This window comes from Rousettus aegyptiacus, unplaced genomic scaffold (assembly GCF_014176215.1).
Source record: "Rousettus aegyptiacus isolate mRouAeg1 unplaced genomic scaffold, mRouAeg1.p scaffold_m13_p_1, whole genome shotgun sequence".
In the NCBI taxonomy this organism is placed as follows: domain Eukaryota; kingdom Metazoa; phylum Chordata; class Mammalia; order Chiroptera; family Pteropodidae; genus Rousettus; species Rousettus aegyptiacus.
The window spans coordinates 150349146-150421234 of record NW_023416284.1 but is presented as its reverse complement, the minus strand read 5'-3'; the positions used below and the strand labels follow the sequence as shown (position 1 = coordinate 150421234).

Below are 72089 nucleotides of genomic sequence, written 5' to 3'. Positions count from 1 at the left end.
AATTATTTTTCCTCCACTAGGATTTTGTAGAAGAACTTGGAAGAACAAGGCTCATATGGGTGGGTCATGTTGTAGATCCTGCTAAATTATGTGAATAGATAATAAATAGCATGTGACTAGAGAAAGTCATAGTAGGGTAGTGAGAAGAAAAACAATAGCGATCAGTGTATTCCAGTGATGCAGCCTACTTGGATAAAGATACCTCATCCGGTATATCCCTCTCTCCTGTGTCTTCAATGCCTTCTCTTCTGCCAATCATTTCCCTGTAGTGCATAAGCATACTTAAATTTTTCCTCAAAAGAAGAAAAACCAACGACCTTCTTTTAGCCCTATAAACCCACGGTCTCAAAAGCAGGGCCTCCAGGAAAGGTTTTTAAAGAATTTTCTATACTCACTGTCTTCCTTTTCTCACTTCCCACTGACAACTCAGTCCAAATCCATACAAACTGGTTTTTACTCAGAATATTCCACTCAAACTGCCCTTGAAAGCCCACCAATCTCCATATCGCAAACCCAATGGATATTTTCCAAAACTTTTCGTATGGGGAACCTACACTATGTTTGCCACTATTGACCATTATATATTCTTGAAAATCTCCACTTCCTTTATGTAAAGTCACAGCTCTCTCCATTTTCTGCTACTAGTTCTGACCATCAGTCTCCTTCATGAATGCTTTCTCTATGTCTTCTCTTTAAATAGAGGATTTTTGGGGGGATGTTCTTTTGGCCCTCTGTCCTTCTTAGTCTATGAAAACTCCCTGGGCAATAATTTTGACACTTAAAGTTTTAACTAACACCTTATCTGAATGACCATCAAGTGCATTTTTCCAGCCTTTATGGTTCTCCTGAGATTAGACCAGAAATAGGCCACTCTAGGCATACCAGAAAACTTCAAAATTAATTTACATAAAATGATTATGTTTTTTGTCACTCCTCACCCATATATCCCTAAAGGAAACACTATACTTCCTCCTATATTTCTTAATCAGTTATTGTATCATCACATACCAAGTCTCCCAAATCAGCCCTTTTCTCTCCCATTGCTCTTACCATCACCTCCTTCCCTCACAACCAATTATTTGAGTCTTATCTTTTCTTTTTTTGAGCCTATTAAATTCATCACGAGTTGAGGCCTTAACCACCTTTTACCTGGAACGCTGCAGTATCTTCCTCACTGTTTATATAGATGGGAGTAACCCAAGGAATTCCAGGCACAGCTTTTGTTATACATGGGCTTCCTCCCATGAGTAATTCATAGTCCAGGGAAAGCACAAACGCATCGACCTACCTCAGTCCAAACAGGAGCTGGTCTCCTTAACATAACTTTAAAAAGTCCATGTTTGTTGGACATTGTTATTTGCACTGACTTGGGTGGAAAGTTGAATTTTATTCTTTTACAGGTATATATGGAAGATGAGTCCAAATCATTCCTTTTATCTAAGGGAATGTATGATACATCTAGCCTTGAAAGCAGAAGGCAGATGAGTTGCTAGGCTATTGAGAGGTATGTTTGCATGGAGAAATAATTTCAGGAGAGGAGGCCATGTGTTTATAACCTCATCAATAATAACTGAACGCTAAAGAATAAACTGTGACATTGACATTGATAGTGGACAAATCATGACCTCCATCATGCCTGAATTTCACGAAGCATGGTTGCTTAATGGTATTTACCCTCACTTGCTTGTGTTCTCTGTTGTACACCACACTCGCCATCTCTTGCCTAGACTATTGTCATATTCTCATGAATATATGAACAAGGAGGTGCACATTTCAGAAGATTGTTTTTGGCAGTTAGGTCAATAAGGCTATTTCGTGATAGTCTATCCTAAAGAAATCATAAAACATTCATCATGAATATTAATGTAATATATTACATAAGATAGTTGTGAGGGTTGAAAGAACACATCTAGTTATCAATAATATTAATATTTTGGAAATAATTCCAATTGAAGAATATTTAAACAATTTAATCATTACTTAAGAATTTTATTTTGAACATTTTTAGTGTGGTATCCCTCTTCTCCACCTCCAAAGTAGGCAGGTAAAAATTATTGTGGGACTATATTCATAGCCTAGGCATGTCAAATCCCAGGCATACTCATAGCTGACCAGGACATTATTGTAGTTTCGGCTCCTAGACATCAGACATGCTGAAAATATCTAGGAAATTTAGTCAATTATCTGGAATAATTCTTCATGTTAAAACAAAAAAAAAAATCAAGTGTATGTATTGACACGTTGGGGTTTAATGAAAACAATAGTGGGATTGAAAAATATTTTAGGCCATATTATTTCGAGTGAACCAGGAAATCATTTTCTATTTCATTCTTTTAAGTCTAGAAGCCACTTAAATATCTAACAATAAGAAGTTGGTTAAGTAAGTTATCGCATACCCATATGAAGAAATTCTACAGTTACTAAAAATCTACTGCCAAAGGAAACTAAATAACAGGAGGAAAAAATGTTCATCATATAATACTAATTGTAAATTAGTATGCACAGAGTGACGCCCTTAAATCATATATGGAGCTAATGTGTGTAAAAATTGTACTTATAACTTTTATTTATAAGAAGCAGGATTATATGTGGATTTTCCCTCTTATTTTGCATTTTCAAACAACTTTTGTTTTTGTGGTTAGAAAAAAAGTATATATATTTTTAAAGGAGAGACATTCTTCTCTATCTTATCTAACAAAACAATTTATTACTGCCTAACTGACCTCCCAGAGATATGAACATTTGCTATCAAGACTTAAATAACCCGTTAACTCTCAATAACATATTTAGTCCACTCACTGTTGCATTGCCAAATCAATGTCTATGAGTAAAGTTTTCATTTTTAAAACTTAATAGTCTGTCCCCATTAAGGACTTATTTTTCTCTATTGTAATTTAAGAGATAATAATGAAATATTAAAATTTACTAAAAAATACAAAGAATAATATACATCGGTATATCCATCACTGCACTTTAACAAATATATAATATTTGCCATGTTTGTTTCACGTATTTTTTTTAAGAAACAAAATGTTTAAATTATAACTGAACCTTTATGCAGTCTTATTCCCCTGCCTCACTCCCCAAAAGTAAACATTTTCCTGAAGATAACATACACACCTCTCAACCACATATTTATACTTTTAACACACACACACACACACACACACACATGCATAAACACTAAATGGTTTTTTAAATGTACATGAATATTAGACTTATTCTTTTGAACTTGTTTTTTTCATTTAACATGATCTTTTCAAGATTTGTTCTCATTAATACATGTAGACTCAATTCACTAATTTTGCCTAAAGTACAGTATTCCATTGCATAAATTCTTTTTTTAAATCAATCCATCTATTTATGGTCATTTACATTGATTCAAATTTTTTTCCTTTTAGAAATAATGCCATAATGAACATTCTAACCTATATCTTCTTAAGCAAAAGTATAAGTATTTATTTAGGACACATACTTCATGACTTTCAAAGGCATATTCCATCCCTTCCCAATCAACCAATTAGTGAATTAATCAATATTTGCTGAGAGCCTAGTCTACTAAAATAAATATCTAGATCTTAGCTCTTAGAATTCCCTTGCATTTCATCTCTGTCTATGATTCAAAATAAAATAAAATTTAAGGAAAAAAAAATAGCTTAACTTTCTTCTCCAAGGAATGCTTCAGATTAGTGACTATGCCAGGACACGCCTAGACTTATTTTTATACTTTGTGCGATTCTGAGCCTCTGTTAGATGACAGTGATTGTTGAGCCATCCTGGCTCTGGCCTTATTATATTATTTGGTACATAGCATCTTGAGCAATGGACCCAAAGGTGATTATTCATTCTGAGTTCAAAGGTGCTTCTTACATACAATTTTAGTAAACATGTGTTTATTGTGAGAATATATCAACCTAACAATCACTTAAGCCATCCCAGAGCATACAGTCTAGTTAAGGAGACAGAAAAATAACATGATAAATGTCATGCTAGGGAAGCATAAAACCTAAAGAGAACATGTAGGGGGGACACTAACCTATACTTTGGGGTTTCAGGAGAGACTCCTTAGTGAATGCAACATTTATACTGGCGAGCTGAGTAAGAATAAGCCAACCACAGGAGAGGCATAATGAAGAGGAAGAGAGTTTACTACACTTACTGAATTTCTCTGTATCGACTTTTTAAAAATCACGATCTTAGCCTCAGTTAAATCTGCCTATATGTGTCATTGAGATCTATCAAGGTCTGTCTGTTCAATCTTTCAGTATCACTTTGTCACACATTAGAAAGGCTGAGAAATGAGCCAAAAATTTCAATTAACTAAGGTTTCCTTCAATGTTGCTTGCATCAAATACGAATGTCCTGAAATATTTTAGAGCCATTGAAGCTATTGATTTTTATAAGCATTTCATCTCTACTGACAATTTATCATTCATATTCTTACACTTTTTATTCTGACCACAAAACACAAAGGAAATTCCAGTATCTACACAGTGATTACTTTTGACATTTAGAAATCCGATGAAACTTCCAATTGCAGACAAATTTCCAAAGAGCACATACATTATATTGATTAACATTTGGTCCAAGCAGAAAAAAAGGAAAAAGCCTTAAACTCAGGCCGATGAATTTGGACCTTGTTCTGAGATCACAGAGGGGCCAGAAAAGAATCTTGAGGAGGAATGTAGTTTATGTTTCAAAAAGATCCCTCTGGAAGTGATGGAGAGAAGTTGGGCAGTGAAGGAGAGTTTAGAATGACTTCCAAGTTTTTGAGTTCCATGGGGACTATAAAGATAAGAGGGAAAACAGAACACCTGAGAATAGAGTGAATGGCTCCGAGTCTGTACATGCCGACCTTCAGGTGCCTGCAGTACATCTTGGAGGAGATGTTCAATAATCAACAGTAGGATATTCAGCTTAGTAGCTCAAGAGTGCTTTTGGCTGAGGTACAGGTTTTCCTTACAATAACAAGAAAGAGAACAGAAAGCACCTTGCCCCTTAACCTTGCAGTTATAAAGGCATTAGAAATACCCAGCACATTAATAATTTCTGATTATAAATTTAAACTTTTATATTTTTAAATACTAATTTAACTGACTTTCCAATGGGAAGAAAATTAATTAATAAAAATGTTTTCTTCTTATAGAATTTTTCATAGAAAAATCTCATATTTTTATAACTGCTTATTACTGGTCTGTGAAAACAGACAATCAGACCGAAGTAAACATTGACAGTTCGCTCCCATTGGTTAATAGAGAAATATTGGCATCGTTGTATGAACCAGCAAAATGAGTATAAACACAAATTAGAAATTGCTTGTAATCATGTTTTTATATCTAATAGTCAGACTGTATTGTGTCCTGTGTCACTTCTATGAAACTGTAGTGAAGTAGTTAATGATTTACTACATTTTGCTTTTTTCCTTTACTTTTACATAATAAATTCTTATTTAATTACACTAGCCTAGGTTATCTTGCTAGACAGCTCTAGCACTAGAACAGTCTACATTATACATAAAGGCGCATAAGAACACTTTGCATTGCTTTCAGTAATACTACTGATTCCATAGGATTTGAATAACATTAAAATTAATAATTTACCATTTATTAAATCTGTGCCATGTGTTGAAAACCATCATGCTATGTATTTTATAAGCACTAGTCCAATTAATCTTCACAAACACCTTTTGTGGTAGATTCTATTATTAAGCCCATTTTACAGACGAGAAAAATAAGTCTCAGAAAAGTTATTTAACTTGTCACACAGTTAATGTGGTTTCAAAGACAGATTTGTCAGACTCTGTAGTAAGCATTTTAAATTGCCACTTTGCCTCTACTTTGAAATATTTTTTATTAATCCTGTCTTCATATTTTAACAGATATTTAAACAACCACTTCAAAGCTGTCGTATAAAGGTGAGTCTGTGGTTTTGGGGGCAATGTCTTTCCTAGGAGTATGCAAGATTAGCTCATAGCTCATGTCATCCTGATACTTCTTAATCTTTGCTGTTCCCTATTTGAATTTCAGTGGTTTCACACTCTTACATGCAGGGAGCCCAGGAAAAGCTAGACAGCAGTTTCACTAGGGCAAGCCATTTAGCATTGAAGCATGTGCCAAAGGCAAGCTATTCTTTTTGGTTTCCAGGATTCACTAGTCAGTTCTTGACCATTTTTCCCTGATACTACTTGGGGAGCATCAGGATGTGAAAGAACCTCTGATATGCCATGGTATTATCTTTCATTGAAGGATCAGTGTGCTGCTCTTCCAGGGCTTTCTCTGCTAGTTCGATGTCCAAGTGCCTCTAACTCCCTAGACAACTGAATACTCAGCTTTCTGTGAAAACATATCTGATGCTATTCAGGCATATTTTCTAAGTGAAGCTTCTTTAGGGAGTGGAGAGTTGAAACGAATATTATGAATTATAGAGGTAACCAGACAATGAGTAATGAGTTAAAACCAATATATGCATGTGGAGATGGGAAAGTAAATAGCACAAAAATATTACTCCGTAAATTCAAGAAATCTTCCACTTTATAATATAAAATATGGAAAGTTTTATTTTCCATGGAGGTCATGTGTAAAAAGCATTAATAAGCTAAAGTACACAAAGATAAATGACAAATCCAGATAAACAAACTGCCCATGAAGCTTATATTTGCCTCGCTGTGTTTAAAGATGCTTGAAGGCTATAAATCTCTGACCCTCATTCTGACTATTGATTGGTAAGAACACCACCCTTGTTTTTAACTAATAAAAACAATGGTTTCTCTTTACTTTAGAGCAGGTATCAAATTGAGTAGTTAATTTTTCACTTTTGTAAATGTGCTTCTCACCCAATTCTTACTTGAAGACTCTACAACATCTATTTTAAGAAAAAAGAGGTAAAGTCACCACATCACACTGAAAAATCTTGGTTTTGACCCCTTCACCTTTAGTTCCATTCAACTTTAGGGTTAAAATTAATCACATCAGTAATACAGAAAAATGCCACTTAAAAATATTGACATATTTTTCCTTCCCCTGATATTTAAATGTATTTTTCAAGGAAGGAACTCTGGGATTGAATTTGTGGAAAAAGAATTGAGAATTCTATTAAAACAATTTATTGGCTAAAATCATTATTTTTAAGAGATCCAAATTAAGGCCCCCCCTCACCTAAAACTAATACAATGTTATATGTCAATTATATCTCAATAAAAAACACCATGAAATTAATTTTCCTAATTATGTGTTGTCATTGAACACATTGCAGAAGCTTAAAGCTATTTTTAATAGTGGATTCTAGGAAAACAATGATGATGAAATTATGAACATATTTCAGCATTTCAGAGTTTATAAAAATCTATGCTTGACATTCTTACCAACTTCTTATAATACTTTATAGATCTTTACAATCATTTGAGTTTCTCATGTTCTATCAACAAACCTCTATGATCATCATTAAGGTATGAAAGTCTCAGAAATATCTTTCTAGAATCATTCTGCCATTCTTCCAGGCTCTCCATGCTCTGTCATATCTTTTTATCTTTTACCTTCAGTCGTAGATTTCTTACATGATGGATTCCTTTTTGAACACTTGTCCTGCCTGCTCATGCCTCCCCTCTCAACTTTATTCCCCCACATCCCCTAATTCTCACTTAATTCTTCCCGTCAACTTACTTCTTTCAACAAGTTTCCCTGATCAGCTTTCCTGACCCCCATCCCTGTCCTGTATACATCTTCGTGAGCTCAACTCTTGTTAAATGATTTCTCTGAGCAGCCTTCACATCTTTTCACAATTTTAATTAATTATCTCTATATTGTAGCTAATTATGTAAATGTTCAGCTTAAGGTCTGTCCTGCCTTATAAACTGTAAGCTCCATAAGAGGCAAGACCTTGTTTCTTTTTGTTATCACCAGTGTTAAGCTGATATATTAGTTAAAATGTGGGATTAAAAGAGTATCTCTTAGAACCTTCAACACTTCGACTCCTTAACAAAATCTAGCCAAACCTAAAAACACTACAAAGACATTTCATTAAGAATGCTCAAACAATAAATAAATTTTCAGTCTTGAGATAAAAAAATGAAATAAAAATTTTAAAAGGAAAAGAAATCTAGAAATATTCTAAATTTATGTATATCCCCAAAGCTTCCCAGGCTCTTGAGTGGACAGAGAGGCTTTTACTAAAACCTTCTGATATGACAGAATTTCAAACTAATGAGTGGTCACCTTTATCCTTGTAAACATCTGCATGAGTATGGTTAAAATTATAGACATTAGAAGAGAATTTTTGGGATAAAATCAGAGATCTCTCCAAATGGATTAGATTCTACAAAGAAAGAAAGAAACAATAAATTATTTTTGCTCATTCTGGAAATAGGCCGTTTTTATAATGAAAAACATTTCTACCATAGTATTATGTAGCCAAGATCAATAGAAATTAAGCACTATTTATAAGATTTTGATTTTAGAAAACTAATCAAAAACATTTTAACCAGTCAGAACAGAGATAATACCTTATTTTGTAATCGAATATCTCAAAAATTGTGCACAGATTATTTACCGGAGTCTACTAATAACTACCAACTTTTTTCCAGCCATTGCTAATTAATGCCTATAATCAAGGAGTAACTGAAATTTATTTCCTCTTATTTAATCAATGTGCTTTTGGAACAGACAGGTTGTGTTCTCTGCCATTTATAAACTCAAGGATTTAATTTAGATTTCAATAATTGAATGAGATAGTATAATAACCTTTTATATAAATTCATCATTCCTTATCTTTCCCAAAGCACAAAGTGTCCTGTATGTCATAAGCACTATTGTTTACTTTTCTGGACGGTTTTTGTTTAAATTTCTATAACTCACCTAGGATTATAAATTTGCCTTCAAAATACAGTATGAACAGTTTACTAATCCAGACCTTATACGTGTTCATAGCTTTTACTGTGAAACTTACAGGGTAACTAATTTTATTCCCTGTAATATAGACATCTGAGTACCTGAAATCTCTTTCCAGAAAGTTTGGACATATCACTCTATTTGCCTCCTTTGATTTTGAAAAGTTGGAACTCTGGTTTTGGGTTTCAGAATTTGTTATCTCTAAGATTTTTTTTCTTTCCTTTTTTGGGGGGCAAGGGGGAAGGAGGGCAAGGCAGTCCCCTACCTGGGCTGACTTTCAAGAATTGGCATGTTATTTGTCCCATTTTTGTGAGCTGCATTTGTGTGAGCATAGATTCAGTGGTTCGAAAATGTAATCAGTGAGTCTCTAAGTTATTGTTTATCCAGTTTTTCTGAAGAAAAGGAAACATATCTTGTTTGGGACTGGGTGATATAGTCAAAGCTGCTGTGTTCTGAGTGGCTAAATACAGACTGCATCCATCAAGCACTTCACAGGCAAATTCAGGTGGGCAGAGAAGAATTGGGCATTGTTCCTCACTGGTCAAGATGGCACTGCCAAGGCTCTGGTCTGGGGATCTGTTGTCTCAGTGTCCAGGGGGCCTGACCATTGCTGCTTACTGGACCCTTTCACGACTCAGCTTCTCTCAAGCTCTCCACCTGTCTCTCTTTCTCTTGCCCTATGACCAGCCGCTCACTCCTCTACCTGTTTATTTCTCTAGGCTGTGTGTGTGTTTCACAGTCACAGTTCCTGAATAAATTATCTGATTGGGTTAGATACCATTTAAAATAAGGTGCCAGTACTGGGAAAAATTTTGGTGCAATCACGTCACAGACCACTGATCTACCTCCATTTCTCCAATACAAGTGTTAGTGGCTTTTTTAAGTAGAACAATTCTTCATTGTGCAAATCTGTCTCACACATTGCAAGATATTCACATCCCTGATCTTGACTCTACCTGCTAGGACACCTGCTCCCTTTAGACATTATGGTAATGAAAAATATCCCCCTTTCCATCTCCAAAATGGGCTTTTGACATGTGAGACCTTCAGGGTTTCATGAACTCCTCTCTCAAAGCAGAAACAAACAAACAAACAAACAAACAAACAAACATTTTACATTATCATTGTAATTAGAATTTAGCTTAAATTTTTTTAACACTTCTTTATCCTGAAATCATACTTGGGAACATATGACTGAGGAAAGCTCAGGAGCGGCACTGTTTCTCCAAGGGCATTTGGAAATATGGAAGGTATTTTTGGTTGTCGCAAGGCCAGGAACAGTGGGAAATGCTTCGGTATTTAGTGTTTGAGGGCCAGGGATACTACGTCTTGTGCAATATGCAGAATAGTCTTGTGAAATAAAAAAGTATCCTGCCTTAAAGCCAGTAGTGCATGCATTAAGAAATGGCTTTTATACATCTAATGGAGATAAACTCAAGCCTCATTACCTGGGAAAAAGAGCAAGTTAGTCTTCTCAAAGTCAGAATTTAATACCTTGTCAGCCAGACACACGTGAAACCCAAAGACAATGGTCACTTTTAAGAGCTTCTCTCTGCTTCAGATCATTATCCCTCTTCTACAGAGGGATAGCAGTACAGGGTTGACTATTTATGCTGAAATGCTTTGAAAATAAAATTAAGGAAAACTTTAGAGTTACTATTCATGTATTCCTTTTTTTTTTATCCCTTATATCCAGTCAGACACCAATTCTTCAATGTATTCTCTGAAACGATGCTCATGTTTCTTAAAAATGATGCTTGTGCTTCTTTCTCTCTTCTCTTCCTCATTCATTCTGATTCCATGTAGTCTCTGCACTTATTTGCTAGACATCTGGATGAGAGAAACAGCCTCTCAAATGGCCCATTCTCAGGCTAATTCCTCCCTTATGCAGTTTGCCTCCTCCCTCCAACTGCTAATAGATGTTCTCTAAATATCACTTTTCTCCCATTGCTTTTTTACTCAAAAATCTTCAGTGAGCTTCTACTTTCTATCACATCACCCCTTCATTATTACATCAAAACTTATTAAAGGCATAGGCAGTGTCTTTTTCATCTTTGTATTTTCGAATGTGCCCGACGCAAAATAGATGGTGAATATATATTCAATTACTATGCAACGGAAATTTGGTTCTTAATTTTTAAGACTTATCTCCAAACACTTCTTAAAGCTGTTTTTCTACTTCAATCCAAGTCCTTATTAATTTCACTCTCCTTCGTACTCTTGAGATATTATTATAACAAAGAATAGAATTTTTAGCTTGCTCTTTGTCATGATTTAATTACTGTTGCAAACTTTTTCTACTCAATTAGTTTACTAACTACATACTACTGAGCAAATGGTAGCAACACTCCAAGTCCACAGATAATTATTTATTGCTTGCTGAAAACAATTCTACAGTCTGTCTTTACCAAATTACATCATGATGGTTATTTGGGGCTTACAAATTCTTTTATAAGGTACCCAGAGCTTACAGAATAACCAGATCCTTGATACAAATAATGTGAGGCTGGTCGTAAGACTATATAGGAGAAGCCTGTAAATGGAAGTTTCCCACTGTAGGCCATGAGTTTTACAACATGCCTTTCAGCTAAGAAATATGAAAAACAAAAAAGAGCTAGATATGGGTTGTATCAACTTGTATTAATTTATATGTAATAATTCTTCACTTCTGAATTTGTCTTTGCCTCCAGATAATCCCTGAACACTCATTCACTCTGTTTATAAGCAAAGTACTTGATTAAAGACTGCTTCTAAATGTGTAGAAGCTCAAGCAGTCTACAAGTTACAATTTCTTTACATTTATATGCATGGATTTGATATGTAAATATTCTCGAATTATGCTGTTTTGACCAACAAGCTTTACTCTTTAATTTGATATCCAAGAGAACTTTGTCCCGCACTTTTCGGCAACTGTCCCAACCCCCAGAGCAACCAAACTTTTAAAAATATTCCCATACTTTATTTCTTTTATTTCTTCTAATCCTTTTTAAATAAAGAGGGAAAACATTTACAATCACCATTCAGTTACATAGAATTGGAAAACTGCTATGTAACAGAAATCATCACACTAATGCACAGAAATGGAAAGTCAAGCAACTTTGGTCTCGGCTAAGTTGAATTAAGTCTTGACCTTGTAAACATTTCCATAGGAGGTAGAATATACACATTTGACTTTTTGTCAAATAAGGGATAGTAAACAATGAGTCGGAGATCCTAATAAATTAAAGGCATTTTAAAGGCATTAAATAAATTTTTCTCTTTTTTAGAAACCAAAGATGAAACAGCACACAGATATCAATAAATTAGGAAGTGAAATATTAAATCTTCATAGTTGAAATGTTTGCGTCTTCGAAGTTCCACTGGTTCCATTTGATAATTTTTGAAACTATGATTAATAATGAGAGCACATTTTAAACAATTTGTGTGCAAGGCAAATTCTGAAAACATCTCCATTCACTATAAAGTTGTCCACGGTTTTGTCCCCGTGACTTGAAAAGCAAAGTTCTGCCACTGCATATTCCTTTTTCTTTACTCTGATGGCAGTCCAAGTAATATTTGAGCAGTAGAGATTTTTAAAGTTTTGGCCCTTACCCAACATTGTTGGTTTAAGTGCCTCCGGCTGCCGTTCCCATGAACACAGTGTTGATGGGTGGTAAAGAGGACACCATTTCTCTCCCGTTCGCTCCATGAGAATCCAGGGTTTCTTGAGCTGGATACTGACTGGAAGTCCCATACATACACTGCGATGAGGAGGAAGGAATTGGGGTCTGCAAGCCAGATGCTGTAAGGGGAAATATAATCAGCAGTTGAAAATCGACTGACGTTTTCTTTCCTCTGCAAGTGCCACTCACTTAAAGCCTCTGTTTATTTTTGTATTTAGCACACATACTTGTATTAAATTTGAATGTGTATGGTTTCTCAAAGCCATCCTCTTCTTCCAATTTTCTCCTTGCTATTCTTTTAGACTTTATTTCTCCTATACAGTTCATGATAAAAACTCAATGTCAAACAAATTCACATAACTCGACCACCTAAGAGATACCTAAAACACTTCCTCTTTCCATCTACATCTCCACAACTATAGTTCAAACCACCATCTTCTCTTACCTGGACCAATACAACAACCTCCTAACTACTCCTGTGGCCTCATCTTTGCCTCACCTTCTCACCCTGCAGACAGAGCCAGAATAACCTTACCCAGGTTCTTTGCTCCAGTTCATAATACCCTGTGTGAAGTGATCTCTGCTTTCTGATTTATTCTGTTCTATTCTCTTCTTAATTCACCATGTTCAAAACACACTGGCCGCCTTACTGTACATTGAACTTCCCAATCTCGATCCCATTTCAGAGACTCCACACTTGCTGTTTCTTCTTCCTAGAACTCCACCATCTGATCTTCACATCATTGCCTCATCACTCGGCTTTCAACACCAATGTTTTGACCTCTGGTTTCCTTTTCTAACTACGTTACCTAAAAACATCTCCTCCATTACTATCTGTCATTTTACCCTATTTAATCAACTTCAGAGTACTTGAACTTATCTTTGTAATGCATGTGTTTATTATTTATTGCCTTATCTCCCTCTACTAAGATGTAAACCTCTTACAATCAGAAACTATGGCCTGATCACCACCATATATCCTAACATCTGGAAAGAAGTCAGTTGCATAGTAGGTTCTCAAAAATTTTGACTAATTGGCTCACCAATACTCCATTTCTTATGTTTATGGTTGCTGTCTTCTCATTGCTATTTTTCTCATTGTTCTGTTATCTTCTCTGTCACTAAAAAAACAGGCTTTATAACTCAGGAAAAATAAGATAGGTCCTAAATCTTACCCAATTACTCTGCTCCTTCTTTTCACCCTGAAGCTCTGTGTGTAATTTACTTGTAAGCCAGGTCTGACAGCTAAAGCTTAGAATCCACCGACACCCAAGCTATGTCCCATCAAAGCTTCTACTATCTCTACAAGTAAACAGAACTAATAGTAACAATAGCAACCCGGTACATTTTAGTCTCACGATGAGGAAACTTCCTGAAGTGGAATTTTCTGCTTCATTAGAGTAACCTAGAAGCAATGGCCACCTGCAGATAGCATGAGATCAGCTACTAGACTACTCAGGGAGATCTGTGATGGTCGCAGGAAGGAAAAATGTGTTTCCCCTTGAATTATTGGAAAAGCATATTGAGTGAGGAGAAATGAAATTTATCTCATTTTTCCTTATGCTCCGGTTAGGTGTCAATGCCCTTTATTTATGCTAGTTTTAAACCAATTCCATTGGAAGATTTCAACCATTTCATATAAACGTTAACACCTTGCCTTGATATTTATATAGATGTATACTTCCCCTGTGATACCTTATCAGTAATTTTAGAAACTAAACATATATGTTTTGCCCCTTTTTTAACTTGCTAATTTCTCAAGTTCCTACTATGTGCCAGACACTTTACTGGGTGTTGGTGATGCATCTAGTACAAACTGTAGGATTTTCTTAGAGAAGCAACCTTAATGGAAGATGCTAGGGGACTTCATGACAAACACAATGTTTTATTCATTTTTACTTAAACTGTATGTTATAGAACAATAAAAATAACAACACTTTTGACAGAGGTGTCTAATCACATTTTACCTACAACTGAGAAATTGATAGTAACCTCCAGCACAACTCACTATTTTTTTTTTAACTTGGAGTGGTTTTAGAGTGCTGATAGAGATGATGGGGGCCCAAAGATACCTCTTGGCACTGCCCCTGGGTCCAATCGTGAATAAGAGAGAGCGAAAAAAAGACATCATTACTGCTCTCATAAAACTTATACTTTTTTAGACTGCCTTTGACAGTTTATATTAATTTTCGCATACATAATAGATGTCAGCTAGTCTTTTTGGAAAAAATAACAGATCTAGCAGTAGGTTTTACAGTGACAGATATACTGAGAAATGGTAAAAAAAAAAAGAAAGAAAGAAAAGAAACCTGTAACTTACAGATATAAGAATAAAATGTCAGATCCAAAGTTATAAATTAACTATAAGAACATGAATGCCCAGTTCACTTTAATGTTCACCTTCCAAATACTGTACACCTGAGGTTAACAACTTTTAAAAATGCTTTCGAGAACGACTAAAATAATTTACCTACTACTGGAGTTCGACACGCAACTGAAAGTGATGTGTCTGCATAAAACGAGCTGGTCTGCTTTCTACTACTGTCATCTAAAATGTTAAGTGGATCGTGGATGTCACTGTAGGGAGGCAGTGAGCGAACACTGCTGATGACAGAAACGTGTTGATTCACCATTGATCCAAGTCTATGAGACTCTGGGTAGTTTATATTGCTTCCATAGTATCCTATAACAGAAAATGTTGAGAACAGGCTGTTAACTTATTACAAAGAATCTTCCAGGAAGGAAGAAAGGGAGAAGATGATAGGAGGGAGCCTTTAACATCCCATAATGTAAGTATTACATTCACATCTACATTTCCTATAAAATTGGATATGTACTTATATATAGATATGGTTCACTATGCTGTTCACTTTTTTAAATACATAGGAGTTATCCAATTATTCATTTTGAGATTAAAAACTACATCCCTCTCAAATTTTTTTTTAATCTAAATTAAGATCTATGAATTTAAATAAAGCACTATTAGCCTCTCACAAAGATTACACTACTTGTCAACTACCAATTTCACTTAAAAATCTATGTTTCTGAGAGAAGTCATGGCCCTCATAGAGCCTAATTTGGTAGCTGAAGAAGTCCACAGATCTTTTCAAATCCCTAACTTAAAGTGTTGTATTGCCCTAATAGGGGCACAGTTTTGGTTCTAATCTTTAAGATCTGTTGCTAGATCTTTAGGTAAAAAGATTATTCACTAAAAAATATTTTCAAAAGATAGAACATTCTTTTTTTTGGCTAATAAGGTTGTTTTCAAACATATGGCTTGACATATTTTTTTTGTCGTGTGTGACATTTAGGCCAACTTTAATAAAGCCACAAGAATTAGGGATGTATTTGTATGTGGCAGAAATTATTTCTAAATGTCTAAGATTCAATGATCTTTAGAGGCTTTACATGGGATGACATGCTACTCATCAGAGGTAGAATTCAATGTCAGATTTGTCTTATTGCCAACTCAAAAGCCAGGAAAAATTCTTTGAAAATTTTAGTACCATTAGGTGAATTAGGAGGCAATGTTGTTCCTTGACAACTGGAAGCCCCTGCATTGCTCAGGAAATTGAAGCTTCCTGTATTTAGAAACTGCACACTGTGTGAATCTTGGCTGTGTGGAGACAGTCCATAGCTGGAAGGTGGCCGAGAATTATATGGAGACCCAGCGCAGCTGCCACTAAACAAGTCTCTAGAAAGCTGCTGTTCACTCCAGGCCATGCATCGACCATGCTCAGGGCGATGAGGATAGAGTCCTGACGGAGGATGAGGCTGTGCCCTAAATACAGTCTGGTAGTTAGAGTTGGTCCCATAAAAGTCATGATTGGCTTGAGGGAGAGTAGGATAAACGGGCTCTGGGTACGTTGAGCAGTGTGATGGTGCTGACAGTACGGGGCCCACGCTTGGGGGTCTCCCTGCCATTGGGCCTTGGTTAATGACGCTTCCTCGGTTCGCCATGGCTGGAGAAATGGGTGGTGTCATCAGATGGCCAGAGCTCTGGGAAAGTTCTATGTGGCCTGGAAAAAAATTATCAGAGTATTACCTAGTGGTATGTTAAAATAGATGGGCTCACATCTTTAATAATTATTCATAAGATATGTTAATATACATTTTTTTACAACTTGGTTCATTCCCACTCTCCCAAAATATCAGAACTGGGAAAATCTAGGTTTTAAAACACCATCATGAAGACCCATGGACATGGACTATAGGCTAGTGGTTACCACAGGGTCAGGGGTGGGAGGAGGGAGAGGTAGATGCGTAAAGGGGGTCAAAATGTGGTGAGAGAAAAAAAATCTAACTATATAGTGTAACTATATATATGCTTTATTGTTAAAGTTTATAGGTGAAATTTATTGGGTTTTGCTAACCAATGTCACTATAAAAAAATAAATAAATAATCAAAAATTTTTTAAAGGATCACTTTATGGTACATGTATAGTTCGCAACAGGGGAGACTTTGGGAGCTAGTGACTATGGAAGAAAGCCTGGGACGGCTTCATGCTTCCATGGGTATGAAGACTGTTAGAGCACAGGCTTGGGAAGGGCAAGGGTGTCTGCTGACCTATTTCTCCATAATTAAAAAAAAAATTAGTGGAATGTTAAATGGTTTAATTTTTAGGAGAAAAGAAAAAAGCAATAATATCAAGATGACCAGAGCTTCAAAGCAGCCAATTCAAAATATTATGCAAACACCACTGATGATCAATGAGTTATGGATGCCACCAACTCTCTGGGCCTCTAATTTCTCACTGGTGGAATTAAGCTCCTGAACTAGAAAGCTTAAAAACTCTTCTAGGTTTAAAACTCTTTGTGTCCAGAGAATTAATGTATGTAAAAGAATTTCAAAAAAGACATAAGGCAATAAGCAGACTTGTGAAATTATCCAGCAGCTAGTTCAAGCCACTCAACATTCAGATTGACACAAAGTGGACCATAGACTAAAGAGGAAAATTATTATATTGGTAATCCTAAAATGGCCAAATCCACTTTTTAATGAAGGAGAAATAAAGTCTCCTCAAAAGCAAAAAAACAAATAAAAAAATTATTTTTTGACTCTCAAAATATCTTAAGGATTTTATATACACCAAATCTAATTTTTCTGCCAATAAATGAAGATAGCTAATTATTTGTACATCTGGCATAACTAAGAGAGTATGTGAAAGTGTGACACCTGTATCACAGGTGAATAAAAAATGCTGAAAATGACAAAAAAATAAAATAAACCTTTATTACAAGTCAGTTAGATAAGTCTTTTTATTCTTGGAATGCCAGGAGGTTATCAGTTTTAAGAAAACAAAAGAGGAGGAGGCTCTTACGTGATTTATTTAAGCCTGAGTGGTTTTCTAAGTTGTTTCTCAACATACCTGTGGGTGGCATGCTGTCTGCATTCCCAGCAGGGAACGAGGGCAGAGCAGAGCTTAAGCCTCCAGGCTGACTGGATGACAGAGGAATATAGGTTGTTTCCACATGACTTTCATTCTTCACAGTGTCGCTAGAAACAGTGCTTGTTTTATTACGATTTGCCAGAAAGCATGAACTCGGAGAAGCAGTGAAGGCAGCTTTGCTTGCATCTGGAAAGATTTTTTTTTAATGGGAAAGTTAAGATCACCCCCAAATTCCTAGTGTATGAGCCCAAGAAAATAAACCAAAAATCTTTTAGGATTGTGTCAGAAACTGGAAACTGGAGAAATGGTTTCAGTGGGAAACAAGGCTGGCAGATCTTTGGTCCTAGCTGGTTTGGGTTAACTAACTGTATATGTGTGGATGTCGGTGCATTCTGAATATCACTAAATAATCCACTGTAGAGTGAACAACCTGTAAAATACAAGTCATAACATTTCATTCTCTAAGCTCCTTACAGAACTTACTTTTACCTTATTTGTAACATGGTATATTACATAGTATAGTACATGCACTGTCTTGAATTAGTTTTGTTTTGTTTTGTTTTGTATTATAGTCAACTTTCCAATTTTACCTAGATTCTCAGAAGTTAAGAACATTGATTTTGTATCCTTCAGAGTTTCCAGTAAAATACTTTGACTGCTCTTTGGAAAAGAGTAGTCTCCAGGAAAAAAAAAAAAAAATAGTGCTCCGATAGTGTTAGTATATTGTGTTAGCAGTGACAAGTTTGGGGAGAAACTCTGAGACTGTTATAAACCCACTTAACACATGTGCTTAGAAATTTTTTAACTTATGTTTAAAAAAATATGAAAAACAAGATATATATTTTAAATTACCTGAATTCTTCATATACTTGTCCAATAAGTTCTGTAACTCCTGCTCTTTGTCATTATTAAACTGTGTCTCCATGGCCAGGAGAATGTATTCATCAAGAAGCATTCGGATCAAATGGAAAGAACCTTGTGTATGGATGGTGAATAGGGAGAGGGCATTGCGAGATGAAATAAGGTTAAAGAAAAAGAAGGAAAGAGAAAGAGGGAGAAGCCAGGTTATCTTTGTGACCATCTCGCAACACTTTACAAGGAGCAACTGAAATAAACAAACACTTGTTGGACTTTAAATGACCTGCTAAGACCAACATGCTTAACTTGGGTCTCTAATCTTTCTGTGTACTGCCTGCCCAGCTCACTGTGTGTACTGTCCTGCCAGCTCTTTGGCCACTAATTACATCAAAGGAAAATACGGATGAAAGTGAGACGTGCTTTATGCTTTAAGAGGGCACACATTGGAGTGTGATAAGCCTTAACCTGGGGGAGAATAAGCTCTACTCTGCTCTATTTCTGTTTACTTTCTACTAAATAATTAGACGATGGCCAAAATCGTCTGAAGAAAGTATTGAGTAAGAGGATGTCTTTACAGCCTGAAACAAAATACTCTTGGATTTGAAAAAAAGCAAAAGAATAATTTTCATGTTCAAGCTGTCCTGGAAAACCTCAAACTTCTTTTAACTATCCAATAGATTTTCTAGCAAAAGTCTTTATTCATAATAAAGTCAGGCTTCAATGTCGTATATTTGTAAAAACCTTAAATACAAACAAGATTTTTAAATTAGACACAATACATTTTGTTCATCCCTCAATACAAATTGACTGATTTTATTTAATTCCATTGAAAATTCAATAAAAACTATTTAGTTAATTATAAACTATTTTATAATGTAAAGATCTCTCAAAATGCAACTACTATAAGGAAAAGTACTGTCCATGAGATAACATTATAACAAATAAGAATCCAGAAATTTTAGGGAAAAAAAGATAATCAACTTCTGAAAAAGCTGACAACTCAATTTGTTTCACGAGTCATATAGATCAGGAAAGATGGTTCAAAAACATGAGAGCATGTCTTCTTAACTGTTCTTTGATCCCTGGAGTGCAATTATGTGTGTTCCAAAAAAAGATGCAAAAATTTGCCATATTGCAATAAGTAGTGCCTTTGGAAAATTATGTATTATTTTTTATTTATTTACTTTTTAAATAAATAACATCTATCCATGCACTAATGGAATGTAATGATAATAGCTATTATTCATTAAGTGTTTATCGAGTTTTAGGTAATGTGTTTTTACATACATCATCTCACTCAAATACCTACACAACCCAATGAAAGAAATATTCTCCCTGTTCTATGATGAGCAGCCTAGCTTGGGTAAGGGCTAACCCAAAGAGAAGTGATCTTAGGATTGGACTCTGCATGTGGTACAACTTCCTATCTCAGGCTTATAATTAATTACCAGTCTCCACTGGGTCAATATTCAGGTATGATTTAAGAAATGACAGTGCCAGATATTTAAAAATTAATGGAAGATGCAACTGAGGAACAAATTATGTAATTTATTTAAGAAGAGTTTTATAAAGCATATAGGATACCAAAACTGGATGCATTGTTCAATGTGAGATTATGCATTACTCGAGCGCCAAAAAAGCTCCACTTCAGCAGAAAGTCTTGAGCCCTCTTCTTTAATGATCTTCCATTTTGTTTGCTGGTCTAGAAGTAAAGGAATAAAATGAACTATAAAACCTGCCATCTGACTACAACATGCATCCTACAGAAGATCAAGAGGTAGATAAACTGACAAATGGACAGATGGCATGCCATGCCTTTTGTTTCATCAAATAAAATGATCTGTCCAGGGATTTTAATTTTAGTCTGTCTTTGCTGTCATTTTAAAAGTGAATAGGTCTTTATTCTATATGGTCTTGTTATCTAATAGAATTGGACAATAAAATAAAATAATTATAAAATTCATACCTCTTAATTTTCATTTTATATAACAGAAGGTGAAATGTGAAGAAAGGGTTATATATTTCTGCGAATGATTAACTGTGACTTCTCTAGTCCTGAATGTTAATCTGTTTTCTTTCCAGGAGAAAAACCTCCCCTCACTACAACTAGTTTCCTTGATACGGAATAGTTAACACCAACTAGTGATGGATATATTTGTTCTTATTGTCTTATTTCATGATGAATGACTTAAAGGATAATTGAAAGAGTTGAAGAAACCACATAGAAAACACAAAATGCTGAGCTCCTGGAATTCAAAAATGTAAATACTTAAAACCGTATTTTCTGTCAGCATTTATGGAAACTTGCTTTTTAAAAAAGTGCCAGAATATTTTCATTTTCTAAGTTTATCTTTCACTATTGATGTTACTCACCTATAACTCTATTGACTGATAGGGAATGCATATGATAGTCTCCCACCCTTACCAAAGAAGGATACATTCCGGGACCCCAGTGGCTGCCTAAAATTGCAGATATTACATTTTTCTACATACATCTATGATAAAATTTAATTTTTAAATTAGACATTAACAACAAAAACTAATAATTAAATAGAACAATTATAACAGTATACTCTAATAAGAGTTATATAAACATGTACTCTCTCTTTTTCAAATATCTTATTGTACTTTACTCACCTTTTCACTTAAAGGAAGCACTTTACGTCTTCTCTGGCATGTCCAAATTGCCAGCATCACTATTCTAGAACTTTTGGGGGCCATTATTAAGTAAAATAAGTATCACTTGAACACAAGCACTGTGATACTACAACAGTCGATCTGATAACCCAGAGAAATAAGTGACTAACAGGCAGGGAGCGTGTACAGTGTGGATACATTAGATGAGAATGATCCACATTCTGGGCAGGACAAAGCAAGACAGTGAGAGATTTCATCATGCTACTCAGAACAGTGCACAATTTAAAACTTATGAATTATTTATTTCCGGAATTTTCCATTTAATATTTTTAGACCACAGTTGGCCTCAAGTAACTGAAACCATGGAAAACAAAACTATGGATAAAGGGGCTTACTGTAGCGTCTAGTCATCCTTCATTAAGAAAGGATAAATAGAATTAAATTCAGGTCCAATGTACTCAAATCTGGCACATTCCTAATTTTGATATTTAAGCCTCCTTATTTGTAGGCTTCAAAAGCTTTACAAAGCATTTTTACACACAGCCTGTCGCCCCACTTTCAGCGGTAAGAAATACAGTCAGTTTAGCATTTATTATTAACAAAAAAAGTAATGACTTTCAATAAAAAGTACCTTAATAACTCTCTGCTCTACTACAGTATCCAACCATTCAATAAAAGCCTCCACGGTGGCATTCTTCTTAAGAAGATCTTTCAGCTCTTGGAACACTGTGATAGAGTCATCTACCGTGTAAAAAAGAAAACAACAACAAAAACAACAAAATATTGCACTCTACTTTGAACCCAAGAGAAAAAATAAATCTAGAAATCATTAATAATGTTATATCATTAAAAAGGAGACAGGTACATTAAACGTGTTAGAAAAATTAATTCTGTATTCTGAGAATAGTAACAAAAATATCCTTAGTACTTTACTCTTCAAAATTTTAAGCATAAATGTATGTATCTTGGTATATATTGAAACGGGTTTATAGAGTATATAACTATGTATATACCAGGGAAGAGTACGTTGTCGTTACAGTTGATTATTCATTTTGAGTCCGAAGCTTTCACTAAGTGTGACAGTTTAGTTGAAAGCTAAAGAATGAACTAAGTTAAGCTTATTGATTTGCTGCTTTATGAAATATTCTTTATCTTTAGCAAAAATTAAATTCTGCACTGTAGAATTGAGCCACTTACACAAATGACCTTTTATTATGTAACATTTAAAGAGGCAGTTTAGGATTATACTTTTATTAAAGAGCTCAAGGTTTACTAAATCTCGAAGGGTTATATAATTTTATGCTAAGAGAGGAAAAGCAGGGCTAAGTTTGGACAGTCCCAAGAGAGTTATCGGTTGTTGGTGTTGTAGCCTATGCGAGGCTGCATTTTTTCTTTGTTTTCAGAGAGAGAAGAAGGGAGAAACAGTGAGTTGTTATCCCTTGGAAATAGAGCCTGGTTGTCTAGTCACACATATTGGCTTGGTATAAACTCTGTCAGATGGTCCAAACCTGATCAGGGAGTCTCTCCTTTGAAAAAAAGTGTTGTGTGGAGATACTATTTTGACATGCATTACATACCATATGATGTCAAGAATGTTTAACACATGGGGATGTGTACGCATATAATGTAAAAATGAAAGAAAACTCACAAAACTCGACTATTTTTATTATTACCAAGATATTTCTATTTTGGTAATATCTAGGCAATGAGATTATGGATGTCTTTTATTTTTCTCTTAATATTTTCTGTATTTTCCAGGTTTTCTATAATGAGTAAGTACAACTATTTTTAAAGAGAACACTTTTTTTATTAAAATTGTTTCTGTGAAGTAGGTTTCTCAAACAGATATGATTTTGTAGTTCAAAGGGAGACATCTGGCAATGTCTTAGAGACATTTTTGATTGTCACAACTTGGGGAGGGGAAGCTGCTGTTGTCCTTTAGTGTGTAGAGGCCAGGGATGCTGCTAACCATCCCACAATAGGTAGAACACCTCCCCTCCCCACCTGCAACAAAGAGTTATCCAGCCCAAGATATCAATAGTACCGAGGTTAGGAAACTCTACTCTGAACAAAGAGAAGACTTACGTTCGGTGTAGATATCAGATTCAGTATCTGTGCTGCCTGAAATGGTGAGAAGGGCCTGAGATCCAATACTATTCAAGTCAACTTTTTCAATATCGGATACCATAGAATTTACAACATGCTGGTCAAAGAGAGCTGGTCTGGCAATCTGTATAAAAAAAAGTAAAAAAAAAAAAAAATCACTGAACTATATTGTTGATAATCTATCTAAAAAAGAATTTTAGCTTCTAGAAAAATAGTTTCTTCTGGGGAAAGTATCATAAATAGCTTTTTTTCTTATATGAAAGCTAAAATAGCAATAACTGAGATTCATAATCATTCTTGTTAAAGGTTTGAAAATTATTTCGAACTTAGAAAATAATTTATTTAATTCATGGTTATAAAATAAGGATTTTATAAATTACATTTCTTATGTAGAACTATTCCAAGCTAGTTTCTCAAAACTGAGAGAGCTAGAAACTGTCATAAACCAGATAATCATTTGAGGGGAAGGAAAGTATACTTTATGTATCTACAAACACATATTTCTAACTTAAGAATTACTTTTTTCTTCCCAATTTAAGAGAACCAATTAGAAGGTAGTTTTAAAATGTGTTGATTTTGTGGGTTTCATAATATCCAATATTACATGGGCTCATTCCTTATAAACTTAATTTTATAATTGGATTCATGTGGCAAATAAGAGTTTTACATTTTACATTGCATTCAGAAATTTATTTTTACTTTTATTTTGAAATAATTTTAAATTTATAAAAAAGGTGCAAAATTAGTGTAGAGTTCAGGGGATGTAGAACCTGTGGATATGAAGGGCCGACTGCATTTACATATACTTTCTATCCAGCTTCTCCTAATGTTATTATCTTACATAACCATTATATATTATCTGAATTAGGAAATTAGCCTTGGTATGATACTGTTAAGTAAACTATAAAAATAATTTTAATTTCATCATTTTTCCGCTAATGTCCTTCCTCTGCTCTAGCATTTACTCTAGGATCTCACGTTGCAAGTAATTGTTGTCTACTTCAGTCTCTCAAAGTTCATTATTCTTTGCTATAAGATTATTTTTTTGAGTTGGTGACTCAAATATCCTCATCTTACTAACATACCTGAGCAAGATGTAAGAAAGATGTTTGTCGTTTCAGAGAAGATACAAATCTTCGCACAATGGGTATTTTCTTGTCAGTCAGAGCTTCCGGCAAGTTTTCCAAGGACGAAACAACCCACTGTTCCCAATTTTTAGCAAAATTTCTTATGTCTGCTAGTAAGCTACAAAAAACAAAAACAAAAAACCACTATGTGTTAAATGCCAAGTTGTTCAAAGCTAATTAAATAAATGTAGTGTAATGGAGGTATACAATTTTTCTATGATTCTAACAACATGATTTTTGAAGTCAGCCTTAGTCTATTTATCATCTTGGTCAAAATATTCTCCTCAAGCTCCAGTGTCCTCATCTGTTAAATAGGAATAAGAATAGTATCCATGTCACAAGATTATTCTGAGGATTATATGAAATAATTCATGGAAAGTGCTTAGGTTAAAGCCTATTGTGCAGAAGGCTCAATAAATACTTTATTATCAATAGTAACTCATGATTCAATCACTTTCTATAAAATATTTCTAAGTAAATGTAAGTGTGCACTTGATTTTACATATCTTGGCTTCTTGAGAGCCCATCACATTGGGACCATAACATCACTTCAGATATTTAATATTAGTTTCTAATAATATATTCTTATAATCCAAATATAACTGTGGTGCAAATGATTAAAAATGTACTAATTAGAGGACCCTTTTTCACAAATTTTGGTTGTGTTTATACATGAGAACACATAAAAATTTAAAAATCGGTCAGCAATATTCCTATTATAGCACAACAAAACAGATTTAAATGTATTTGGGGTGGAGCATATGTTGAGGACAGACACATGATACAGGAAAAAGAGTAGGCAGTTTGGAGTTAAACAGACCTTGAATACAATAGAGGTTCTCCTTCTTACTAATCAGCAGACTCCAATTTAACAAATAAATAAATAGATAACAATAAACAAATAAATTAACTTCTTTATGCTCATAGATTCCTCATTTGCAAATTTGGGATCATAATAGCACCTTTGGAATAGTCTGATGAGTTGTGTTTTAAAAACTCCAATTGTTCAATGATAAGGAATTGGTTACATATAGTGTTTTTCAGATGCTAGAACTCTATGCAACCATTTAAAAGGAAAATATTGATCTATATTTGTTGATAAGGAAAGTATATTGCCATTGTATGTATACTATTTTTCCATTTCTATAAATGTGTACAGTAAGTCCTTACTTAAGGTGGTCAATAAGTTTTTGGAAACTGAGGCTAAGTGAAAGAACATAAAGTGAAACTAATTTTACCATAGACTGATGTAAAGAGCTAAGTTCCTACAGCGTATTTCTGTTCACAGAAATGTCTCAGGCTTCTAAATCAAGACTCAAAGCATTTCTAATATTAGATATTGAAATAAATGTGTGCTATACATACACTTAAGAAAGATTAATAGAAACAAATAAGGTCATTATTTTCCAGCCTGCTTGTTCCAGTTCAGGGTCACAGGTGACCAGGGGCCTAATTTGACAGCTCAGGGTACAAGGCAGGAATCCACCTTGGATAGAATGCCTTCCATCACAGGGCACATTCATACAATACACACACACACACACACACACACACACACACACACACACACACTCAGACTGGGATAATGCAGACATGCACACCTTGGGAAGGTGGGAGGAAACCAGAGGACCCAGAGAAAATCCACGCAGACTTGGGGAGAATGTGTATACCCCACACAGTGGCCCCCAGGTGGGAACTGTTTTTTTCATCAAAGTTGTAACAAAATACATTAAATAAAATGATATTATTTAAAGACCTGCTATATATTTACAGATATTCTTAGAAAAAAGTCTATGACATAATAACAAGACATTAAGCATGTGGTAAGATATGAGTGATTTTTTTAAAATAAACTCATGCAGGTTTTTCATTTTCTGCAATGAATGTGAGTTACTTGCAAACTTAAAAGATAAACACATAAACAGTCCCTTTTGGGTTTACTGAGGAAACTAAGTAAAATAATTTATGCAAAGCCTCAAAGCTCACATTGTATTTAATGAAGGCCATCTATTATTACTTTCAGTCAATGGCTGGATGCCATGCTGGCTGTGACATAGAAGTGGTAAGTGTACCTAATTCAGAAAGTAGATTAGATGTTTAAAGACTATAAATCGATATTTAAAAGAAACTGTTGGCCACGTCAATATTAACTATGATGCAAGCAAATAAAAGAATCTAGAGGAAAAGGTAAATCAAAAATAATATTTACAATCAGCATTTATTTATTGAGCATCAACTATGTCCACGTGTATTTGTGCCCTAAAATAGTAAAATAAATTTTGTTATTTAATTATACTTTATTTTTAAAGAAAAATATGGCTTTCTTTTTTCTATTGGTTTTCACATCAGGAAAGGCTTCATGAAACATCTTCGAGTATCATATCGATAAACTTTTTGAGCTCTTATTCCTTTATTAAAAGGAGGTGGTAATTCCATTACACTACTCCTGATATTGCAATTAGGAAAAAAGATAATAAAGATAAAATAATTTTTCTTATAGTTTTTATTATTGTGGGTATTTTCCATCAATTATCCTCATCTATCTTCCTCTAGCCATTTTCCATTAAAAAACTTTTCAGTATCTTTAAAGTCAACCACAATATTTATTTTTCACGTGGGCAACCCTCAAATTAAAAGGATTTCAGGATCATTCCATCAGTTTTGTTCAATAAGGTTCAAATATAAGGATTTAAAAAGAGACAGGAACAACAAAATAATCTTGGTAAATAAATTTCTACTTAATATTTTCCTGTAATATAATGCATAACATTAAACCTTATACTAAGAAACTATCTTATTTTATTGACTGAACCTACCTTTCAGGCATTTCTTGCATTGTTGCAGGAATGAGTACATCTGTAAGAACCTTAATCACAGCAAAAGAGTTAATTTAATTAGTATTTCTACAGAAAGACACATTATTTGTCCATTACTTTTATTTCTAGCTTTCTAGAGAATAATATGTTAATTCATTTCTGAAAGTTATACTTTTCTCTCTAAAAATGAATGTATGTACAAGGGTGTGTGTGTGTGTGTGTGTGTGTGTGTGTGTGTGTGTGTGTGTGTGTGTGTGTGTAAATGGCAGGGCGATGATGAGATTTTAAAACATTTCAATTTCTAGGGTAAGCAGGTGACACTAACATTATTAGGAGAACAGAAAGAGTACTGAAAAGAAAGGGCTAGGCCAGACCTAAACGTGGGTGAGATAAGTTGTAGAAAAAATAAATTAGAAAGTGCTAATTGATCCCTGCTCAGGAAAAAGTATGATGAATAAAAGAGGTGAATAAGAGAACCAGATAAGTTAAGAGCAGTACGGATCCACTAAGCTGGCTAATAAACTGAGTGGGCCGGCCTGGGGAAGAGAATCAAGAGGTCTCTGGAAAAAAAATACTTCAAAATGTGGGTAGACACTAATCTACAAAGGCCTGTTTAGTCTACCAGCAACACATGCACGTATTCTGTATGTGAGACCGTAAATCAAGAGATAGTACGTATATGCCCAGTATGTGTGTTACCAATGGACTGGCCTTGGTAATCATAAACTGTTTTATGGACTAAAAGCTGACCACTCTCTATAAGTAGGATGAAGATCTGGTAGCTCATGTTTCACTGCTTTATTCACTATGTTTACTGTGCCTCCATGGGTCCTCAGTGAAGAGAAATTTGGTTTATTTAAGCGTACTTAAACTCAAGATTTTTGTCTTGGACTCAAGGAAAATGACCACTTGGGGGAGGGGGTGAAGGAAAGTATGTTCTAAGGATATCTCTTGGAGTCACTGAAGAATAGTCCCAACAGCTTTATCTTGACGGTGGTCGATGTGTGTGCATGAGCCCTGGTACTTTTCTTATACTCACTCTTGGAGCCACCATCCTTCCGCTTCCTGCTTACTCTCTCAAGTCTTAAATATTGCAGACAATTAGTGCAAACTAAACCTTTTCCCTTTAAATAATGATATTCTTATTCAACCTAGAAAAATGAGACAATCTTTGCTCTCCTTTGTCTTTCAACTTTAGCTTGAACTGAAGATAGAGAATATAGTGCACTTAATCCTCCATTCTCTTATCCTGTGATGACGGATTGCTGAACAGATGATGAAAATAAAGACTCCCCCATTCTGCTTCAAGCCCACCAGTTTTTAGCCTGCAAAGTTGCTTCTAGACTGATTCTATCTAGTTTCTGCTTCATTTTCCTGCAACTAGAAAGAATTTTATTTCCTTAATGCTTAACAAAGTGCCTGCTTGAATATTCTTGCTTACCCAGATTGTGTTTTTAAAAGGAAAGCTTTTGTTTTTTCTTATGACAATTTAATAGGTTAATGTAGACAAACACACTTGACAGTACCCAGATTTCAATATAGTTTTCTCCTCAACTTTGATCTTGTTGCTGCCCTAACTAGGAAACAAGACTGTCAAGGAATTAGCCTCTTCTCCTTCCTGCTAAATGTTTGGCTATAATGCCAACCATCTCATCTCATCTTAGTTCAGGACTTCTTCATAATCCTTCTGCAGGCACTTGGGGACTCTATTTTGGTTTGAGAATAGAAACGACATTAACACAATAAAGCTAAAGATTTCCAAGATTTTTAAGTTATTAATTCAGTGAGAGCGCTTAATTCTGTTTCCCCCCAAAACACTGATATCGTGAAAACAAAAAGTGTTATTTAATCTGAAAACACCATAAACAGCTAATAAAAATTAACTAAGTGTTCATGTATTAGTATATCATATTCAGATTATTCTTAGCTGTAAACAGAAGTTGATTTTGTTTTACTAAATATGAATTTATGTTAAGATGCACTATTAAAAATACACTATTAAACTGTTTGTTTTCTCATCAGAAAAAAATTGATGGTGTTTCCCCAGCCAGAAATAACAAATTCTTTGAAAATACATTGCAAAAAATTAGATAGAACTCTCTTAAAGGAAATATATGGTTCATGTTGAAGACATCCCAAAGAGCTTACCTTATAAAGAATTGAGTCACAAACACAGAAAATGTCAATGATAACAGGGTTTTCAAGCAGGGGAAGAAGATGATCAGGCATTCCTTGCCAAAAGTGTAATAAGAAATGCTGGATCTAGTTGCAGAGCAAAGATTATGTACATTAAGGTTTTTTCTTGAACTCATATAAAGAACAGGACAAGAAAGTATATATAGCATGGTCAACAAAGCTTTCTCTGTTGCCCTTACCTCTTCAAAGTTTCCATTAATTGCATTATCCAGGATACACTGGCAGTGAGTTTTGTACATCATTATGAGGGTATCAACCTATTTCAAGGAAGAGAAAGCTTAACCAGAGCACCCTCTTAACACTGCTTTCATTTGTTCACGCATTCATTTGTTCATTCATTTAAAACACATTTTTTAAGCTCCTGTTATGTACCAGACATTGTACCCAATGCTGAAGAATCAAAAAAAGAGAAGTCCTCATTTTAAGAAGCTCACTGCCTTATGGAAAAGGATAGCAAACATACAATTACAGTATAGCATTATAAAAACAATGGAAAAGTTGATTGTGTAGGGGCTATGCACCAAAGCGACATGGCAATTTTCTGTTTAATAAGAAAATTACCTTTGATTGGAGGAATAAACATGAAATGATAAAACACATCAACTCTGTTATTAGTCAGCTAGTAGGAACCCAGCAAATAATTCTAGAAGTTCCGAAATAGAGGATTTAGCCTTAGACTTTATTATATAAGCAATGAAAAGTCATATTGAGGAATATTTATAAACTGAATCCTATGAAAATTTTTTCTTTAACTTAAAAAAATTTTAAATGTAAGAGAACACAGAATTGTAGAATAGAAAAGAACATTTGTGATCACCTAGTATAGTCCTTGCATTCATCTAGTTATCTCTCCTTAGTGCTAGAAACAAATTCTGTCCTAGAGCGCTTAATGACTATTTACAAAAATTAAATGGAGTTAATCAAAAACATAAAGCTTATAATTAAAGAAATTACATGTGATAGACACATTCTAGTATTTTATTCCTTGGGATTGAGTTTTACATAAAAATAATTGTTAGTGTTTTAAGGTTTATTTTACCACCTTCTGATTACATACTATCATAGAGATGGTAAATAATTAATTGGAAAATGTTTAATCTATGTTAGTAAACATTTGTCACTCCTATAAATCAGTCAATTATGTTTATTATGTCGATTTCTGACTGCTCCCTGCAAGTGCCATGAGATTCCTAGCAAAGTGAGATATGAAACCAACATATCAGAAAGTCAATAGAGAAGTAGCTTTAATTGATACCTTTTCTTTAGAAATGCATCCTTGGTATACAAGGTGTTGAGCACTGGGGAATTCTGGAAGAAGTGTTCCAGTTTTTGAGCTAAGCGAATATTTACGAGTGAAGCCACCCTATAATTTAGAAAAATGAAAAGAAATATAATTATTATCAATTATATGGTTCTAATAAAACAGAAACCCATACAATTTTATTCTTTATCCTGAAAACAATGAGAAACTAGAAGATGTGGGGGTAAACTGTTTCAATTGTGTAACTGAATAAAAGAGACAGGTAAACAGAATTATTGTTTCCAAACTCTAAACAGTTGCATAGTCAGGATATTTTTCTTATTTGGATTTTAGTTTTAAACATTTTTCAGTTTTCATAACTTTTAGATATTAGTTCACATTTCTTAACAGCATAAGTTTTGAAAGATCTACTTTTAGAACTAGTGAAATTATTTTAACTTTGAGAAGATCAAGAACTGCCAAATCAAACTTCCTCGTTTATGAGTTAGGTGAGATAATAAGTTAATTTATTCGGTCTCATAGATAATTAGTGGCAATTGTGATTAGAGTCTAAGTCTTCTAATTCCTAAACTCGTACTCTGAACTTTCTCACCTTCTCTCACCCTAGTTCAGATATTTCTTCTTTGGAATCTCTTGGGGAAAGCATATCACTATATCAGATTTTAGACTTTAGCCTTGTTAGCTTTAATTTTCAAGTATGGATAGGGAAAGGATAATTCCAATTAAATAGTTTTTAATCAATGAATAAAGAATTACTACATAAATAACTATCACAAATTGATATAATAGAACAGTTAATCCTAATCCACTCTATTTAATCACTTTAATAATTAAAGATATCCTTTAAAGTTTTTCAATGTTTTGGATTTTTCATTTATGAGCACTAATTATCGTTATACTAGCCAAGAATGATATTGTCAATAAATAGGGGAAAATAACAAGATGTAAGAAAATAAAGATTTTAATTCTAAAGGAAAGAAAAGGTTTGGCGAGATAGATTAATATTTGATAAATGTAACAAAAATACACCTAAATTCTAATTTTAGAAAAGTTTATACTTTTTATATATCTTTTCTCTTGGGTAGAAAATCAAGAATAGACACAACATTCTTATGGAGGAAAACCTGGCAAGATTTGCCTAACAGATATAAAAATGTATTATAAAGCTTTAATAAATAAAAGTGATGTTGAAATAGTGATAGGCTGAAAAAACACAGGAATGAAAAAAAATTGCCAAAAAATGGCCCATGCATACATGATAAAACTTCATTGCAGATTACCAGGGATAAAAATGGCATCTTATCTCGTATCACAATAAAAAAAATCAATTACAGGAGGATTCTGAATAAATGGTGGAATAAGAAGTACCAGGAACATGTTTCCTCAGCAATGTAACAATTGCACTAACATGATCTTTCTGATTAACTATTTTGGAACTCTGGAGTCTATTAAAGACTTCCAAGCGAAGGTTTGCAGCATAAACTGCAGTTAATTTGGGTCAATTTTAACTCTTAGCTCAGTAGCAGCTACCATCCTCCACCCCTAGCTCTGCAGCAGGCAGTGCACAAGTTGCAGTAGCAGCTTGTTTGCAGCTTGTGGGAACCAGGGTGGGTAATAAGGATCTTATGCTCCAAATATCAGGAATCTGTTTTCTGATCATTGATTGTTGTTTCTGATCGTAGAAGTGCAAACACAGAGGCAGGCAGCCATTTTTGCACCTGCTCTGCCATTTTTGTAAGCTCCCCCTCTGCTGTCCCTAGATAAAGTAACTTTTGGCAGATTTAAAAATCAGTGCCTTTTTCTTCCCTTCATGTTTCCCCTTTCTTTTGAAGACCAGATATTAAGACTGGGACATATAAAAGCAACTGTACTTATAGGAGAAATTAGAAAGTCACCAAGCACACCCAAGAAAAGGGGCAGGCTGAGAAAAGACCTTAGAAGATCTAAAAGACATCAAGCTGATCTTGATATGAAGAGGGCCTAGAACAGTTAAAAAAAAAAATACAACAAAACAAGAAGTAAACCCTGGGTAAGGGGGAAAATCTGATTTCTAGAGTTACTGCATAATTTGATCCAATGCTGTTTTCAGCAAAAAGTCACAGGCATACAAAGAAATAAGAAAGTGTAGCTAATTCAAAGGAAAAGTTGTAAATATCAATAAAGAGATTAAAAAGAAAAACTTAAAAAAAAAAGAAAGAAATTCCAGAGCTGAAAAGTACAATAACCGAAATGAGAAATTTATTACAGGGATTAAAAGGCATATTTTAGTAGGCAGAAAAAAGAATCAGTGAGCTTAAAGAAAAGACCATTAGAAAAACATTGGAGAAAGGTAAACAGCAACTAAGGGATCTTTGGGATACCATCAAGCATATCAACAGCACACACATTGTGAGAGTTTCAGAAAGTGGGGACAGGGAGAGAGTATTTGAAGAAATAATGGCTGGACTTCCTAAGTGTGAGGAAAGCTGTGAGTATAAACATCCAAGAAGTTCAATAAAACTCCAAGTGGGATAAACTCAGAGATCCCCACTGAAACACATTAAATCAGACTTTAAAAAGACAAAGAGAGACTCTTAAAAGCAGAAAAAGAGAAGCAACTCATTGCATACAAGGGACCTTCAATAAGATTATGAGCAAATTTCTCAGCAGAAACTTTGTAGGCAAGACTGATATGTTCCAAGTGCTAAAAAAACTGTCAACAAAATTCTTATATCTGGCAAAAATCTTTCAAAAGTGAGGGAGAAATAAAGACATTCTCTCTCTCTCTCTCTTTCTCTCTCTCTCCTTCACACACACACACACACACACACACACACACACACACACATGCATGCATTCACAAATGAAAAAAAGATAAATTTTTTACTACTTGATTTATCCTGCAAAAAATACTAAAGGGAGTCCTGCAGGTTGAAATGAAAGGACACTAGACAATAACTTGAAATCGTATGAATAAAGCTCTCAGTAAAGGTAAATACATATGCATTTACAACTATTACAACAAAATATATAATTCCACTTCCTGTTTTTACATAATTTAAGAGACTAATATATTTTTTAAAAACAAGTATTAGTACAAAAGCCAGTATCATTAGTACAAAAGCCAGTATCATTAGAACTTTGATTTGTAACTCCATGTTCATGTTCTGTTTTCCACATGATTTAAAAGACTAATGCATTATTTAAGAAAAAACAACTATTAGTGTATATTTTTGAAAACAACTTATAAAGATGTTATTTTGTGATATCAATAACTGAAAGGAGACAGAGCTATAAAGGAACAGAATTTTGTATATTATTGAAATTAAGCTGATATAGGTTCAAATTATGTTATAACTTTAGGATGTTAAATGTAATCCCATGGTAACCAAAAAGAAAAGTTATATAATACACATCACAGCAAATACTAAGAGAATTAAAATATTTCACTACAAAAATCAAGTAAACATGAAAGAAGACAGTAATGTAGGAAATTAGGGGAACTGTTCTATAAGGCATATAGAAAGCAAATAACAAAATGACAGAAGTCACCTCTTTTTGGTAATTACTTTAAATATAAATAAATTAATTCTTACAATCAAAAAAAGAAAACATTGGCAGAAAAGACCAAAAAAGATCTTATTGTATGCTGTCTGCGACAAACTCCCTTTAGATATGAAGACACAAACAGGTTGAAAGGTAAAAGATGAAAAAAGATATTCCATTCAAACAGTAACCGAAAGAAAACAGGGGTGGCTACACTAATATCAGATAAAATAGACTTTAAATTACAAAATCTTATGAAACAAAGAACATAAATAAAATATTCAATATAGAAAGAAGATATAACAATTAAACCACTTACACACCTAATAACAATCAAAATGAATGAAGCAAAAATTGACAGAATTAAAAAAAGAAATAATTCTAAAATAACAATTGGAGATGTCAGTACTGGATAGAACAACCAGACATGAGAAAAACACTTAACGAATGAAGAATAAAAGGAAACTAACTCAACAGAAAAAAGCCATATATGAAATACCTACTGCTAACTCATATTCAATGGTGAAAGACCAATCTTCTGCTAAGATCAGTAAAAAGGCAAAGATGTCCATTCTTCCCCGTTCTATTCAACATAGTACTAGAAGTCATAGCCAGACCAATTATGCAAGAAAGGAAATATAAAAGGCATCCAAATTGGGGAAAAAAAGAAGCAGAATTTTCTCTGTTCATAAATGACGTTTCTATGTACAGAAATGACGTTTCTCTGTTCATAAATGACATTTCTATGTACAGAAAATGTTAAAGATTCCACAAATAAAACTATTAGAACTAATGAAGTCCGGCAAAATTTTAGGATATAATACCAATGCACAAAAATCAGTTGCACTTCTTTACAGTAACAATGAACAAACCAAAAATGAAATCAAGAAAACAATTACATTTATAATTATATCAAGAAGAATGAAGTACTTAGGAACAAACTTAACCAATAAGGTGAAAGACTTGGAAACTGAAAACTATAAAACACTGCAAAACAAAATTAAAGAAAACACAGAAAACTAAACAATATCCCATGTATACTTAATAATGTCGGGATGTCAAAACTATTCAAATGACCCACAGATTCAGTGGGTCCCTATCAATATCCCAATGACATTTTGCAGATAGAAAAATTCATTCTATAATTCATATGGAAACTCAAGGGACCTAATATAGCAAAAATAATCTTTAAAAAGAACAAAAATATTGAAGGCATCACACATTCTGATTTCAAAACTTATTACAACAGCATAGTGGTAGTGGCATAAAGACAAACAAATAGATCAATGGAACAGACCAGAGAGCTCAGAAATAAACCTACACATAAATGGTTAAATAAATTTCACCAAGGTCATTAAATGGGAAAAGAACATTAAACAAATGTTGCTAGAAAAACTGGATATCCATATACAAAAAGTTGAAGCTGGACCTTTGTTTAGTACTACATACAAAAATTAACCAAATTGATCAAAGAGCTAAAATTAGAAACTATTACGAGAAAACATAAGGCAAAAACTTCCCCACATTGGCTTTGGCAATGACTTGAGTATGACACCAAAGGCACAAGCAACAAAAGCAAAAACAAACAAATTTGACTTCATAAAAATTTAAAACTTTTGTGTATCAAAAGACACTATTGACAGAGTGAAAAAGCAATCCATGAAATGGGAGAAGATAGTTACAAATCATATTTGAGAAGAAATTAACATCCAGAATATATACAGAATTCCTAAAACTCAACAACAAAACAACCCTATTCAAAAATGAGCAAAGAAAATAGACATTTCTCCAAAGACACATCAACAGACAAGAAGCACATAAAAAGATATTCAACATTACTAATAATTAGGGAAATGCAAATCAAAACCACAATGAGATAATACTTCACACCCATTTAGACAGCTCAAATTAAAAAAAAAAAAAACCGAATAAGTGTTAGTGAGGATGTACAGAAATTGAAACTCTTGTGCACTGTTGATGGGAATGTAAAATGATATAGGTGCTGTGTTAAACAGTATAGCAGTTCCTCAAACAATTAAAAATAGGATTAGTATGTGATACAATTACCATTTATAATTCCTTTTCTGGATACATATCCAAAAGAATTGAAAGCAGGGCTTCAAAGATATATTTGTATACCCATGTTCATAGCAGCATCATTCACAATACCTAAACCATGAAAGCAACTCAAATGTCCACTGACAGATGAATGGATAAGTAAAATACAGTATGTACATATAATAAAATATTATCCAGCCTGAAAAAGTAAGAAAATTGTGACATTTGCTACAACATGGATGAACTTTAAAGACATTGTGCTAAGTAAAATAAGCCAGTCACAAAAAGACAAAAACTGTAAGATTCTACATATGAGGTGACTAGCATAGTCACAATCACAGAGACAAAAGATAGAACGGTGGTTTTCAGGGCTGGGGAAAAAGTGTCCGGGAGTTATTGTTGAATGAGTAAAGAGTTTCAATTTTGCTACATAAAAAGAGTTCTGGAGATAGATGATGGTAATGGTTGTGTAACAATATGAATACACTTAATGCCACTGAACTGTATACTTAAAAATGATAAAGATGGTAAATTTTATGTTATGTGCATTTTAGCACAAAAAAAAATTGAAAAAATCAATTACAGATGAAATAAGTATTTAAATGTTAAGAGTAACTTTATACTCTTAGAAGTATAAGTATAAAAATATATTTGTGATCCAGAATATACACAGATTTTGACAAACAACATACAAAAAACAAACCGTAAAATTTTAAAATTATCTTAATCAAAAAACCCTATAGAATGCTGAGTCATGCCACCAAGGATATCAGTATCTGGAATATATATTTTTAAGAATTCTCTAAGAATCATAAGGAATTCTTGAGAATCAAATTTTAAAATAGAAAAATTATGTGATCAGAACAAATATTTAATAGAAGAGAATTAGCCAATAAAAATCCAAAAAAAAATTCAAGCTTCTTTTTTTTTTTTTGATGTAGTTATCAAAAACAATTTTCAAATGAAAACCATAGCATTTTACACTCATTAGATTGGCAAAACTAAAATGTAACTCGATGTCAAGCGTTGATGAGAATGTGAAGCACAAGGAATGCTCACACACAGCTGAGGAGACATAAGTTGATATCATCATTTTGGATAACACTTGACCTTAACTAGTAAAGTTCAACATAAGCATATTCTAAGACTCAGAATTCCACTACCGAATGTGTGCACTTGAAGAATGTTTATAGCAATATTGTTTTCCAAGAGAAAAGGAAAAATTCCACCAACAATGGAATGAACAAATGTATTGTGATATGACATTTTTATGAAATGTAGTACTATACAGCAGTACAAATAATGGTACTAGAACTACATGTGTTAACATCGATGAATCACAAAACCTAACATTGAATGAAACCAGAAAATCACAGAAAGAAATAAATCCATTTTTATGTAGGACAAATAAAAAACAATATACTGGTGATGATAAACTGAACAATAATAAACAATACATAAAATTTACTATCTTAATTATTTTTAAGTATACAGTTCAGTGGTATTAAGTACATTCATATTGTTGTACAGTCATCACCACAATGTTTAAGTATTCGTTCATAAGTGATAAGCTTTAAGGAAAACCGAAGAAGTGATTGACACCTAATTCTGGAGAGCAAAAACCTTTGGTAAGCAGAGAGGAAAGTGATTGGGCTGGGGGCACACAGAAGACTTCTCTCTTTTAAGCTATGAGATATATCTTCACTTTTTATCTTATGATTATTTTTGTTAATTGTGTGTATGTGTGCATGTGTTACAAATAATATGTTTCTCAATAAAAATGTCAGCGTGCTCAGAAAGTACATATTAAGAACAAAATATGTCTTTTATTTTAATACCTATTTAAAGCTCTCATGTTGATAAATAATAGTTTTGTATAATAGAAACTAGCGACATGTGAAATATAACAGGAGGAAAAAGTGCCCAAGGAAAAATTCATTTTGACTATGTTAACAAGTGTGTACGAAGTTGGTATAAATCAAATGATAATATCTGTCCAGAACATGTAACACATACAAAAAAGGAGGGATTGTTAAACTGGAAATTAAAAAATAAAATATAATCATTTTGATTCCACTAACATGTTTGCCATTTTAATTTCACTAAAGGAGGTGCCAGCTACAGAGGTCTGGTTTTTCTTTATCTTTTCCTTTTTTTTTTTTTTTTTTTTTTTTTGGCCAACTGATGACTTCAGTACTCATGGGTAAACTATTAAAAATCTTATTTCCAAAAGAAAATAAGAAGGAACCTACAGAAAAGAAACAATATGATTAGAAGGCAAGAGGGTCTGATTTATGAGGAAAGATTAAAGGAGTTAAGCTGCACAGTTTGGCTAAGTGATGACTAAAAGAGAGCATGATAACAGTCTACAAATATTTGAAAAGCATATACCATGAAGAGAGGATTTGTTATTTATCTTGGTACAAAGTTGTTAAACTGGCCATGAATGGCTGATGTTAAGAAGGAAACTCAAGCTATCAGGGAAACTTCCTGACTGAAATGTTTGAAATCAAGGGACTTTTTCCCTGAGAAATAATGGCAACTCAGTACTTTAGCTAGTTAAAAAGAAATAAAATTCAAACCACTATATTTATGAATAAAAATTTTAAATAATCAAAATTTATACTACTGACTGATAATTATTCTTACCATCCTCTTTCCTTTTTATTTTGCTTTTTTTGTTGTTGTTGGTTTTGTTCAATTTATATTATTAACTACTTAAAACTTTTTTAAAAATATAGATAAAAAGTAATAAACACATATGCACTCACCATCCCGATTATGACATTTGACATTCAAAATATTACAGCAGCTTCTGTAGCTCTTCCTAATCTCATTCTCTTCCTTCCTCACAAGAAATAGTATTCTGGGTTTGCTTCATATCATTCCTATTCAAACCTCTAAAAATTTACTTCATATATAAATATCCTTAAACAATAAATACTATTGCTTTAAAAATTGTACCATACAGTATGTCTCCTTCTAAATTCAATGAGCTTTTCATTCAACTTTAGGTTTTTGAGACGAATCTAATTTAGTTCTTATAGCCATAGTTCATTCTTTTCTAAAGAAGTACAGTATTTCCTTGTATAAATATATAAACATGTGTTTTCCATTATATTATAAAGGACATTCATTTTCAATATTCTGAGATTATAAACAATACTCTTATGAACATCTGCATACAAGCATCCTTGTGCACAGTGTGGTTTCACAAGAATGCAGTTACAAGGTGCACCTTCGACTTTGCTAGTTATTGTCCTTCCTACCATTTATGAGAATTTCTTTTCTCCATATTCCTAACCACACTATATTTTTAGACTTTTTGATTGCTATTATTCCAATAATAGTGAAATAATTACTCATTATGGTTTTAACTTGTGTTTCCCTGATTAAAAGTTTAGATCGAGTACTTTGCATATATTTATGGCAGAAATAGTATTCAAAATATATATTGACCATATGTTATAGAACCAGGTCAATCAGAATGGGAGCCATGAACACCAACACTATTTATGAGTCATTCCTTTTCATCTTGTGTGAATTGCCTGTTCATATGCTTTGCTATATTTCTATTGAGTTGTCTTTTTATGTTTTGAATACTTTACATATTCCAAAACAGTGCTGTCCTATAGAACTTTCTGTAATGATGAAAATGTCCTTTATCTGACTGACAGTAGTCACTAGCCACATTTGGCTATTAAGAACTTGAAATGTAACTAATGTGACATAAACTGAATGTTACATAATTAATAGCCATATGTGGATAGGGGCTACCATATTACAACAGCACACATAAATATTAATCCTCTGCCACATAGATATCATATCTAAATATCTAGTATTATTTTACATATTTGAAGCCATATATATATATATATATATATATATACACATATGCTTTTGTGCTCTGTTTTTCTTCCTAGTTAACATTTCTTCATGTCATTAATAAATGATTAAATATTCAGCACCATAAAAGTTCTATAAATCATGTAACCATTTCTTTATTAGTCATTTAGGTTGCATACATTTTTTCACTGTAGTCAATTTTGTGCATGATATTTTGTCTGTATTTTCTAATATTTCTTTATGTGAGATTCATATAAGAATGAAATTAGTGTGAGAAAGAGTATGAATATAGGAAAGACTTGATTCAGATCTTTCCAGAAAAAGCGGCCTCTACCAGCAAGATATGAAAGATCTTATCTCACTACACTTTCATCAGCTTCATAGATTTTTAATATGTGATAACTTTATAATTTGCAATGTTATTTTAATTTTTATTTGGTAGTCCATTTTTCATACATTTATTAGCCTTTTATTCCTTATGTGTATTATCTGTTCACATTTTTTGCTATTGATTATAGTCTTCATATTTTTCTTATAAATTGGTAAGATTTCTTTATGTAGCAGAGCTATTACCCCATTGTCATATTCACTGAAAATATTTTCCCCAGTTTGTTCTTGACTTTGAATTTTGTATATGATGCTTTTGATACAAAGAAATTTTCTACTTGTTTTTGTTTTTCCTCTGAAATCTCTATCGATCCAGAAATGTAAATACGTGCTTCTTTTTATATTTTTTATATAAGAACAATTTATAATTTTTCTTTTTATATTTAATAATTCATGTGAAATTCATAAATTTCATAAATTGAGAAAATTTTTTCCAAAATTGTCCATTTTTCTAACATTATGCCCTGAAAAATTTTATTTATTTATTTGGTACTCCATTTTTCTCCAGAAGAGACTTAAGACAATTTATTGAAAAATATTTTTCTCTTTCATTGGTTATAATGTCTCCTGATGATATACTAAATTCTTGTACATACTAGAATCTTTTTTTGTATATATAATCTCTGTTGTTGATGTGTTCTTTCTTCAATTGAGTCAGTATCATAGTGTCATAATGTTTTGATATCTACCAGATGAATCTCCTTTTGACTATTCTTGTTTACTTTTCTCTTAACTATTACTTGTTGTATATTACACACTCATTTTTATTAGAGTATTAAATGTCTAAAATAATTTAGTAAGAATTGGCACATTTGTAATATTGAGCATTTTGTTATCCAGGCGTATGGTATGTCTTTTTTATTTAAAATTTTATTTTATACCTGTATTTTGCTTGAACAGGTAATATGCTTCTCTTACTATGATTGCTTCTAAATATTTTACATTTGTGCTGCTTCCTGCGATTTAACTTTTATAATGCCCTATCTTTCTTACCTTCCTCAGAGACTGTTCCCAGTCTCTCTCAGCAGGGAATCTGTAAGAAAATTAAATCCTAGGGAAAAGAATTTGAGTTACCATTTTCTCAATTCTCTCAAGGATGGCATTTAGGTAGTACAATTTTAGATACATAAAGAGCTCATTCCTTACATATAGTGGGTGCCTTAGGGCATTAGGACTGCATTCTGTCTGAGCACCCTGATTGAGAAGAACTGAGACTTTCTTTAAACTCTTCAAACTCCTTTTTTTCCTGTGATTTTCATTCACTGTAGATGATGTGACTACTGCCTAATTTCTTAGAGTGAAGTCTGAAACCACCAAACTACCTCAATTTTCTGCCACAAATCTACAAATCTAATCTACTCACATCTGAATTTACCCTTTCCTCTTTCCAATTTTAATGAGTATTCCCTCTCTCTAGGGTCTCTTCCTCCACTCTGAAGCTCTTCCCTCCCCACTTCTTTAGTGACCTTGTGCTATCAACTCTCTCCTTCCTCTCTTTCATATCTATCATCGCTACTCTTTACTGGATCTGTCTTACCATTAGAATGATTATCTAATCATCCTTCAAAAGTAAATTTCGAGTCCTCCTCCAAATATCACTCTCAACTGACTAAATTCTCTATATTCAATACCACTTCACACTAAATTTGTAAACCAGTCAAACCCAGCTCTCTCCTGAAAATGCTCTCTCTGATGCCATTAATTATTTCCACTTAACTAATTTCATAGATATTTTTTAGTCTGTATCTGATGACCTTTTAGTGCCATTTGACAGAATCGTTTTTTCTCTCAGCTTCTCCGCCAGTACATTATTCTCTTTTTTTACCTGTCTGAATTCTCCTGTTATTTTACTGACCCATTTTTTCTATCCCACTTTTCACAACTTTTTCTTTTAATCTCTTCGTTCATTATTTTCCCTAAACATTTTTATTGATTACCATAGCTTCAGTTATTATCAAACTAAATATCTAAGTTCTCTTTCTCCAATCACATATCTCCAACTAACTGCCCACTCCAAGCCTACACTGGATGTTTCAAAATAATATCAAATATGGCAAGTCCCAAAATGAAGCCATTATCTTTCTACTCTTCCTATCTGCTTTTCTTCCAATGTTTCCTAGTTAAAAATAAGTCACTTCTCTTCATCTCTAGGGCTATTATACTAGTCCAGATATTATCTTATCCAGTCTATCCATATATCTATAACATTGTGCTCCTCTTCCTTGCCTTCCCATATGCCAGTAGTTGACATTTGGCAATGGCAGAGACATTTTTTGTTGTCACAAGGTGGAGGGGGGTTGCTACTGGAATCAAGTGGGTAGAAGCCGGAAATGCTGTGATGCTGCTAAACATCCTACGATGCATAGAACATCCCTCATGACACAGAATTATCTGGCCCAAAATGCAAGTAATACCAAGGCCGAGAAACCCTAACCTACACTCTTCCATCTGTCTGGAGCACTCTTCCTCTCATTTCTCCTCCAAACTTCCACTCCTTAAATGTCACTTCCTATGGGAAATGTCCTTAACCACTTAAACTAGGTTAACCCCCATGACACCCTTTATAATTACTTGTTTAAGATATATTTTCCCACTATACTCTAAAGGAGCAAATCTAACTTGTAATTCCATATAGCTGTTAATTAATTATCTTAATCTGTAACTAACCTGTAACTCCATATAGTTATTAATTATCTTGACCATGCATTTTAAAAAATAAAACTTTACGCAGAATTTTTTAAAAAACAAATACATCTCTCAGCTTCAGTTTCCTTTGCTGTAAACTAATGAGATTCACAAGCATTTCTCTACCTCACTGATATTAATGTTCATATGACCTGAAGTTTATGTAGGTTTGCAGTGTAAGAAAGTCTTGGATCCTGAGCAAACTATGATGGTTGGTCATCCTAAGTAAAGAATATATATTTTTTTATTTTGACTTTGTTAAATGAATATTCTATTATCATTTTTAAAAAGTATCTAGAGTAATTCTGAGCCTTTAGAAAGTCCTTAATTGTGTTAATTTCTAAAAATTATCATAATAATGTTAGTCTATTATTGATTCAAGTATCTTCAGAAAAATAACTATATAGCTTAACCAAAGTATTGTATTTTTGCTTTATTGACAATATCTATACCTGCATTTGTAGTGTACTCCTCTAAGGAAGAAACAGTATACTTGAAAAACAGTTTTCTTTTCTTCTATAAAACAAGGCTTGCCATATACGTGCTATATCAGCCAAAGGCTTGCTAGTACCACCCGCTTAACCAAAGTGGTAGAAAAAAACACTGAGAGAATTTACATAAATTCCCCATTGACATAAACTTTGGTCAACTGAAGTCTATTTCTAGGTCAATAATTTTGCACTTTCACAATTGTTTATCTAATAAAGAGCTATTATTTCATTGATTAAAAAGGCAATCTAGAGGATTTTATCTTGTAATTAGCCATTAACTACATTAAAAACATTAGCGGAAAGAAATTGGTCATATCAGAGGATTGGGGGCTTTATATGATTTCTTAAGATAATATGTTTGCATCATTTCACCAAACTAATGGAGTTACAATCTACCTCAGGTTCAGATTTACTACACAACACATTGTCATGTGCCCTTAGTTCTGTGGCACCTTTTTTTAATGATTAGTTAACCTGAGGATAATGAAGGCCTTATCATGTGCCTAATTGGCCATGCAGTCCCTAATGGTAGTCTAACTCATTTAGATAAAGCCAGTTTGCTGATCTGTGATTTGGTTGAAGGCAGGGAGGGGAAGGGATTCTAGGGAAAAAGTGTGTGTGTGTGTGTGTGTGTGTGTGTGTGTGTGTGTGTGTGTGTGTGTGTGAGAGAGAGAGAGAGAGAGAGAGAGAGAGAGAGAGCCTTTCTTCTTAACTCCCACCTCCACCATTCACCCCCACCTCATTGCAGAAGAGATCAGAAAACTGACTTATACCACACACACACGCGCGCGCGCAGTGGTTTAAACAAACCATAGTGTAACATTTAAGCTCTGCATAACCATTAAAGGTTTTGTCGAAATAGGTATATTCCAAATACCAATTCTTTTTATAACCTCAGCTTTAGACTTTCTTGATATTTAAATGAAAATTTCTTGGAACAGTAATGGTCTTTTTTTGAAATCATCTATCCAATATTAGGTAAAGATAATTGAAAAATCACCCCTCCTAGGTTAATTAGAAGTCATTCAGTAAGTCTATGTAAAAAGTCATTAGCTATTCCAAACTCAGCTTAGCTCTCTCTGAAATCAATCATTCAAGGGACTCCTGATAAATAACATTTATTTCTATATTTGTCAACAAAGTTGATTAACACTTATTGTTCACATTGTAATATATATTATAGCAGATGTGAAATAGAAATGAAAATAATTCTTACCTCATTCTTCAGCTTACTTCCAGAAAACCTTAAAAATCAGTATATTTTTTGTTAGTTAAAAAAATATTTATAATTACATACGTACACATCACACACACACACACACACACACACACACACACACACACAGTATAGCACTCAAGAAAATACGAAGAACCTACAAAGTAGTAAATTCATACAATGATTAATGAAATAAATCTAGATAAATTTGTTTGATTTTGAAAGAGATCCAAGCATCTTTCTCAATTTACTAAAAAGAAAAATAATGTCTATTAAGGAAAGTGAAAAGAAGAATATTTAAGAAAGTCTTGTAATATTTAAGGCAAAGAACAAGTCAATATTAACATTGGTGTGTGTTCCAGCCTGCATTTATACTTTACAGTGGATACTGGCTAGTAAGCTGCCATCATGTTCTCTGTAATATCTGAGCTCAACTTACTATGACTCAGGTCACTAAAATTATTTTTTTCCACAGGATACTTTACTTTATAAAATAATTCATTCTTTTGAGAGTTCAAAGTAGTTCTCGATGAATCATGCCATAAGTCAATCTCATATGCAGATTTAATTATTCAGAGCTCTAGCATTTAAAAATAATAATTATATATGATAACTGGTTTCATTGGATGTCACCTCATTTGTCAATAACCTCCTCATGATAGTTAATGGCAGATTAATGTGTTTTTTATAGTCATATCTGCTTTTTCATTCGGTAACTCAAACTGGTCAGTAGAATTATCATACTAAGGTAAGCTGGTATTCAATGTTTATGTAATTAGAGATGATTATAATAAACTTGCTATCTTTATAAAGTGCCAAGCACATAGATCTTTAAAACAGGTCATCTATTAGGGGGAAAATTACATTTTCTGTCTTTATTTTTATTGAATCCAGCCTGAAAACAAATTCGACCTATGAGTAAATATTTATTTAAAAGCAATTTTGCTTCCCTGCTTTTTCCTTTTCATATCTCCAGTGCACCTGGTTCATCATTAATTTCTCAGTGATAATTGCAAATTGTATAAATTTCCCAGTAATCTAGACTATTACATGTGTCCATACAAAGTTGAAATTAAGATCTGATTAAAAGAAAACATTTCAATAAGCAAAATTAGTCATTTTAATAATAGATATTTTGAATATTCAAAGGAATGCAGAGAACTTGTCTTGAAGATAGTAAAACTCTACCTTGTCAGGCCCTTTCCAGAATAAACAGAGTGGTAATATGCACTGCTTTCTTTGATGCCAATTCCATAATAATGATACCTAGAGCAAGAACAGGAATCAGTTCTGTGTTAATGCAGGAGTTTTTTGAAGGCAGGAAGATACTAAAGTGTAACTGAAATAAACCACCAGTAAGAACTGCAACCTACTGATCACCTTCATTTCCTGATTTTTTCAAGTAACATCTCAATTCGCTAAGCCCTTCTTTAATGGTAACTAATCTTAGTTATAGTTGTATTTCTGGCTCTAGGCTTGAAAAAGATAGGAAAATCACTTACTGTCAATCCCCTTCAAATCTCTAAAAAAGTTGGGTTTCAATCCCTCCCCCCAAATTGTAATTGTAGGCATTTAACTGTAGGCACTTCAATCTGTAAATGTAGGCACTGCCTCTAAGTATATCAAGTGTATCTATTTACAAATGTCTCTGTTCAATTTGAATTTAATCAGTTGAATACGAAAATGGTAGATTTCCTTCATAGCGTGTCTACTGGATGGAGAAAAGAGTACGACATATGCATGAAGAAGACATTGATGTTATGAACAGGAATTTGTATGAAGCATGTGACCCTTTAAAAGTTATTTTCCTCATGAGGAATAAGAAGCCCAATTCACTATCATTTTCATTTCTATCTTCTGTGCAACAATAGGGGAGATCTATCTATGTCGTGAATCAATGGAAATATGAAACATGGAATGTAATAGTGTGGCAAATAATTTTTCAAAAATGTTTCTATGACTCCTAAGCCACAAGTAAGTACAGTATAACATCTCAGCTAGTCTCAAATTGTAGCAGATTCTCCTAAATTGCAGGCTCCTGATATATTACCAGCCCAAGTACAAGTGTTACAAATGTTATACAAAACTAGTCAAATAGAGAGGGTGGCCAAAGCCTCTAACTTCTGCTTCCACTCTCCCTCCTCTCCCCCCCATGTAGCACCACTACCTGTTTGGTTACCTATCATTTCAATTTGCATTCATCAAAGACCAGGAAAAGAATAAAATAAGAGAATAAGGGAACTCTAGTGTAACTATATTCAAATTTTCATTTTTTAGTATCACGCTCTGAGTTTAAAATGGATGAGACAATGAAGGATCGAAGTTTCAAGGCCCCTTATCTAACTTTTGCAATAAAGAAGACACTTGGCAGAGAAATTCCACCCCCTAAATGTTTTCGAGGCCCAGGATGAGAGTACGAATGGAGGCCCACATATCTTATACTTAATTATTTAAAATGTATAAATCAAGCTAACAAATTGCTAAATAAAACATCCCCATCTTTCCATCTTGACAATTTACATTTGAATTCAGAATTCCTAGACTCCTAGAGTTCCATGTGGGTAAGAGTGGTGGGAAAGAGCCACCCTCAACCCCCTTCTCTTCTCTGCCCCTGCCCTTTTGTTCACTGTGAGGGGACCCTTGACGCTATGGTATAGCTTCCATGTCCAACATTCATCCACACACGCAACCCCAAAATGTCTGTCCCCCAGCCACCCCTCAGGATCGATGGGGAAGAGCCCCACATAGGCCCAGAAAGCAGGCCAGGGGCTGTGTGAAGAGGATATTCTTGGGCCCCAGGAACTTGGAATGTAGACTAGAAGGAAGAAGTGGTTTATGAGTAGACATATTCACTTAGGCTATGGACTCCTTGTCTCCTGGGGAGGGGAGGAGTTGGAAGAGGGCCACAACAGAGCCCCAAAGTGTGAGGCTCAGAGATGGCTTCTTTCTCATTAGGTCCTAAGGGCAGTGCTGTGATATAGAAGTTGCCTCTAATGACCCTGGGCCATTTGAGATGGAGAGAAAAGAGTTTTTAAATATGAAAAATTACATATATGATAAGAAATATTTTCAGAAAGAGCCACTATATTTGAGACACAGTAATGGAGGGTGACCAAAATACATGAAGATATTTTATAAATGTGACAGTCTAGAACCAGGTTTTCAAGTCTTCAATTTTGGTAGAAGGACAATGCTTGCCTATTACCCTAAACAGAGGGGCTCATAACTGCTAAATTTTTATAGTATGAAAAATAATTCCCTAGTCAATGAGAAAGGTTTATTGAAATGAAAGGAGAAATGGAAAAAATATGAAACTTATGGAAACTCCAAAATATTGTACTGATTTGTCTCTAATTAGAAACTAAAAGAAGGAAATTTTTATTTAAGTCATTAAAACCTTACCAAAAGCAGCTACATTAATAGAAATAGACAAGGAAAGTACAACTATGAACAAATTAGCAGATTTAGATGGCATTTAGCCAAGTACATTAGAATTAAAATCTGAAATAAGTATTAAAGTTTCCTTTATTAGATGTTAGGACTAAGAGACCAAATGAAATTTCTTTATATTAAAGAAGAAATGCTTGAGAACAAGGGGCCCTATTACAATGACAATGAAGTATATTGTAATTTTATGTTCTTTTGTAAAGCTTTTGTTTTTTACATAGATTCTATAGTTTAAATAACTACATTTTAGTCGCTTGCTGAAGTAATATATTTTAAGCATTGTTTTAAAAGTTGATAATCCTATTTTATTATAACTTTATCTCCTTTCTCATCTATCTTTTTTCATCATGTAAATAATATTATACTACCATAAAGCGATTTGCTATGCAGATTGAGATAAAAATACATTGCCCTCTTATGTGATAGACAAAAATATTAAGACAAGTCAAGGGATGACCATTAATTTAACAAATATTACAGGGTGTACTATGTCCTGACCATTGTGCTAGTTGTCAATACAATGACGAAAAAACTGACATAAAAAAACAGGTCAGGAATGTGTATGCTTCTGACGTCTACTCTAGTCCATGGCTTGCTGAATCAGCTCACATGCCAGTCATGAAACAGTGACCATACTGACCAAGCCTGAAGCACATTTTTCTTTCATTTTTAAAAATCATGTAATGATTACTTTTTGTAAAACTTGCAGCATCCTTTAGGGCCCAATAAATGCTAACTAATATGAATTTATAAATTTTTTCTTACTTATGACTTTTAAGAAAAGGATGTTTTCATCACACAATTTATTCTTTATTTTAATAAAATGACTATTATTTTGTCTCTGCCCTTCTAATCATTAGGGCAAAATATTTTTTTAAAATAAACATACTTAATGCCACCACCCACATTCTAAGTCAAGATTTTATATCTACCAAAATATAAAAAAGTCCCTTTTAAACAATGTATTTTATTCATAGGTCAAATAGAAATGACACTGTAACCAGACACACACTGACATCGGAAGAAGGTAATTCGGTTAGCTACACTCCACTCTGCAAATGAGAAAGAGTATGTCCTTTTCTCATTAGCAATACCTCATCATTTAGATATATTGCTGTAGCTGAGTATGTTCTATTAAAACAATCTTATAATGTACCAACTGATAGAGAACAAGTAAAATAGTGAACTGTCTCTCTTCTTCAAACATATATTTAGTGCTTACTGCATGCTAGGTGCTGAGGATTCAAAGAGAGGGAGAAGAGGTCTCTGCCCTGGCAGACTTGACAGCCTCATGGGGGAAGAAAAGCATTCAAAGAAAGAATTGCAATACTAAATTAATATGTGCTTGTATTGAAGCAGGTGTTAATAGAAATAGTTATAGTAATAATAGTAATAATAGAAATAGTTACCTTTTATTGAGCACCTATTACATCTAAAGAACTTTATGGATATTTCATTCAAATTTCCATAACAGCCTGCAAGTATTTCTCCATTTCAAAGCATGTTGCCTCCATACTCGAAATGCAAAAGATGAAAGATAGATAGATAGATAGATAGATAGATAGATAGATAGATAGATAGATAATAGATAGATAGATAAAGATAGATTATGCAAATTGATAGATATAGGTGTAGTTGTATCTCAATTTTGTTTGTAACTAGGAATTCTTAAGTGAAATAGAGTTCGAATATGTTTTCACTCAGCATACACACTCCCTCTTCTAGTTCAGTGTGTATCATATTAAGCACTGATGACTAAGATGGATCATTAAGAACTACACCATTGATCTGGATGTTTCATATTTGAAATTCTAAACATAAACAAGGACTCCCTCTGGAAGGTACGCTCCTATGATAGGAAACCAATAAACATTTGCCGAATGAATAAATTAATAACATAAAAAAATTTAAAAGGCAATGTGTCATAAAGAAAACTTTTATATACAGAAATTTGTCAAAAAAAGCATACATATACTATCATATGCTTAGGAATATGAGCACGATTTTAAATTCGGTAGAGACTGAAGAATCTCTTGTCTAACATGATGTAAGTAAATCTATTACCTCCTTTAACCCTACACTGGTACTGTTCAAACTTATCTATTACTATCAGAATACTTGTTCCCCATAAATAACTTGTGCTTTCCCACTTTGGTGCCTTGACTTTGCTGAGCTCTCAATTGGAAACACCCTCTTCCTTCATATGCTCATTTCTTACCCATATCTCAAGGCATAGCTTTAATGCATGAAGCTTTGCCTGGTCTCTCAGACATAACTAATTCCTCTGTGCTTTGAACTCCTTTCCTGGTCATTTATTCCATGTAGCTTTACACCTCATACATGGATTATCTCCCCTATTAAACTATAAGATTTAGAGAAAGAGAATTACATCTTCCTTCATTGTATTCCCCCTTAGACATTACTGTAAAGAAAAATCCTCATTTATTATATGAGTCAATGTATCCTGCTAGGAATCTAGAAACTGTTAAACACAAATTCTCTTAAAACCAATAGTTTTCAATAGGTCTTCTCCTAGCACTAAACATTTCCAGGTTACCAGTAAAATATTGGAGTTGAACAAAAGTTATATACCTAAACAATATGTACAAAGGGCATGGAATCAGTGTATTTGGGTAGGAAGAATGTTACTAGGAATATAAATCTCTATTTTGCAATAACCATTGTAATGCTTTAGCATATTACATTTCTAGTTTTTTTCTGGAGCCAATAATATAATTTTTCTCCTTTACATCTAACTAGATACATGTTATCATCTGAGTGATAATTTAGTGTCTCTGAGAACGGAGAAAAGATATTAAATGAGCAGCTTTGTGTTCTAACGAATAGAGATAAACCTCATAAAACTGAAAAGAGTAATTTCATGCAACATATACTTGAATTTTTCATCTCATTTGCAATGTTCTATAGCATTATTTTGTTTTTTATATATTCTCCTAAAATAAACCAGCCAGGAAATATTTGCCAGAAATATTTTTAAATATTTAAAAATATTGCACGGGAAAAAAAATCAGCTGTATTCTAGTATAACAAAAACATATGCTGGTATATGATATATCAAATGTTTAAAAATCCTAGATATATTAACTAATTTCTCTAAGAAAATGTTTTCATAATACAAGCAGTCTTTGTGATGAACTAACAAAATTAAACTCATTCGTTAACATTGACTGTCTTTAGCCTTATATCAAGTGACAAATATCATTTACATTTTAGTAATAAAAAAGAATTCTCCATTAATTTTCATGTCCATATTTTAAAGTTAACATGTTATAAAAGGTAAGAGATTTTTAATAAGACAAATGATATTATTGTTGCTCTTTTTTACTACTAAAATATTTACATATTTGTGTCTAATACTTTTCTTTATTTGATGATTTATACTTAGACCTATATTTCTTCTTTTCCATTTCAGTCATTATATAGAATTCCTGAAACATATGTTCTCACTGAGCTAGTAGCCCTAATGTTAGTTTACACTACACGAATGATAACTGATAAGGAAATGATGGGATTAAGCTGTTCAGGGACTTGCAATAACTTACTGTGATAAGAGCAGCTGCCATATCAGTTTTATTAACCCACTAAATCACTGCTAATAAGTAAGATAATAGCTTTTGTCTATCATGTCTGAAAACCAAGATTTGACTGACCAAAGTCTACAAGAAATTAAAATGTAACTTCAAATCAAACAGGCTACCATGTGCATGAAATCTACTCAACTGTGTCCTCCCTTTCTCCACTGAGCTATTCTGAGCAAGAGTGGAAAACAGACTCTTTACTCATCATTTTATCCCCAGGGCCTAGTCAGCTTCAGTAAATGCTTATTAAATAAATGAATATTAAATGAAGGTTTTTTAACACCATATACTCTACCTTACTAGTCTTTGCATCTCAAAACTCTTCAGTACTGTGTTTTATACATCAATATAAATATGAATGATCACTCTTGATATAATACATTTATAAGATAAAATAAGCAAGAATTACTTTTTGTTACCCTTTTGTACCTATAGAATCTTGGTTCATTTTTATTTATTTAAAATCTAAATTTAAAAATATTGCACAGAAACAAAATCAGCTGTATATTTTTGGCATTGCTGGTAAATCAAAGAGAAGCTAAGAAAAAACACAAAAGCAAAGTCAGTTTTTATCTTGGTGTTGAGAATGGGCAGAATTGCCATTGGAATTGGTTTTCTTGACAGGGAGGAGAAGATAAGTGTGAAGGAAGGGATGGAGAACTGAGCTGCTAAAGCTGCCTGCAACAGGACTGGCTTTGTCCCAAAAGCACACGTAGGGTAGATGCTCAAGGGTGAGGCTTTCTGGCCCCAAATCTTAATCTTTAGAGACCTCTTTTCATAACCATTGGCAGGAATGGCTTCTTATGAGGAACATCAGATTTTCCACTGTAAACAAATTATTCAATTTTTAATTGCTTATAATTTTGACAGTGTCACCACTGGCCCTACATAGTGATTCTGTCCATTTAGTTTTGTTATCATTGTGGTTATTTTTAATGTATCTGCTTTAAATATTTTCTCTCCTTCTTTTGGTTGAATAAATTTGGGGCTCATTTTATTTAAACTGTTTTCATCTTTCACTTTTTGATGAGGGAAAGAAATAGCACCTACACAAAGGGGAGTTGTGAGGACTGACCTTTTTAATACTCAGGCATCTCAGCACTTAGAGAAATAGAACTTGAAAATAGACACAGAATTTGCTCCTATTTTTCAGACTCTACTAACCATTTCTTTGTCACCATAGATCATTGTTTCCCAAACTTTTGGATTTCGTACCAGTAAAATCTGGAGAGTGACATTGTTCCATGGACCCTAAAAGCTTCCAAGGACAATTTTAGAAACAAGGGTTCATCTTGTGCCCACAATACAGAAGAATCTTTTGAGTTAACCATTATCTAAATACATTCTGTCTGAAAGACCCAAATGAAATGATTGAACATACTTCAGCTACTCTATAAAAATTTGGCAAAATTTGAGAACTTATATTTTTTGATGACCATCATCAGTTACACATATTAATATATTTTAATATATAATCCATAGAAGTTGAAATAAATTAATACCAAATTTATTTATATTTTTGAAATAATTCAATAACTATTTAGTGATAGTAAGTGTAGGGCACTATACCAAATATTACAATAAAATAAGTTTTTCAAAATTATTAGTAAAATTGAGAGAAATTATAAATTTCTGTTTTTCCAAAATATGCTTACTTCTTCACTTGTTTTCTGGTTCATCAATTGTTCATACTTCTATAGACATAAAAGTATCTTTCATAAAATATAAATTTTTAAAGTATTAAACAAATATTAGAAATGATGATTGTGAAAATAATATACTTATATATAGAAATGTTTAGAATAAAAATTAAAAGCAGGGAGTAAAATTGTGTTTGTTTTACAAATTTGCTTTTATAAAAAATACAGATATACCTAAAAAAGTATAAAATAATTTAAAATCCCTTTTGATTGAGGCTTGAGAAACTGTTATTAGCTTTTTGAAGAAGAATCTAATATAGTAATAAATTTTAAAAACTTAGATCAGAAAAAATAATAAAATTTATATCTCAAAAAATCAAAAGTTCAATGAAAGAATTGTTTTATTGATATGGCTGGTATCAGAAAGAAAGGCTTAACTAGTTGACAAAGCACAAACTTTAGCACCAAATAAACTTTTATTTAAATGCCATAATTGTTATTTTATAGTATCTGAGTGGCCTTGGGCAAGTTAATAACCTTTGAGCTACAAGTTTCCACATATGTAAAACATAGGAATTCGAATCTCTTATTGTCATTGTAAGGATTACAGTGTGTGTGTGTGTGTGCGCGCGCGCGGTGCTCAATAAATAAACTGTATTACTGATATCTGAATGCATTGAGTGATTAATTTCATATGAAGAATAGTGAGATTGAAAGCAAAGTCATTTCTCCATTCATTTCTATACTTTATTTCATTTAATTTTCACATCAAACCCATGAGACAGATATTATATACCTATTTTATTGATAAAAAGCTGAACAATTCAACTAGTGTCATAACAGTTCTATATAAAAGTATGGAATTAAAGCAAAGATTTGTCCAACTTTAAACTTCATGCTCCTAACCATTAGGAAATGCTGCCTTTTGATATATACTATCCCCCAAGATAAAAATCTAAGGGTATTTCTTGAAAATAAAAATAGAAAAACTATCTGGCTAAGAATAATTGTACCGAAACATTACCAATTACTAGGTACACAAACTTTATATCTTGCCATATCTTTCAATATCCTTAGGTTGCATACGGAAATTTTCTTTTTTCCCATGAAATCAAAATACCAAACATATAATAGGCAAGTTATAAAAAGCAAACGGCATATAAGGAAAATAAAGAAAAGTCTAATTGTTAATTCTTTGCTCTTGGACACATCTGCTCTTGCATATCAAACAAATTACCTGAAGCTGCCATTTATTATTACATAAACCTAAACACAGGAGCCTCACTCTGTCACAAAGGACATGGTTAATGATTCATCTCTAATCCTAAAGGCTCCTTCTAGGATTAATTGACTTTTTCTGCAACCTGCCTGCCTGCTTTCTTGTAGATTTTGTGAAGAAGATTTCTCTGCATTGCTTTGCTTCTTTTTCTACTACCTATCTACTTCAAACACTACCTGATCTTTCCTCCACACACAATTCAGCAGAAATCAAATTTAGTAAAAATCGGTCAGATAAACTGAGTCAACTAAAAAAAACTAACTTGGTTAGAAGGAAAAAGCCAATATCTTTCAATCTGGCACTTTATTTCTCCTTCTCGGGCCACAATACTATTAATATTAATTGGAATCAATTAATTCATACTAATTGATAATCTATTATACATCAGACAACTGATAGGCTATGAGAATGAATGAGACAAAGTCTATCCTCCAAATATTATCTGTTGAAAGAAAAAATTAATGAATTTCACATTAAGATAGGTACCAACAAATGGCTATAGAGTACATAAAAAGGGCTTATCAATAAATCAAGAGGCTAAGAAAATATTCTGAAGAAGTTCATGAGACATTCTTTTAAATGGATAAGATTTCAACATATCTATAGGAAAAAAGTCATTGTCAATGGAGGAAGACAGCAGAAATAAAAGAGTGACAATTGAAGGTGAATCAGTAGATATTGGGAAAATAATTTGTTGAGAGCATAGGCTACATGCTGAAAAGTGAGAAGATTATAAGATAGAAAATTGGGTTGGGACTAAATCATAATGGACCTTGAATGTCGAGGTAGAAAAAGTTTGTTTTTAATAGTAGAAATTATGAGCTAATTAAAGTTTCTGAGCATGAGAGAGACATGATTGAATCTTACCTTTAGAAGGTCAATTTGGAAAAAAATTATATGGAATAAACTGGAAAGGCAGAGTCAAGGACAGTTTATAAAAGTGAAAATGAAGAGAGACAGATTCAAGAGAAGCACACAAAAAGGGCTTCCTTTTAGGCAAGTGACTAAGACTGAGGTAGATAATGAGGTAGGTGCTAGTCACATGTAGGTATTGCCCACTTGAAATGGGATTAGCCTGAATTGAGGTGTGCTGCAAGTGTTAAATACACACTGAATCTCAAAAACTTAGTAGAAAAAAGATATTTCATTAATAATTTTTTATTTTGATTATAACATTCTGGATATGTTAAATTAAGTGAAACATTAAAATCAATTTTATCTCTTTTTTACTTTTTTAACATTGCTACTAGAAAGTTTTTTATTAACAACATGGCTACATTATATTTCATTGGACATTGCTGTACTAGATATTAGGGCAGAAGAAGGCATCAGAAAAGCTAGAAAATGAGAGGTAGAGGAGAAAAAGGACATGGCAGTAATATGATGGAAAAAACATCGCATAAGTTTTATATATTTATTTGTTTGTTTGTTTGTTTTAAGAGGACATTATCAGCACTTTCAAATGCTAGACAGGTGCAAAGGAAGATGAGTAACAGTAAAAATGAGCCATTGGGCTTTTATTCAGGTAAAGAAATGGACTAGGACAGAGGCATGTGCTTAGCAGTAGGGGAAGTGAGCAGATAGCTACTCTTTCAAGAAAGAGCAAAGAGGAAAAATATAACAACAATTAGGAAGAGAAGTATAGCAAGTTTGACATAATTTTATTTTTATCAACATAAAAGAGATCTAGATATGTTTATAAACAAGGGAAGAAAAACCTGAAAACTGAAAAACTGAAAAGAGTAAATAATTCATGAACAAGAACTTATAACTGCAGGTTCTACAGAAATTGCCACAAGACAATAAAAAAGCTAACGTTACCAAGAGAGAATATGTGACAGCTTATTTTATGTTTATATTTACATTAAGAGATGACCAAAGAGGTCATTTGTGCATGTTATTTGTCTTGAAAGGAAAAGAAAGGGATACTAAGAAAATGTTATCTGGGAAATGAAACCAGAGGAAGAACCTGAAGCATGCTTCAACCCTGGCTTTGACGTTGCTCTTTAGGAGTGCTGAGAATTTAGCTTGGTCACTTATTTAGCTATATACATTTCCCTTTCATAACACTGGTGCCTTTAGGAGTGCCTTTAAAATTAGGAAAATTATTCAATCAGAAAAAAAATCATATTTCTCTATGTAAATTTTGCTTTTAAAACATTATCCTAAATTCACTTATTTTTCTTTTTAGTTCTTACAGTTAGTGAAAGTCTGCTCCATCAAGAAGAGAATATCTGGTCCCATTCATGGATAAAGACAATAATTATTTTACATTGTGTCCATTATCATGCACAAGGTATCATATGTACAGTCTGATAGTGCTAATTGATGTGTCTTACTTTGAATGGCCTCTTGTTCCAAGACGCCGTGTTGTCAAGAGGGGAAATTTCTGGCGAATCGTCTAAAAAGAAAGTCGATTACTTTAGTTTTTAGAAAGTATGTGGTCCTGTTGTAACCTACTCATAACTAATTAATTTAGAAAGTAAATGTTGAACTTTGAGTAAATATTTAGCCTGGAAAAAGTAATATCATACACATATCGATAAGCAATTATATATCAGCAGAGGCGGGGAGGTACTTTTTTGATGAGGTTGTTCAACTGCCCCTGCCTTCATTTCCAAGACAAATCATACCAATGTCTGCTTTTGCCTGATGGCAATTACCAAGGCAATTATTTATCTACTACTTAGTGGGAAGATTTGGGTTTCTTTGTAATTCTATCCAGAGGTTTAATACTCCGTCTTCAACCCTGAAAGAACACATAAAATATTCTCTGCTTTAGTAGTGTTTGAAATTTTTTTCTGTGTTCCTTTCTCCAAATTTGCTTTAAAAAATAGCATCTGATTAAAGAACAAAAATCTCTTCTACATAAAACAGAGTTTTAACCTGGATCGTAGGAGCTCCACGCATGATTTCTTAAGGGCTCCATGTGCGTGTTAATTTCTTGGGAACTGGTTTTGTGGTTTTTATCAGATTCTCTAGGTGTTTCATGACTCCCCAAACAATTTGCAATTACTGCCATAAGGTGGACTCATAAAATAGTAAGGCTAATGTAGACATTAGAAGTTGTCTTATCCAACCTCTTCATTTTATAGAATGAGTGATCTGAGTTTTGAAGAGGTTAAATGCTTTTAGAAGGTCTCACAACAAATTAGTCACAGTCTAGCTACAACCTAAATCACTAGATTACCATGCACCATCTCGCACTCTCTCTTGTAAACAGATTTTTTTAATAAGCTAATATATTATTTTATTTTTAAAAACTGAGAAGCTGGACCATAGTAGTCATTATTTTCTGGGCAATGAGTCCCTCTACAGGATAGAATTTGGATTTCATTTACATGAGGTACAGTGTTTAAGACCTAAACTTCCTAAAATTCTTCTGGGATATCCTAGGCTCTTAAACAATAGAACATGACAAGAATCTCAAAGAACAAGGCTTTTCCACAAGATTGAGAGTGTTTCCTGAATCTCAAAATGAGATCAATATGTACAAGGAATGTCATTTTTTTCTATTGATTCGCACCCTAACCACACAAGTTGGGTAAAAAGGAATGTTTGTCAATGAGAGAAATGTAACCAATTTCATCACAATATCTTTGAGTTTTGGGTGCAGACATACTCAGAGTGAAATGGAGAATTATGATAACTATTTATGTAACAATAAAAATCTATTAAAAACTCACGTACTTGTACTAACTAAATAATAAACATAATCGCCAATTGCATTAACATAACACTTGTCACCTCCACTTAATTTTGCTTCCCAACAGAGGCCATACCATACTCTTTAAAGTATCCCTTTTTGAAGGGAAATGTAATTGCTCACATGGAATTTCCTTTAAAGTCACATTAACTCTTTTGATAGCGAGCATTATAATATTCAAAACATATAGTAGTTTAAGGTACAACATATAGTAGGCAAAATCAAAGTAAAATATATAGTAGTTCTAATTACAGCCCTTAAGAGATTTATTTATGCTTGAAAACCAAATTCCTTAATATTCTTTAAGAAAACTTGCTCAGATAAACTTGTTTTCATGCTGTCTGCCTGGCATGACCTTAGTTGTAAGGTAGCATAGACAATATGTATCACTTACCTTTCCAAAGGTGGCTGCACAGGCTGGCTCCAATTTCTCCTTCCTGCAGAAATCTAAATAGTGTGCATAAAGGATGCACCGTGGTAAGCAAACTCCTTCACATACAATGTAATTCTCTTCAAGCCTAAGAAAAAGGCAAAAATTAGATTGAACATTTTTTTAGTTCTTCTCTCTATTCCCCTTTCATATTGATTTACTGCTCATTTTGAATATAGACTTTGTACAAGTGAGTTTGAGTAGACAGAAGCAGACTTCCTTTATTCTGGATATTATTCAATATCAGATCATGAGGATTAATGTCAGAAGAGCAAGAATCATAATAAACACCTACTAGCACAGTTAAAATATCATGGCTAACAGAAAACCACTTCTACCTGGTCCACACCCCAAAGAATAGGTCTTACTTCTATGTAAATCCTCACTGTTCATCATGGTTTACTCTGCAATATACAAATAGGAATGGTAAAACTGAGGATGATCATTGTTTAAAAGAACATTCTCAGCGCTAAAGGATGACAAATGTCTGCAATTGTTACTTTCATTCACAAACTCATTCTAAATCCTGAAGAGTAAGGGAAGCACGGAGATGCACTTATTTGCAAAATACATAATAATAAACTCACTTCACTGAAGTCTGAAATGACACTAATCTATTTCTACCCCTACACCTTTTTGCTGTGATTAGTACTATAATTACCCAAAACATTCTATATACTTGAAACATAATGTAATTTCCTATAGTTGCCTCCAGACATGACATATATAAATCCAGCACATTAAACATAATGATATAAACTTTAAAAATTTAGAGATAATGTTATTTAATTTAGATACCTGCAATTACAATTAAACACAGTATTTAAGGGTTACAAATATCTGAACAGCAATCAAGAAATCAGAACTTACTGTAGATCCTATTCCCAATTTTCCTAACAATTCAGTGGGTGATTTTGGCTACAATTTAATTATACCCATTTTATGTGTAGTAAAATCATAATTATTACTAGACAGGAGCAATGTAATTTAAAGTATGCATTCAAATTAAAATTGGGTGGAACTCTTCAAAATATGATTCAACATATTTCCAAGGTACATGAGATAGAAACTAAAGGATATTTTGCCTAAGTAGATTCAGACATCAATTTTTCCATTAAGAAGAAAAAAAAAAAAGAACCAAAATCAAGTAAGATTTGCTTACATAAAACCAAACACCTAGTTGACCTGAAAATTGGAGTTAGCTAGATTTTCCACTTTAATTTTCCGTTCTAATTTTACCATCCCCAATATAACCTATAACCTTAAGGGAAAATTCTCAAAATACAAAAAAAACTCACTTAGGTCATTTTTTAAAAAAATATATATAACACTCTTTTTTGATAGAAGTGTGGAAAATTTAAACAAAATGACAATGTTTTATAGTTTAAAAAATATGAAAGTCACTGAGAAACATTCAACTATTTAAAAATTATGTATTTAATGACATGCACATAATGCCCATTTTTCAACTGACTATATTCATGTTGTAGCCATCATCTTTGTCTTCAAATTACCAAGTAATACTAGACTTAAATACAACATTAATTTAGGGTATAACTTATTTTCTTTAATAATAATGTATCATATTTATAAAATAAAAACTTGTTTGTTTCCATTCACTCAATTTGAACTGCAAAAAATGGAAGTAATCATTCAAAAGACCTTCATAATATATCTGAAATCAAAATATTTTGACCTAATTATCCTTATGAAAATAGTCGTATCCTAAATATTGCAGAATATTAACTCAATTATTTACTGTCTCTACTGTATTCGTAACCAGTAAATGTGACATTGACTTCAGAAGTTAAGCATAACTTTAGATTACTAGTTTTATTTTAAATACTTGAAAGATTTCAAGTATATAATTACAAAATTTAGTATATGCAAATTGTAATTCTATGATATAAAAATTAAAATTTACTAGTTTTTAATGCTGCTTTTTCTATTGTATTTTTCTGAGATTTAGATTATACTTTATATATAAACAGATTGCATAACTAATCAGTAAATAGATCTTTTTGCTTATTTGCTTATTGTTTGGAATTTGGAAAGAAATTTACACTCCAATTTTTTCACACTATGTAGGGAAGTTTAGTATTATGTTCTTACTTTATATCCCTGTTCCTTTTAGATCAATATTACAAAACAGTCTCTATATGGAGAGCCTACTGATAGAATGTTAGTTTTAAAAGATTTTCCACAAAATTCAATTTGTGATATTCACTACAACAGATCATATATGACAGAGGCTATAAAAATAGTTGAACATTTATTTAAGTTAATAGGGATATCATAACTGTTTTTTCTACATCTTTTAGTTCAAATGCATTTCATCTTATGGCTAGTACACAATTTTTAATTTGCCCTCTTATGGATAAAGGCAATGCTAAGATCCTGCCTCCTTTTAAATTGTTTTTAAGAGTTATGTTTTATAAACACAAAACTACCAAATAACAAATACATCGAGAACTGAAATAATTGTCTGTTAAGCAAATAAATCATAAAAACATTCATTATTGCTTACATGTGAATAAATTATAGCTTTGGCCAATAATGAACAAAGAGATGTGGTTTTTATTTGTATTGCAGATCATTTTCACCAGTACCAGAATATGCTCTATGACAAATATTCAGTGAAAAAAAAATGTTTTGGATAAATTTCTAATTGGTCTTCTACAATTCCCCAAAAAAGTTTGAAAGAGAAGCCAATGAGAAAAGCAAAGATTTTGAAGATACTTTTGAAACTCAACAGGTGCTTAAGTGTACCCCTGTGGGCGTCTTACCACTGCAGCGTGAGCTGCGTCTGCTTCTTTTTATCCTTCATAATCTGCGTAATGGTTTTCTTCTGAGAGAGGTGTGCATCCGCTGCTTTGGTTTTGCTGTCGTGACTGTCCGAATCCTCTTCTTCAGAGGAAAAGTTACCATTGCTTAAGTGCATTTCTGATTACAAGTTGAAAGGGTGATAAAGAAAAGCAGAACATAAAATCAATCAAGGAGCCTCTAAATGTATCGTTGCATCAAACAGGGTGGCCTGGAGGGGGGCTGGGAGGGGACCTACGCAAAATCCCTTAGAGTTCATTTCTAGTTAACAAATATTTTATTGGGGGAAGTACAAAGATCTGAACAGAAGATTCTACATATCTGTAAGTTTGCAATGTGTTTATTTTTATTATCGGATGCCCCTTTTAGACTACAGCATCCGCATCCCAATCGCATGCCCGGAGGGAGCAGAGTACTCACCTGCTTTAACTCCCATATCCAGCTCTGGGTCGTCTTCTTTCTCCCCGCTGTCCTGCGCGCCCCCGGGGTGCGCTTCAGCTGCCAGGTACACCCTTTCCTCGGGGTAAACGAGCAAGCCCTTGCCCAGGAGCTGCACACAACACTCGTCCTGGACCTCAGGGGAAACTTGGGGTGAAGGCTGCGCCTGCAGAAAGGCGTCCTCCAGCTCCGGGACCTTGGCCATCCTCCTGGCCGCAGGAAACCTGGGCACCGCCGCTGGGCCAGCTCCCCGCGGAGCCTGGAGCCCGGGGCGGGGCGGGGCGGGGCGGGGCTGGGGACCTGGGCCACGGGGGCGGGGGCCGCAGGCTTGAGATCCCCGTGGCGTCGCGGAGAAGGAAGGCCGTATACAGGTGCAGCTCAGACTGACCTGCGAATCGGGTGGGCCTACGCGGGACTGCCTTTCTCCACCTGTCTGAGGTCCTGACAGTTGCTGAACTCGGAACTCGCTTTCTCACCTGCGCCCTTCTCGCCCGAGCAGTGGATGGAGTCCCATTCCTCACATCTTCTTCCCCTCTTTCCTCCCTTTCTCTCAGCTTGCACTGGGCCCGAGGACACTTTTCACAGCAAAGCTCCCAGAAAGACCAGCGAAAACTTGACTGTCTTCTCCAAGGGAAAAGCAGCGGTCCCCAGCCCTATCCTCAGAAGATAGGAACAATGCGCCTGCCAGGCAGCCTTGACCCGGCCAGGGCCTGCGAGAGGAAGACTCCAGGGTACCGCGCAGTTATGCACTGCCTGGGGCAGGTTTCTTTATTCCTAGGGGTTGGTAAGGGCTCTTAGTTTAGTGCCTTGGGGACAGACGCCATTGCATCACACGAGATTGCCTTGCTCACGGGCTCACAAGGGGGCTCAGAATCACAGGCCTCGCTTTCCTAAAGGATCTGGCTCTGAGCCTACAGGAAAAGATGCATTCGCTCCCATTTACAATATTTTGTGATTTAAACGCGTCCCTGCGGATTCGTCATCTCTTATACCTCCAGGTAGTGCAACGGGCATTTGCTGAAATGAAAATAAAGTAGTAATATTTCATTTCCAATCTAAAAGGTCAGAAGAGTCACATGTGAAAATGACGTAACTTTTTCTCTTTAAAACAGAGAAATCAGTAGAAACTTGAGGTCTGCCACGTGTTTCATTCATTTCATCGTCTTTTCTTTTAACGAATATGTCCTGTGCTTTCTAAATCCCTATTGCTATCCAAAAAAGAGCAAGAATTCTCTTTTGGTTCACATTGTCTCACCAAAACCCACAACCTGTCAGCCTCATTTGAGTGTTAGAAAAAGAAGTCACTCCTGAGTTTGAATTTAATATTAAACTACCTTACATTGAAATTTAACACACCACACACACACACACACACACACACACACACACACACACAATGGGACCCAAGGTGACACATGTCTGAAAGGCAAATTATGAAAAGTAGTAATACAATCTAAGAGCAGCATCTTGCCTAAGCAGCCAAGGTATGGATGTATTTAAACCTTATCCATTGTTAGCACCACTTGGAAAAGAGATCACTTCTCTGTCAAAGGTTTTCTTTTTACCCTGTAACCCCCACAGTTGGATCCAGGCTGGAGCCACTCACCCACCCCTATACTCAAAGCTCTGAGGCTATACTCCCCACAAAGACAACTTAGTATATTTACCTCTACTCGGTCTCCCCAAATCCTCAGATCTATCTCAGTCCATGAGGCTTAACTCTATAATACTAAAATTAAGACTGCTCTCCCTTTAGAGATACTTTCAGACTCATTCTGTAAAGGGAGTTCCAGTGATTACACAAAAAGACTCCCTATTTATATCACATAATCAGAAGAGAAATATTAGGAAAATAACTGGAATTTCTTTTTGAATTTTTAACAATACTGACCACTTGGTATCCAGGTTGATTTTGTGTATATATGCATGTGTGTGTGTGTTTGTCATATGACACTAAGTGAATATCTGGCAATTATCCAGTTGAATTGATCAATAGAAATGCAAACCAAGATCATTTAAGGCCTTTGGTGAACCTTTTGCCTTAATTTTAAGTAAACTGTTTGCCTGACAAAATAAGATATAAGCTTTTGTGCTTCTAGTCAGAAATAGAAATTGAATAGATTTGTAACGAGAGATTGAATCAGTAATCAAAAAAACTTCCAACATAAAAAAATGACAAGAGGCTTCCCTGGTGAATTAGATCAAATGTTTAAAGAAGAATTAATGCCAATTCTTCTCAGACTTATGGGAAACAGTGAAAGCAGTGCTCAAAAGGGGAAGGAGGAGCTGTCATCATCCTAAATTACTGATTGTGATTATTATAATTAATTTGAGTTCGTGAGATCAATGCTTTAGAGACATCTAGTGATAAACAAATCATAAGACCCCAGATAGGAAAATAAGTAAATGTGAATAAGCCTTCTTAAAATAATGATTCTTAACTTTTTGTTTTTTATATTCCCTTTAAGAAATTTATTTAAGTCACAGACTCTCCCCCTAGGGGGAAAAAGCCTATGAATATGCATATATATATATAACTTTACATGCTATTTGACGGATCCTAAGTAAAGAATATCTGAAAAAGTTTATTCTGTTTTAAGAAAAAAGCACAATGATATCTGAGAAAGGAGATTCTTGGAAATTTCCAAATGACAGTATCACATTAAAGGCGGAAAGAAAAGAGATTTGAGTCAGATATATTTGCATTCATTCTCCTTGTGACTCTGGCCACTTACCTTTCTGTTCCCTTCTCTCTAAATTGGGGAGGGGGTGAATCATACTTATCTGTAGCAGACTTTGTGGCTGTTCTGCCAGATCCCCTTGGATCCCTCTCACATTTTCTGACCACCCTGCCCCCAGCTTCCTTTCATTTCCAGGAACCAGCTTCACCAGGACTACCTGAGAGCACCTGAGACACTTTGGAGAAACTGTCCTTGGCTACCTACCACCATTGCCTAGAGAGAGAGAGAGAGAGCTCAAGGGCCTCAGTGTTTATACACCCTCTGGGAACCCTTAGCCAATGATTGATGATTAGGGAGAATAAAATCCTAGCTCAGTAATCTCATAGTGGATAAACTGGAGTTGCAATGTACAGTCCAGAGCTCCCCTGTGGGATCAGGCCAAAGCATCCTTTGCTGGACAATTCCTGAAATCCCATCCTTTTTTGGTTTCTTCCCCTTCTGTATCCTGCTACCCCTACTCCCTACTCCGTTACCTGCTCGTCCTAGAAACACTTGCTTAAAAATCACTTTTGGACACTTTTTTTGACTCAAGTTGTGCTGAAATGATACATCACATTATAGGGTTTATGTAAGAATTAAACGAAGTAAAGAAAACCCTAATATAGTGCCTGGAATAGTAAGGTCTAATGTTTTTATTCTGAAAATGTAGATCCCTTTTAGTGCTCATAGACAAGGGAAAAAAATCTTATCTTTCATTGCAGAAAGATTCTGAGAAACATTTTTCTCCTTGCCTAGACTATTTCTGGGCTTAGTATGATCTGGAGTAATCATATTATACAAAACTTTCTTTCATGAAAGTTCCTGTGTCTTCTAGTTTATTTTTCTGTCCACCAAGATTGCTTTTTAAATATAGAAAGTACTCTTTATTCTGCGTTCAGGTAATACATTTCATGTTGTTGCTGCTGACAATGAGAAAATTCTGAGATTCTCTAAATTAAATTACAGTGACCAGAGAGTGAGAGAAAAAGAACAGTTAGGCTGTTATTAGCTGTGGACCAGCTAACAAAAGAGTACTCAGATCCATTTATGCCCGTTGGAACTTCGAATTAACTTCCAGGTTGCTCTTTCCCCTGATAATCTAAAAGGGAGAATTGCCAAATGCCTTCAAACCCCAGGAGCCTCAGCTTGTCATTTACAAATAAATTGCCCGCTCATCCAAAGCAGCCTACACTTTCTTGCCCGCTCTGCGCCTATCCCAGAGCTGACCCCACTTCAACCTCCCGCACCTCCTTTGCCTACAGTGACTTTAAATTATTTCAGATGGCTTGGTCTACATCTTTTTTTGGTGTGTAAAAATGCTTACAAACTTTGGCAGTTTAAACTTCACCCCCAAGACTTAGGCTGGCATTTTTGACTCAATAAAACCTTTATTTAAAAAAGACTTTCAGCCATGGAAGTTAAATTTTTGTTTAACACTGCTTTCAAATAAAAGTGAGGTCAGTTATGAGCCTAACAACAGAGCCCCAAAGTACATGAAGCAAATACTGATTCTGACAAAGGTGCCAAGACCATTCAGTGGAGAAATAATAGCCTTTTCAACAAATGTTGCCGAAAACAATGAGATATTCACATGCAAAAGAAACTCTTTTCCACATGAATTTGAAACCCTTCACGATATATACAAAAATTAACTCGAAATGGATCAAAGATTAAATATAAGGACTAAAACTATATAATTCTTAGCAGGAAACCAGGGTGTAAATTTTCTCATGACCTTGGATTAGGCAAATATTCTTAAATATGGTATCGAAAGCACAAGCAGCAAACAAACAAACAAAAAGAGATAAATTGAAGTCTCCATTAAAATGTGTGTATCAATGGATAATATCAAGAAAGTGAAAAGACAACACATAGAATGGCAGAATTTCTGAAAATCATCTATCTGAGAGGGGTTTATTACTCAGGCTATGAAAGAATTCTTATAATTTAAATACGGATAAAAGACTGGATAGACATGTCTCCAAAGAAAATAAAATGACCAATAAGCACATGGAAAGATACTCTACATCATTTGCATTATGGAAATAAAAATTGAAACCAATAGCACTTCAAATAGCACTTCACTCCTACTAAAATTTGTAATTTAAAAAAAAAGAAAGAAAATAATTATTGCTGACAATGTGTAGAAATTAAAAGCTTCATGCATTGCTGATGAGAATGTAAATGGTACAGTTTGACAGTTTCTCAAAAAGTTAGATATAGAGTTATCACATGATCTAGTAATCCCACCCCTAGGTACATATGCTCAAGAGAATTGAAAGCATATGTTTACATAAAAACTTGTAAACAAATATCTATAGCAGCATTTTACAGAACAGTCAAAGTAGATACAACCTATATGTCCATCAGCTGTTGAATAGATAAGTACCAGGTGGTATATCCATTAAAAGGAATATTATTCAACCACAAAAAATGAAGTACTGATATCTGCTACAATATAAGTGAAATTGAAAATATTATTCTAAGTCAATGAAGCCAAATATAAGTGACTTCTATAATATGATTCCATTTATATGAAATTTCCAGAATAAGCAAACTCATAGAGATAGAATATAGATTAATGATTGCAAGAGGCTGGAGGTAGAAGGTAATGGAGAGTGACTGTTTGATCAATATGGATTTACTTTTTTGGGTAATGAAAATGTTCTGGATTAGTTGTGATCATTGCACCAAATTGTAAATATGTTAAAAATCAATGAATTATAAACTTCAAAATGATTAAAGTGGTGTTTTATCTCAATAAAGAAAAAAATTAAATAAGCAAGTTCAGGTTATAAAGAAACAAGTTAAGAATCTGCTATGTTTTTACCAAATAATAATAATTCTTAGTCAAGGACTCTTTTTTGAAGGTACTTTACAAGGTTTGGACACACCTTGCAGGCTTATCCTTCAAATATGAGCTATCAATTTTGCTATTGTCCAAAAAAAACTAAATCAACTAATTATGTCTCTATTCTATTCCTTCTTCAAGTCTAATTTCTTCCTCCTCCAATCTTGGGCTGTACCATGTTAATTCTCTCTCTCTCTCTCTCTCTCTCTCTCTCTCTCTCTCTTTCTCTCTCTCTCTTTCTCTCTCTCAATCTCTCTTTCTCCTCCCCTCCCCTTCCTCTCTCTCTCTTTCCTTCTTTTCTTTTTTCTTCCTTTCTCCTTTCTTTCTCTGTCTCTCTCCCTCTTTTCTTCTTTTTTTTTTTGTACTTAATGTATGTAGGATGAGAAAGAAGTAAAGGGAAACAAAGAACAAAGATGAGAAAGAAAAGGAAAGGTCAAGAAATGGCTGAGAGGATTGAAATAGTTCATTTTAAAAAAGAGAGAGAGAAAAAGATAAAATATGTCCATTTGGTTAGAATTTAGGAGACTGAATTGATGGCTCTAGCATCCATGTAGATGGAAATTCCATTTTTACAATACTGCAAACCAATGTAAAAGATAAATTAATTTGGAGAGAATTATGAAAAGGGGTTTTCTAGCAAGCTATTGCCAGATTCTATCTGGGCAGTGATCAGGGCCAGGAAAGGAAATGTGCAAATGGAAATGGGGTGAGTGGCAAGTATTAATGTAATTTAAAGGAACAATCGACATTGCCTAGTGACAAATAGACAGGTCTTGCGTGAAATGGAAAAGTTATTTCCCCGATTGCAATCTTCAGGAACTATCAAGGAAAATACAAAGTACTTTTTATTTAAAATAACCTCAGGTAGCAGCTCTGACCCTAGCCAGAATTCACTGTAGTTATTGCCAAACTCAGTTACCAGACAATTTTATGAATAACAGCTACCTCTTTTATCACATCATTACAAAGATAGACATGTGTCTTAAGACTTCACCTTGATTTGGGTCCCAGAGCTAATAACTCAGCCCTGAACCAGAAGTGTCTCTCTTGAAAGAGTGCTGCTGAAACTCATTCACATGTTTAGACATTTCATTAGATTTTCTTACAACTATAATGAGATACTCCTTTCACCTTATACCTTTCCATACTATAAACCGTGATGAGTGACTGACGTTAATATGTTTATTTGTTCAATATGTTGTTTAGAAAAGTAAAAATGCCAAAAGAGAGTAAATAGGCACTCCTTACATTATTTTCTTTACCTTTCTCTAGATTAAAATTTTTTCAAAATAAAATTATGAAAATAGAGTTGAGTTTCTTATCTTTAGTAAAAGTTGATCTTTGGTAGTTTATAAATAAAAGATATTTACATAATTCTAAGGATGCAGATGCACACACAAGATATGTCAAAGCTAGGACAATGTATTTTAATTACAATCTTACTGTTAAAAATAGATTACATTTAAAACATTTTAATATCCACTTCTCTAGTTAATATCACTCTACTTTTTATTGAAAGTTACTTTGTTCAACCTTTGCATACCTGTCTCCTATAACCTTTGTCCTTCACATATAAATAACCACTTACCTCTCTTTCCATTTCCAATAAAAGATAGTCTAAAGGTCTTTTTCAGATTAATATAAAACTAATTGTATGTTTGCAATAGTAAAGAAAAAATATAGATTAGGTTAATCCATGCACAAAAGTAAATAATGTACTGCTCGATGTGTATTTGAGAACTGCTTCTTATGTAGGGTTATAAATACATGTAAATAGAAAAACTATAACTTGCAAATCAAATTAAATATTAGATGTATATGTTAAACAGCAGTTAACACATATGAGATACCTACTAAATATTTTTACAAAAATGAATGGAAAGTGGTGGCAACCCTCCATCCTCTCCTTCATTCAACCAAAAATAAATTATCATAACTGGTGATTCAAAAAGAAATAAGACATGATTTTTTTTCCTTCAATCCTCTTAGTCAAGTAGAGGAGAAAGATATATTAGACTACAACATAATAAATATTATAAAGGCAGTAAGCGCAAAAGGCCCTAAGAGCAAAGAGATGAGAGTGACCAGTACAGGCAAGGGCAATCTAGGTCCAAGGAGGGCAGGCAGAAAGCTTTCCAGAGACCATAACATTTGTGTTACTGTTGAAAGATTGGTATGTATTCAAGTGTGGAAGACATAAAAAATAGAATGCACAGAGGAACAGAGGCAACAAAGAACATGGCTTGTTGGAAGAGTCAGTAGTTGGGTGTAGTTGAAGGATAAGGAACAACATGGGACATGGAGGATCATGAGCTGAGGTCAAATCTTGAGAGGTCTTGTTGAAGCTAAGAAATGTATACTTCATTATAATTAACAATAACAAATCATTGAGGGGTTTTAGGAAGAAAAGTATCTTAAAGAGTGAGTGGATTATGGAGGAGAAAAGTTAGGAAGACCGGGTGATAGAATGAAGGTTTGGACTAGGGCAATGGCAAAAAGAAAGGAATGATTCAAGAACATATTGAGGATGCACACACAGTGGCTGTGATAGACTTTTGCAGCATTAGCCCCCAATGATTCTGGCATCCCATATGCATGCCTTTGGGTAATTCTCTCCTATGTCGACTCTGAACTTGGTTATTAACAAACATGCGAGCAGAGGCTTGAAAAGTGTTCATGCATTGGGGACTCACATCTCTTGCTGATATTGGAAACCCTGAGACCACGACTATGTAGCCCAGCCCAGGCTAGATTGCTGGAGACATCTCATTTTAGAGAGAAATAACTTGGGGTACTCCAGTCTACTCTAAAACAGCTTCTGAAAATTTCTGGCTATAAGCCCAGAGAAGTCTACAATTGATTATTTAAAACAAGGGTATCCGCACAGAGATATACACTACGGGTATAAATAGAGTGAGATATTATAAGTGTGAATCCTAAACCCTCCAAATAAATTCTGCATGTTTAAGGGCTAAACTCTTCTTCATTTTTGGATTTTGTGCTTATAATATTATATTTACCACCTATTTTCCTAATGGTCTTGGGCTTGGGTGACTATTATTCCAGATGATAATTTAACAAAATTGCTATTTTTCAAGCATTTAATTTCAAACCATAATATGTAATCTACAGTGTTCATTTGGGAGAAATGGGCAAAGCCAGAATGCTTTTCAGTCCTAATAGTCCTATCATAATGAGATGATAACTGAAATTAAAAGATATAAGTATGAATTTTTATTCATGTTTTATCTACTACCATGAACATTATAGAATAAATTAGGTCAGTTAAAATTTAAGGCAGCACACATATAAATTCATAAATATGCCTTCCATTCTTTTTTGTAATCAATGGCTAGCTCTAAACCTGTTTTTCTTCTCAGCATTCTTCTGTATATCATTGTTCAATTACAAAATACATTCTAAATGGTTCCTTTACTTAAAATTCTTGTTCCATGAATATTGAAGATTAGAAATTTTGTTTTCTCAGCCTTCCAATTTTTTGTATTTTATGAAATTGACTTGTAAATATGATTATTGTACTCATTTTGTTGTATATATAAATAATTTGACTAATAATCTTTAAAAATTTTGATGATTACATTACCTTTTAAATATAATATTAAAATCAATAACCCTTTTCAGAACTCATGTAATTTCCTCAAGCTAACAAGATTAATTTGGTTAAATCACTAGTTTTTTAACTTGTCACTGAATGTAATAGATAACTATGCCCACTAACTCCAGGCTGTGGTTCTAAGACTGTGTGTACCATGCATTTATTCCTCATCCCTCACACTGTTTGAAAGCTTTTGAGCCCAATCTATCATCTCCACTGAACAATTTATCAATTGGAGGAACTGAGTGAATGCTACTCTTTCCACAATATATTATTGCTTTTGGGTTCCAGTAGAAGATAAATAACTAGAGAATAGCATAATAAGTAAGTGAACATTCAATCAAGAAAAGAGGTAGTTGGTTATATCTACTGCAAGGATTAAAATGGTACTTCT

General features: G+C 33.7%; 1 protein-coding gene across 1 annotated transcript; it reads right to left on the bottom strand.

Moving 5' to 3' along the window:
• Positions 1–11839: 11839 nt before the first annotated feature.
• RFX6 (regulatory factor X6) lies at positions 11840–62772 on the bottom strand. Its single transcript, XM_036221203.1, has 19 exons — positions 62491–62772; positions 62034–62190; positions 59212–59335; positions 57451–57512; positions 46335–46412; positions 45147–45174; positions 30930–31037; positions 29854–29931; positions 29627–29740; positions 27479–27528; positions 24621–24780; positions 23515–23659; positions 22061–22170; positions 20377–20494; positions 18787–18909; positions 17914–18120; positions 16051–16563; positions 15015–15227; positions 11840–12663 (listed from the first exon to the last, which is right to left on the bottom strand). The coding sequence occupies exons 1-19, from the start codon at positions 62711–62713 to the stop codon at positions 12488–12490; spliced, it is 2787 nt and encodes a 928-aa protein (XP_036077096.1). The 5' UTR covers positions 62714–62772; the 3' UTR covers positions 11840–12487.
• Positions 62773–72089: the final 9317 nt, after the last annotated feature.

What these genes read in the sequence shown, in the direction of transcription:
- RFX6 (XM_036221203.1), bottom strand. Translation starts at nt 62,713, where the DNA reads ATGGCCAAGGTCCCGGAGCTGGAGGACGCCTTTCTGCAGGCGCAGCCT. An exon ending in TAGAGCAGAGAGTTATTAAG is followed by an intron (nt 20,495 to 22,060) that starts GTACTTTTTATT and finishes CTTTACTTCTAG; the next exon opens with ACCAGCAAACAAAATGGAAG. An exon ending in GTGTCGAACTCCAGTAGTAG is followed by an intron (nt 12,664 to 15,014) that starts GTAAATTATTTT and finishes TTCCCCTTACAG; the next exon opens with CATCTGGCTTGCAGACCCCA.